The sequence below is a fragment of the Neovison vison genome, chromosome 5, assembly GCF_020171115.1.
Source record: "Neovison vison isolate M4711 chromosome 5, ASM_NN_V1, whole genome shotgun sequence".
Taxonomy (NCBI): Eukaryota; Metazoa; Chordata; class Mammalia; order Carnivora; family Mustelidae; genus Neogale; species Neogale vison.
This window is the reverse complement of record NC_058095.1, coordinates 6,705,474-6,769,978: the sequence shown is the minus strand read 5'-3', so window position 1 is coordinate 6,769,978 and position 64,505 is coordinate 6,705,474. Positions and strand designations below refer to the sequence as shown.

The following is a 64,505-nucleotide window of genomic DNA, read 5'->3' as shown; positions in this document are numbered from 1 at the left end:
TTGGCTCAGGTCATGGTCCCAGAGTCCTGGGATTGGGTCCCACGTCATGCTCCCAGCTCCATGGGGAGTCTGCTTCTCCCTCTGACCTTCTCCCCTCTCATGCTCTCTCTTACTCTTTCTCTCAAGTAAATAAAGAAAAACTTAAACAAAAAAAAAGATTATTTATTTTAGAGGGGAGAAGTGGCAGAGGGGAAAAGGAGAGAGAGAGAATCTTAGGCAGACTCCCTGCTGAGCAGAGAGCCTGACGAACTTGATCTTATGACCCCAACCAAAATCAACAGCCAGGTAGATGGACACCTGAGCCACCCAGGTGCCTCCCCTACCCCCGCCCAATCTTATTTGTTCAAAGGTAACTGCAGTTCAGTACTCAACTTTGGGGGCCTTCACCGTCTCTGGGGTCCACAGGAAGACCTGAGTGGAAGGCGGCCCTGCAGGAAGCAAGAAACAGGAAGCAGGCCATGTGAGAGCACGCACCAGCTCAAGGGCAGTTTGGCTCCCCATGTATGTCATTCCACGACCTGCATTTCTGTCCTGGGAGCCACAACCTCTCACCCAAGGAAAGAAGTGGGGGGAATAGGCCTGTCTGCCAAGCAGGCAGACATCCACCTGTTGGCTTTACCATTTCTAAACCTCTCTGAGCAGCCCCAGCCCCAGCCCCAGGAACCTGCTCCCAGAGGGGAAGTAGTGAACTCCACCAGGCCCCCATGTGGAAGAAGCAGAGCTTCTGCCAGGAACAAGGGCCTGTGTTTGAGGCTGTCATTCGGGGCTCCCTCAGCCACGGGGGTGGGTGGGGTGGGGGCAGTAACAGAGTGATCCCTGTTCCAAAGCTGGACCATCTCCAGTCTTCCTAAACAAGGCTGTGTGGTGCATTTTTTCTCTTCCAGAGCTTCACGGTCTCGTATTTCCAAGCCACAGGGGCAATATCCCTGCCTCTTGGCTATAAACTGCTGATGCAGCAACACTTGATGCACCTTGTGTCCCCACGACAGATAATACCCAGACCCGGGGCATTTCGTTTCTTCTCCCTTTCAGATTTCTATTTTCCCCTTCAAAAGTGCATGGTTGGCTTAGCACAGGAGGCAGCAAACGACCACCACCTGTGAGCCCCATCTGACCTGCTGCCTCAATAGCCAGTGAGTATAGATTCTATTTTTAAAAATAATAATAAAATATTTGCAACAGATTTTGACAGTAGAGAATACTAACTCTGAACCTCAGTAAAACCAAGTGTTGTCCCCCCTCCAAAGAATTCCATCCCTCTCATTAATAGACCCGTATGACAGAAAAATTCAACTTGATATAATATTTTCAATTTTGTTAATCAAATGTATGGGAATAGTTTTCTCCCTTATCATGGAAGCAGCTACAACATGTCTTTGATTTTCTTCTCAACCTGCAGCCTAAAATATTTACTAATTTTTTAATGATTTTATTTATTTATTTGACAGAGAGAGAGAAAGAACAAGCAAGGGGAGCAGCAGAGGGACAGGGAGAAGCAGGCTCCCCACTGAGTGGACACCCCCCCATATGGGACTCGATCCCAGGACCCCGGGATCATGATCTGAGCTGAAGGCAGACGTTTAACCGACTGAGCCACCCAGGCACCCTACTATTTCTTATAGTAGTGTGTAGTTTGCTGGCCCCTGGCCTAGGACGTCACCATCTCTAAATTCTGGGGCTATGGGAACATCTAAGGCAGTTGTGGCCCTTGACATCATGGAGTTTACAAATAGACAAAGCTTCCCGGGTTCATAGATGGTGCCTCTTCTCTGTGTTCTCACATAGTGGAAGGGGCTAGGGAGTTCTGTGGGGTCTCTTTTGTAAGAGCACTAATCCCATTCATGACCGCTCTATCCTCATCACTAATCACCTCCCAAAGGCCCCACCTCTGCACACTATCAACATTGAGCATTAGGATATCAACATATACATTTGAGAAGGGTATAAACATTCCAGCCGCAGCAGGGGTATGAGGGAGCTCTTTGTACCATCGTTACAACTTGTCTGTAAATCAAAACTAACAGTGAACAGTCTGAAAAGGAAATTTTAAAAATAATTATATTTATAATCAAATCTAAAAAAAACCTCCTTAGGAGTTAATCAAAGAAATGAAAGTCTTGTACAATGAAATCTACAGAACACTACTGAAAGAATGGAGAGAAATAGATACATGGAAAGATATCCATGTTCATGGATTGGAAGACTTAATATCATTAAGGTGTCAGTACTGCCCAACGTGATCTACAGATTCAACACAACCCCTATTGAAAAATAACATTTTTTGCAGTATAAACAGAAAAACCAATCCTAAAATCTGTATGGAATCTCCTCGAGCCCAAAATAGGCAAAAGAATCTTGAAAAAGAAAAACACACCTGGCAGACTCACACTTCCAGTTTTAAAACTTACTACAAAGCCACAATAATTAAAAGAGTAATGTTGGCATGATGTCAAGACACGAGTCCGATGGAGTAAAACAGAGTCCCGAAATAAACCCTCACATGCATGGTCAAATGATTTTCAACAATGGGGTCAGAACCATTCAATGGGGGAAAGGGCAGTCTTTTCCTTTTTCTTTTTTTTTTTAAGATTTTATTTATTTATTTGGCAGACAGAAATCACAAGTAGGCAGAGAGAGAGGTAGGGAAGCAGGCTCCCACTGAGCGGAGAACCCCATGCAGGGCTTGATTCCAGGACCCCAGGATCATGACCTGAGACGAAGGCAGAGGCTTTAACCCACTGAGCTGCCCAGGGCCCCGAAAGGGCAGTCTTTTCAACAAATGGCACTGGAAAAACTGGACATCCACATGGAAATTATGTCGGTCCCTTACCTAACAGCAAATACAAAAATTAACTTGAAATGGACAAAGACCTTAATGTAGGACCTAAAGCTATGAAACCCTTAGAAGAAAGCATGGGGTAAAAGCTTCACAACATGGGATTTGGCTATGATTTCTGAATCATGACCCCAATGGCAGACAATGAAAGAAAAAGTAGACAAGTTGGATTCACAAAAATGTTTAAATTGGGGACACCAAAAGACACTATCGACAGAGCAAAAAGACAGCTCACAAAACTGGAGACAATATTTGCAAATCATGTCTTTGATAAGGAATTAATATCCAGAATTGATAGAGAACTCAACCACAAAATAAAACTTGATTCAAAACTGGACCAAGGCCTTGAGTAGACATGTCTCCAAAGAAGACATACAGGTGGCCAACAAGCACAAGATGTTCACCATCACTCATCGCTGGGGAAATGCAAATCAAAGCTATGGTGAATTGAAACATGGTTTCACACCCATTAAGAGAGCCACTACCCCAGGGGCACCTGGGTGGCTCAGTGGGTTAAAGCCTCTGCCTCTGGCTCAGGTCGTGATCCCAGGGTCCTGAGATCGAGCCCCACATCGGGCTCTCTGCTCGGCGGGGAGCCTGCTTCCTCCTCTCTCTTTGCCTGCCTCTCTGCCTTTGTGAGCTCTTTCTCTACCAAATAAATAAATAAAATCTTGAAAAAAAAAAAAGAGAGAGAGAGAGAGAGCCACTATCCCAAAACAGGAAAGAACAAGTGCTGGAAAGGATGTGGAGAAATCGGAACGCTTGTGCTCTGTCAGTAGGGATGTAAAATGGGGCAGCTGCTATAGAAAGCAGTACGGTGGCTCTTCAAAACATTAAAACTCAAGAAATTCTATTAAGTCAATAGAATGACCATAGAATCCAGCAATTCTACTTCCCAAAAGAATCGAAAGCCAGTCTCAAAGAGATGTTTGTACATTCACGTTCCCAGCACCATTATTCACAGTCGTAAAAAGTGGCAGCAATCCTAGTGTCCATTGGTGGATGAGTGGATAAACCAAAATGGCATCGTACGGGCAATGGAATATTATTCAGTCTTAAAAAGGAAGAAAATTCTGACACAGGCTGCCCCATGGATGAACCTGGAAGATATTCTGCTAAGTGGAATAAGCCAGGCACAAAAAGATAATGTGTGATTCTCCTTATATGAGGTGCTAAAAGTCAAAATCATAGAGGCAGAAAGTAGGATTATGGGCGCCAGGAGCTGGGGGAGGGGAAATGAGAGTTAGGGTTTAACGGGTATAGAGTTTCAGTTGTGCAAGATGGGAGAGTTCTGGAGATGGATGTTCATGATGGCACGGCAGTGTGAGTGTACCTTGGGCGTCTGACCTGCACTCTTAAATATGGTTACAACGATCCATTCTGTGTTATGTGTATTTTACCGCAATAGAGAAAAAAATTGGAAGAAGAATTGTGGGGGTTGGACAGCAGTGCGGTGGATCGTGGACTGGCCTGGGGGTGGCCAGGGCGGGGGCTGCTCTCAGCAAAGAATCTCAGTAGCCAGTTCCCCTGGGATTGGGCAGAGATCAGAGAGACACTGAAAATTGTTTTTATCCGGATGCCTGGGCATACTCCTAATTAGATGACCTCATGCTGGCTTCCCAGGGCAGCTGAGATGGGCCTGCCCAAGGGTGATGGCTGTTTTGCCAGAGAACAGAGCTTCCCAAGGCCCTTGCAAGCACACAGGTCTTCTGAGTGCAGGTGGGGTGGGGAACCTGGAGCATATCATTGCAATAAAATGAGAAAGGTAACTGGAGAATTCCTTCAGCTTTTCCCATTTCCCTGTTCTTCCCTACTCACTACCCTACTTCCCCACCCGGGGACTCATGTGTGTGTGCAGGGGCTTAGCCTTCCAGGGCTCGGGGCAGGGGAGGAGGATGTGTGTGTTTCCATTCCCAACCAGCCAGTGCTCCACTGGGGAGCCGATCTGTTTCTTCTGCATGCTTTGTTTGGGTCTAATTTGCCTCTGACTGTTCAGAGCCAGTTCAGTGGGGCTTGCAGATCTTCCTGCCCCCCGCCCCCATCACCACCCTCAGCGCCCACCCCAGAGAGCCCTTTACCTAGAGGCACTGGTGGGAGCAGGATCCAAGTGGGGGGCGGAGAGGTGTTGGTGGCTGTCACTTTGGGGCTTGTTAGTATGGTTGGGCTAAGTGCCATCTTGGGAATTTTGTTGCACCTGCCCAGTTAAAGGCAAATGGGTAGAAGAGAAGATGCATTTGTGAAGAAGTTGGGGAACCAGAGTGGGGGAACATTTGCTTTTTTCCTGTAATTCCACAGCCCCCAAAACCCATAGGAAGCACTCCAGTTGCCTTGGCCTGCCTTTTGGGACACCCCCACACACACACACCAAACTGGCCTCAGCTGACCTTTTCCAATTCCTATCTCATCTTCTCCCCCCCACAAGGACTGTCACCTCCTGCCACCATGATGCATCCACCTCCCCAAAACGTCTTTTTCCATCGCAACCACCCCTCCCTCGCACACGCAGTCTGGAGTGATCTCCCTCACTCCTTCCCCTGCAACTCATCACCATTTTTCAGGACCAGTCCCAACCCCTAGGTCCACTTTTTGGCTGACATGTCCCCTGCCTACTCCAGTCCAGATCTCCAGTGCCCATCCCTGAACTTGGTTAGCCTGCTTCCCTGTGGTGGGAAGTAGGGGGCCAGCTTGTGTCTGGGTGCAGACATAATTTCCATTGAGTGGACAAGGAACCCGAAGGACGGGGCAGTAAGACAACCTGCCAGACCACAGATAAATAATAGCAGAGCCTGGCATCACCCCTCAGGGCGCAGGATTTCGCAGCGCTGACTACAATAATGTGCATGTTCTCAGGATCTCACCCAACGCATTTTTGGAGATTTGGACAAGCACCTTGGCAGAGATCCCCCAAACGTTTACTACCATGGCTGTTTGCCTCACTTGGTTCATTTTCCTCCTGACTCTGGAGACCTCCACAAGATGCTCGGGATGGGCGGTCACGTGCTCGCCCTCCGCCCCGCCCCGCGTCCCGGCCCAGCCGGGGTTGCTAGGCAACAGGTAAACTCCGCGGGGCTGAGCCGTTAGAGAAGCGCTGGGGCCGGCGCTGTGGTTCCGGTGTTTCCCTTGTGGCCTGGAGGCGACAGGAGAGGACCTACGGTAAGGGCGCGGGGCTGGAGAGGGGAGGAGAGTGAAACGGGGAGCCCCAAGAAGCTCCTCGTGGGGGCAGCCTTTGGGGATAGCTCCTCCCGGAAGGTGGGTGCCAGGTGTCCCCACTCCATCCCTCTGGCTGCCCTCAGCACTCTCTCGAGTCACAGGACCCTGCAGGTTCTGGTCACCTAGACTCCTACACCCCGGACTACCAGTTAGTTTGCTCCTGACCCACCAGTCTCCTGGAGGGACAGGAGGTCTCTAAAGGGTTCACAGCTGGCTGGCTGGAAAGTACAATCTGGGCTGGAGCAGCGGGAGGTGGGCTTTCTGATAAAGGGGGGGGAGGGAATCCATAATTATTGATCACCGACTAGGTCGCAGTTCCCCTAAATGCATGGCTTTATTTACTCCCTAACCTGAGGGGGACATTCCTACGCCCACTGAGATACCATGTTCAAGGTCACACGTTTACTTTCACCTTCCAGCAACACGTTCAAAGTTTATCACAATCTCTGGAATCACTGAACTGTGTTCTTGGCTTTCAGACCCTGTGTGCTTCCCCCTGGCACATCTATGCATAGCTGTGCTTTGTTTTTCTGATCAGAAATAGAAGAGGGAGAGAGTTCTAGGGGAGAGCCCTGGGGGACAGGGCTAGTACTCAGCATGGGACAGAGGGAGTGCTGGGCTCCTTCCTGCACCGGGAGATGGGGACAGGGGTGAGGGGAAACTCTGTAGTCTGTCCTCAAGGAGACAGCATTGTAGTGGGGAGAGCTGGTGAACCTCAAGGCAGCACGCTTCAGTCCTAGGGACCTTCTCCCACCTCTGCCTGTCCCTATCCTCCATGTGCTTGAAGCTCAGCTCAGGTTGACCCTAGTGTGCTTCGTGTTGTCCTTGTGGGATGCCATGGTAGGGGGCGGGTTGGATTCCTAGGGAGATCTGTTTCATTTGAAGACAAGTGAGTCCCTTAGGACCCCACATTCTAGAAGGTGCACAAGGACATAAGAAAGAGAGAAGGAGGGGCACCTGGGTGGCTCTGTGGGTTAAAGCCTCTGCCTTCAGCTCAGGTCATGATCTCAGGGTCCTGGGATCGAGCCCCACGTCGGGCTCTCTGCTCAGCGGGGAGCCTGCTTCCTCCCTCTCTCTCTGCCTGCCTCTCTGTCTACTTGTGGTCTCTGTCTGTCAAATAAATAAATAAATATCTTAAAAAAAGAAAAAAAAAAGAAGGAAAGAAAGAGGGAAGGAAGTGCCCCACCTGCATTCCTCTGGCCAGGCCAGGTGCCATACAGAGGCCGTCAGTCCCTGGCACAAAAACTGGGGGCTGCCCTAGGGACCATGAGGAAGAGGAAAATGCTTTCGTGTTTTAGGTGGGGTCCAGCACGGAGGGAAAGCAGCCCCCTTCCTCTCACCTCCCTACTAAGCTTGCAAACTGCCACCCTCTCTCAGCCCCACCCCAAGCTTGGAAAACCCACTTTATTTTATTTTATTTTTTTTAAGATTTTATTTATTTGACAGAGAGCAAGAGAGGGAACATAAGCAGAGGGTGTGGGAGAGGGAGACACAGGCTTCCCACCAAGCAGGAAGCCTGATGCGGGGCTCCATCCCAGGATCCTGGGGTCACGACCTGAGCCAAAGGCAGAAACTTAACAACTGAGCCACCCAGGCGCCCAAAGCCCACTTTCTATTAAGTCAGGGAGGTTCTTTCCAGGAATCACTTTGCTCATTATCATCGCACAAGAGGAGTTTTTATCATTGGTGAAGGTTCCAATCAGACAGCCCTGGGACGTGGGAGACAGTTGTCGTTTTGATGTTCGCCAGCCGTGTGTGTTCTTGTGTTTGAGACTCCCCGCCAGGTCCTGCCTATCCCTGGGTCTCTAGGTTCCCACGGGTGGGGGCCCCCTCCCCCAACGGCCCCAAACTGGCAGCAGGGCTGTCCCCACCCCCCTCGGAAGCCCGCTTTGCAGACAGACAGCACCGCCTGGGGACGCCCAGCCACAGGCCCTTGTCCCACCAAGCGGGAGAGACCTCCTGAGACCCCCGTGCTGACCCTGCTATTCATCTTCAGGCCCCGCCAGCTTGTGAGAAAGAGCCCGCTCTGGATCCCTGAATGAGCTGTCTTCCCGACACCGGGCCAGGCTTTAAATGTCCCTTCTGTCTGCCTCCAGATAGAAAACAATGCCTCTGTTCTCGCTCCTGGCTTGGCCTTGGGAGGCACCAAGAAGGAAAGGCAAAGCTGTTTAAAATATGATCTGGGCAAAAGAGGTTATTTTTGTGCCTCTGGAGTTTCCTCCCGCTCTTAAGCCTCCTTGTGTCTCCAAAGAGCTGGCTTTTTCAGCAACCGTCTTTTCGCAGAGGGAGCACCAGGCAGCCCGTGACTCTGGGGACCCCGAAGCAGCCCCGCGGCCCCTCAATGCTCGCCCATGTAGAACGAACCCGTTAGGGCCACCTCCTGCAAGTCGGGCTTCTGCTCCTACACTCTGCTGTCCAAGCCGTCGCTTCTACCTCTCTTGGTACAGGAGAGTTCCCAAACCGCGAGAAAGAGCGACACATTCTGTTCTCCGCCAGTCTGTCTCAGGTCCCGCTGTTCCTGGGCTGGGAGTGGGTTGGGGGGCGCGGTCTTCAAGGAACAATAAATGTGGATGCCAAGGGACCTGGAAGTTAACCCCCCCACCCTCAACCCTCGCCCCTGCCTCAGCTTCTCCAAGGCCAAGGCCACCCCAGGCATGTGCTTCTGGGCTGTCCCACAGTTCTTGGCCCTGTATCCCAGGGGCCAGCAGCCAGGACCCAGTGGTCTGGTTCCCTGCTGACTGGGAGGGGAGGGGAGGCAGATGAGACATGTGTCTGATCGTAATATTCAATCGGGGGGGATTGTGAAAAAGGCAAATTGCCAGGTCCCGTCCCAGACACAGGGTCAGTATTTGCAAGAGGGGGCCTGGGTGTCTCCATTTTGCAAAGGAACATCCCAGGTTTGAGACAGACCAGCTGAGAGATTAAGAACCATCACTGTAAATCCGTGGTTCTCACTTTGGGCTGCGCACCGGGATTACCTGGGGAGTTTGGAAAATCCTGTGGAGAGACCCCGATTTCATTCATCCGCAGTTTAACCTAGGCCTTGTGATTTTATAAAGCCTTCCAGGAGTTTCTAAACCTAGAGCCAAGGTTAAGAATCACCGCTTTAGAGCCAGATGGCCCTGGGCACTGGCTCTGCCTCAGCTTAAGAACTGTGACCTTGAACAAGGTGTTTGAGGTCTCTGGGCATTGGTTTCTTCATACGCAGAATGAGAACTGTGGGGTGGGGCTGTGGGGGGCATGCAGTGAGGGAACCTGCAAACTGCTCTTCACAGCACCGGGCACCCGCAGGTGTCTGTATATTCTGGTTGCAAGTTCTTTATCAGACACAATTTGCAGATATTTTCTCCAAGTCTGTGGCTTGTCTTTTCATTTTCTTAATGTTATGAGTTTTTTTTTTGTTGTTCATTTGTTTTCTTGGTTTGTTTTTTTTTGTTTGTTTGTTTGTTTTCTTTTTTTCTAAGATAGTTAACTTTTTTCTTTTAAGATTTTATTTATTTATTTGACAGAGAGACAGCAAGAGAGGGAACACAAGCAGGGGGAACGGGAGAGGGAGAGGCAGGCTTCCCACTGAGCAGGGAGCCGGGTATGGGCCTTGCTAAACGCTAAAGGCAGTTGCTAAACGCTAAACGACTGAGCGACCCAGGCACCCTTTTGTTTTGTTTTGTTTTGTTTGGGTTTTGTTTTGTTTTTAAGAGAAAGATTGCCCATAAGTGTTTGTGAGCTGGGGGTGGGAGGGGCAGAGACAGAATTTTACGGGGTCTCCACACCCAGTGTGCAGCCCAACACAGGACTTAATCTCCTCACCCAGATACATGATCTGGGCCAAAACAAGAGTCAGACGCTTAACCAACAGAGCCACCCAGGTGCTCTAATGTTATCTTTTGAGGTGCAGAGTGTTTAATTCGAATGAAGTCCAACTTACAATTGTTTTTGCTCTTATGGGCCATGCTTCTGGTGCCGTATCTAAGGAATCTGCCCTATCAGGGTCACGAAGATTTCCTTCTGTATTCATCCCCCTTAGTTTTATAGTCTTAGTTCTTACATTAACATCCGTGATCCATTTTGCGTTAATTTGTGTGTATGGTGTGAGGTAGGGGGCCATGGTCATTCTGACCCACATGAACGCCCAGCAGGCCCAGCACCCTTTGTTGAAGAGACCATCATTTCTCCATTGATCTGCCTTAGTACCTCTTCCAAAAATCAGTTGGTCATAAATATAAAGGTTTATTTCTGAACTCTCAATGCCATTCCATTGATGGAGTATCCATGGATGTCCAAGGATGTTGTGTCCATCCTCATACCAGTACCATGCCTTCTTGATTTTTCAGTTTTAAGTAAATGTTTGCTGAATGAGTTAGTGAGAGAATGGAAACTATAAGAACAAATACAAGGCATTAAGTCTGGCATTCACAAAACCTATGAATTCCTAGAAAAGTCTATGTCATTAGATTTCCTTTTTTTTTTAAGATTTTTTTGGAGATTATTTATTTATTTATTTGACAGAGAGAGAAACAGCAGAAGCAGGGGGAGGAGGAGAGGGAGAAGCAGGCTCTCCGCTGAACAGGGAGCCCGATGCTCGATCCCAGGACCCTGAGATCTTGACCTGAGCCAAAGGCAGATGCCCAAATGACTGAGCCACCCAGGCACCCCTAGATTTCTTTTTTTTTTTTTTTAATAAACTCAAGTTGGGTACCCCAGAGGGCATTCTTGGGCAAAAACTCCAGCACAACGTTGCTTGGTAAAATGAGGGACTCCATCATCCCTATTACATTTTTCATCTGTTTCCTAAGTTTGGACATTTGTCTGTGGGTTTTACTTAAAGCAGGACACATGTCCTCCAAGTATGTTCCCACCAGGTCCCCTTCCGGTTCAAAGGTAGCAACATCTGTTCACAGGCAAGAACCTAAACTCTGGGTGACCAAAGACCTTTAGTTGTAAATCCAAGCACAGCAAGGCTCCTGTCCAGACGTCCTCCCCACGGATCCCACACCCACTCATCCAAGGGCTCTGGGCAGGCCCATGAGCCTCACGGACCCACAGTCTGAGTCCTGGGGAATTTGCCACAAAGACCCACTTTCTGAGAGTTGCAGTGTCCAGCAAAGGGCGACTCTGCTCACCTCTATAGTACAGTCTTGTAGACAGACCTCATCAGCTGGCCAGCCATGGAAGTCACCAAGCTCTCAGACCCCACAGAGTGTCCTGGTATAACAGGGGTCAGTGAAGAGAAGAGCCATCTGTGGGAACTGCTCACTGCATTTCTACAACTCCCAGTTAGCCTTTGTGAGGAAACTTTTCTGTGTGTCTGATCCTTGCGTTGCCGTGGCTGAGCAGCCTGAGAGCCGTCAGGTGTGGGAGTGACTGAGTGGCCCAGCCACGGTCAAGCAGCTGGGAAGAGTAGCAGGACCAGAACTTAAAGTCAGCGTCCAGCCCAACTTAGAACTCTAGGAAGGCAGTTGTAGACAATCAGGTGGTGGGTGGGCATTTCCAGAGAGGCCTGGGGCTCTCAGATCCGTGGGCTGTATAGACATGTCCAGCATGTGGCAAGGAATTTAGTCCAACATGATCGCCTTAATATTTCTTCCTGCCTCCCAGTAACCATATTAGCTCAGTAAACAGTACTGTTGGGTAAGTAAGGGCTGTGGAGTCAGGCAGAGCGGCTGGACCCCTTATGAGCCATATGGTCTCAGGCAGGACACTCAGTGTCTCTAAGTATGAGATTCCGCCAAGTCAAATGGGGATGCTATTGTCCACCTCAGGGCAAATGCAAGAACAGAACCAGATATAAAGTACGTAGTCATTACTCGATAGATGGGTTTTTTTTTAAATGCAGATGTGGCTTCTCAACAAATACCCTAGGACCCCTCCTCTCAATCAGACTGGGAATCTGGAACCACCCCTGGTGAGGGGAAGCAGCCAGGTGGGGCCCCTTACCGCACACCGTCCTCTGCCCCCCACCCCCACCCCACAGCCGCCGGGACCATGGAGATCGTGTACGTGTATGTCAAGAAGCGAAGCGAGTTCGGGAAGCAATGCAACTTCTCCGACCGCCAGGCCGAGCTGAACATCGACATTCCACCCAACCCTGAACTGGCCGAACAGTTTGTGGAGCGGAACCCGGTGGACGTGGGCGTCCAGTGCTCCACCAGCATGTCAGAGCACGAGGTGGGACCCAGCCCCAGGGCCTGGGCCGGTGGAAGTGTGGCCGGCCAGGGTGGGACGGCGTGGCTCCATCCCAGTGACTAGGAGCCAGTGAGAGTGGCCCAGGGTGGGTGCTGGAGGGTGAGGACAGAAGGACCCCATGACCCACCACGGTGTCCGGTGCAGGAAAAGACCCCGCACCAGCCTTTCCCCAGGCCAGGCGAATGTGACTCAGGATGCTGTCTCTCCTGTGGGCTCTGGCCTCACGCCTGGGACCCTTGCTAGAGTCGTCTGGGGCATGTGGCACACCTGGGAGAGGTCAACTGAGGGAGTGGGGAATCGGATCTCCAGGCACCTGCTCCTCTTGTGAATAGGAAAGGGTGCTATGGAAAGTTCTAGTCAGAAGGGCCCCCATGATAGGAGAGTGGAGGGCCATGGTGCAGTTCGAGCTCCCTGCCTGTCTAAAGGGGAGGGTGAGACACCTCGATTGTGTCAGGCGCTGCTGAGAGAAAACGAGTTTGAAGGAGAGAAGCCACTTGGTCATGTCCCAGATCAACCCAGGGAATATCACACTTGATTTGGCCAGACATAATTCATGGGAAGCTCCAGTTCCTCCCAGCCCAAACGCACTGAGTTCCTTGTTCTCCTGGGGTTCACTGCTATCATGGGGACAGGGGGCATTGTCCTCGGAGTAGCCAAATAGACAGGATGGCCTTAGGGTCTCCACCCCCATGAAGACTAGTTGCTTTTATGAGCCCTGGCATAGAAAAGAAAGAAGGAGAGTGGCTGCTTCCTGGGTTTGGGGTCTCCATTTGGGTTGATGAGAAAGTTCTGGAACTAGATGCCAGTGATGGTGGCACAACATCGGGAAGTTCCTTAATGCCACAGAACTGTACATTTTTAAACGGCTAAAGTGATAAATTTTATATGTTTTTAACCACAATTTTAAATGGGGGTGGGGACAGAAAGGAGACAAAGTAGCAAGTTTAAGGGGTAAACCATGACTGTCCCTACTGTCCTCCCCACCACAGAGAACATGCAGAGCAATCCCTCCCTCTCCATCATTTCCATCTTTTGGTGCCCGTGACATAGTACAAGGTAAGGCACAGCAGGCTCACTCACTTCTTTTCCTCTGGGGTCTCACAGAACAAATGGTGGGCCCCTCTGGTCCGTTAGGGTTTAGATCAAGTCAGAACTGGATTACCCACGGCCAGCGGCGTCGCAAAGCTGCTAGCTCTGTAGGGCAGTGCTTCTGTCGCCACCTGTGACCATCTGAGGACCAGAAGTTCCTTGCTGGAACAAGACCATATTGCGGCTTTGGCCAGGGGATCGTCTCCAGGGCACGGGGGGCCTGGGATGCTGGTTGGAGGTCATGGCCTCGTGTTAACACCTGGAGCAAGCACGTTCTCACCCGCGCTTCTCTGTTCAGGCCAACACGGAGCGGTTTGAGATGGAGACCCGGGGGATTAACCATGTTGAGGGAGGCTGGCCCAAGGATGTGAACCCCCTGGAGCTGGAGCAGACGATCCGGTTCCGGAAGAAGGTGGAGAAGGATGAGAACTACATCAACGCCATCATGCAGCTGGGTTCGGTGAGGCTTCCTGCAGCTCCAGCCACCACCCCGGCTGGGCGTGCCCGGCGCTGTGCTCAGCTCCTGTGGTTACTCAGGGCAAGAGCACTGACTACCTTCAAGAACCTTCTATCTGGGATCAGGCAGACCCATCCACAACAGCAAACCAAAGGGGAAGGCAAGAGGGTGTGAGGGCTGGACAGACTGTAGGAGGAGTGTGACAAGAGCTCCCCTTGAGCAAAGAGGACCCCAAAGAACCCCACCCAGCAGCCACCTGCCAATAGGGATCATTCATTCATACAGCACATGTGGATTGAGCTTCCAGCCTCTGCCAGGCCAGCAGAGATTGCAAGAATGAACTGAAAAAAAAAAAAAATCGCAAAAATTTCCATACATCCTGCCCCAAAGAGTTTATAATCCCCTAGAGGTCAATGACAAATACAGAGATAGCACCCTATAAGGTAGAGGACATTCTGTAAGATGAGGGATGACTTGCTATTTTGCTCCGTAAGGCAGGAGATTCGACTTCCTGCTGAACGGTTCATGGAAGACTTCCTGAAAGAGGAAGCCCTTGAGCTAGGCTTTTCCTTGCTGGGCATCTAGGAAAATGGTGAGGGCCTTCTGGGTTGCAGAACCAGAACATGGGTGTTGTCTATGAAGCGATTACCAATTGTTTGCCTGGAGCAGTGTTTCTTCACTTTTTTTTTTTTCATTGTTGTCCCCAATGAGCCTTTTTAGACATTTTTTTCCTAATTGCCTCCCCCTGAAGTTTTAATACCATACATGTATGTATGTATATCTATGTATGTATATCTATATGTATGTATATCTATGCGTTCAACATAGAAAGTAATATTATTTTACCCCCCAAAACCAATTTTCACCCCCTTGGAGGTGATGGTGGCCCCATGGAGAAGGTATGGATGGGCAGGAAGAATAGGAAAAACCACTGGGTATGTCTTGTCCCTCCCAGACTCCATCCCAGTCCTTGTTAGGCTGCAGGGACCTCCCTTCTCTGCTAAGAACTCCCGACATGTCCTCCTCAGATCATGGAGCACTGCATCAAGCAGAATAACGCCATTGACATCTACCAGGAGTATTTTGATGACGAGGACGAAATGGAGGTGACAGAGGAGGCCCCTTCAGCTAAAACCATCAATGTTTTCAGGTACCTCTCCAGCTAGGCAGATGTCTGGCTGATCTCTGTCACCCCTACCTACGGGTGGGTGTTTCCAAAGGTCACTCCTTGCCAATCACTCCATGCTGTGGGTACAGTGCCGTCTGTGCTCCGATCTTGGTAAGAAGCAGAGCCATAGAACACGCAGCAGCCGACGGGTCCTTACCTTGGGGGTAAGGTCTGGTTGATGGAAAAGGAAGACAGACTCAAGGGAAAGACTAAGGGAATTTGCAAAGCTGAGTGCAAGTCTAGTTGACTCAGGCAGGGCCGAATGAGCTCAAAGTACAGGACATTCGTGACACAGCAGCACTGTGAGCAAACAGGACCCTCATCCCACACTCAAGGGAGTGCACCTGGTAATAACCCCCAAGGATAGCAGTTTGACAACAGGACTTTGTCCTATAGATACGTGTGTGTGGAATCACTGTGTGTGGACATTCACTGAAGCGGGGCATGGGCTATAGCCAAAGACCAGAACCAAGCTAAATCCATCGGTAGCGGACTGCTTCTAGCAATTCTGGTAGACCTACACAGTGGAATACCATACAGCCATCAGAATGAAGGAGGCAGACCCTTCCATGACAAGATTTACTTTGTGAAGCCAAACCAGAGAAAACAAGGTACAGAACAATATGTAGGGTAGCACTATTTTTTGTTAAAAAAAAACAAAAAACAAAACACACACACACACACACACACACACACACACACACCTGCAATTTTGGAAGTGGCCAGCCTCAAATGCCAATTCTGGGGGATTCATTGTGCTACCGTGACCCTCTGAAGGTCCTGGGAATTACTTGACCCAGTCCCAGCTCAACTAGGAAGGACACTTTTGTGATCCAGATCTGGTCGTGATGTGCGAAGCACGACCAAGGGCTGCGAGGAGAGGGTCCAGGGCGGGGTGGGGGCTGTCCCAGCTTCCTGGGGTCTGACCTTCCATAGGGACACCTTAGCAGGATGATGGGTTAAACATCATCCCATCCCAACCTCTATGTTTGACAGATGAGGGTACTAACCCCAGGGAGGGAATGGTGCTCAGGACGCACCGTAGGTGGGCGACCCAACCAAGGATGGGGCTCTGGTCTTCTGGATCCCAGCCTGCACTCCTCTCACTCTAACAGTGCTCCTAGGGAGGAGGGAAGTGGAGGAATCAGGGAGTGAGAAGGTCACTTGGCTTTACACGTTCCTTTGTTCCTTCTGATTTCTTCAAGGACAAAGTCTTGGGACCTTTTCTACTTCTTACTCATTCTGCTTCCTGCCCCCCCCCTTTTTTTTTAATTAAGATTTTATTTTTCAGAGTAGTTTCAGGTCCACAGCAAAACTGATTAGAAAGCACAGAGAGTTCCCACATGCCTCCTCCACCCTGCACCCCCACAGCCTCCCTGCTATCAACACCCCGGCCCAGAGTGGGACCTTTGTCACCATCAAGAACCACTGTTCTGATACAGCACCATAACCTGGGAGGCTTACAAACAACAGAAGCTACTTTCTCACAGTTCTGACGCCGGAAATCCCAGATCAGGGTGGACAGGCTCTGCGCCAGGCGAAGACCCACTTCCTGGTTCACAGGCGGCCATGTTCTCACTGAGAACTCACATGGCAGAAGGGGTGAGGGAGCTCTCTGGACTCCCTTTATCAGGGGCTAATCCCATTCTGAATGGCTCAGGACTGAATTACCTCCCACAGCCACCCCCCAATACCATCACACTGGAGAGGTTTCAACCTATGAATCTGGGGGGCACAACAGTCAGCCTGTAGCACCCCCAAATCCACCGTTTGCCTTAGGGTCCACTCCTTGTGCTGTACCCTCCATAAGCCTTGACAAATGTATCATACAGAATGGTTTTATTGCCCTCAAAGCCCTGTGTTCCACCTATCCAAGCCTCCCTACCCCCAAAACTTTGGCCAACGCTTGACCTCTTTACTGTCTCTGTGTGTTCCAGAATGTCACATAGCTGGAATCATAGTTTTGTGGCCTTTCACAGACTGGCTTCCTTCGCTTAGTGATGTGCATTGCATTTCCACCCTGTCTTTCCATGGCTCAATAGCTCATTTCTTTTTCAGGCTGATTAATATTCCCTTGTCTGGATAGACCCCAGCTTATTTATCCATTCACCTGCTGAAGGACGTCTTGGTTGGACATCCTTCAAGCTTCACCTTGGTTGGTTCCAAGTCAGGGCGATTATGAGCAAAGCTGCTGAAAACATTCATGTGCAATGTTTTGTGTGGACGAAACTTTGCAACTCTTTTGGGCAAATACCAAGGATTGCTGGATTCTGCTTCCCTTTTTATTTCAATAGTGATGGGAAACCAGAGCCATATCAGAAGCAGGAAACTCCCTTCACTTCAGGATCCTTGATCAGGCTCAAAACTTCCAGCAAATGAAAATATCAGACTAGAATTTAGTATTTTTTATTTCCATGGGTTTAGTATTTATAACTGCCTTCTGTTTATGGCTGGTAAGGGTGGATTTTTGATTAAGAGAATCCTCTAAACTTTGTTCTTAAAATAAATTTCTCTGTGGAGCGTCTGGGTGGCTCAGTTGGTTGAGCATCTGACTCTTGTTTTGGCTCAGGTCATGATCTTGGGGTTGTGAGATCAAGCCCTGTCTTGGGCTTGGCACTGGGCATGGACCCTGCTTGGGATTCTCTCTCTCCCTCTCTCCTGTCCCCTGCTCTCATGCTCTTTCTTTCCAAAAAAAAAATTTTTTTTTCATAAAGAAGTAATTGAGTAAGTAAGAGGTAAAGAGCTATGGGAAGGCTTCAACCTCCATTCTTCCTCTTCCTCTCCTATAAAGGGACCCCCAAGAGATCAAGCGGTCAGCCACACACCTCTCCTGGCACCCTGATGGCAACAAGAAGTTGGCAGTGGCATATTCTTGCTTGAATTTTCAGCGGGCGCCTGAGGGCATGAGCCACGAATCATACATCTGGGACCTGGGTGAGAAGCGGAGGAGTCCAGGTGGCCAGGAAAGCTGGTGGGGGTAGGGGCAAGGAAGAGGTCAGAAAAGCACAGGAGTGAAAGATAGAAACTGCAGACCAGGGACTCTCACAGGGCTGGTCCCTCATAGGAAGGGAACAAGGACCCCAGGAAGCCACCTATCCCTTCCCTGTCTGGGTTCAGACACAGCCAAACCAGAGCCATAGCAGAAACAGGAAACTCCCTTCACTTCTAGATCCTTGATCAGGGCATTCAAGACCAGACCCCACCAAAGCCCAATGCAGACAGACTCCCCTCTGTGCCACCTTTCCTGGCATCTGTCCTTCACCTATGGCCAGGAGGAGCAGTGTGTCCACTTGGAAGCACAGACCCGTTGTCTCTCTCTAAGAGTGTGAGCTTGGCTGGGAGCCGGTGTTGGGGGGCTATGCATGGTCAGACGTCCTTTCACTGTCACCAGTGTGAAAATAAACGTTAGTCACTATGAGTACGTGTAGGCATCAAGCTCAGAAACAAGCACACAACGCTCTTGGAACAACCCAACAAATGCTTACAGTCACCCTGGGGGCTGGACTCCACCATTAATCCCCTTATACAGACAAAGAAACTGGTTTGGAGAAGTCAGGGAGAACTGGTTTTATGCAAAAACCTTGTGGTCAAACCTGGTTTCCTACCAAACCCACAAAATGGACACACACACACACACACACCCCACACACACTACTGATTACCAAAGAGAAAACCACCAGAAGAGCCCTTAGGGTCAAGAGTTCCAAATTCTGGTCACCAGGGCCTAGAGGTTGCAACCTGGAGGAAGACGGGGGCAGGGGGCAGGGTTTCCAGGCTGTCCCTTGCCACCTCTCACTTCTAGAAGGGTTAAACTCTTTGACCCTGTCCTTCGTTTTCTAGACCGTGGTCCCCGAATGGGACCATTTCTTGTGTGTTTGTTTTATAGAAAACCCCAACAGGCCTGAAATTGTCCTAAAGCCATCTTCTCCTCTTGTCACCTTGGAGTACAACCCCAAAGATTCCCACGTGCTTCTGGGAGGCTGCTACAACGGGCAGCTTGGTAAGGAGGGGCTCAGCCCCTGCCGCTGTCCACCAGGGCCCACACGCCTGCTGGACCTCCCTCGGGGCACAAAGGGAGGTGGGGACTTTTCACAGTGGATGGGCTCCAGACATCCGGGCGAGTTGGGGTTTGCTGATAGCTCAGCTGGGTCTCCAGTCGTAATAGTTTTACGACTATTAAAACTCCGATTTTAATTACGATTATTCAAAACTCCAAAAGGAGGTTTGAAACCAATTCAGAATAAAAAGTTTTAAGAAAATTATAGGTCAAGTATAAAGACAAGGAGCATTCACCACCCACCTCCCTCAGCTGGGATAGAGTAGCTAGGGGGCAGAGGGATAATGAGACCTTGAGGAGCTCCATCTCAGGAAAGGCAGGCAGAGACACCTGTATGGGATTGGGTGTGAGTGATTCCCGCCATGCACAATGAGTGGTGACACGTTCCCTCCTCCTTTGATGATCAGGAACATTTGGTACGAATTCTTTAAATGTTTAGTAGAATTCACCAATGAGGGCATCTGGTCCTTCCTTACGGGAAGTTAAAAATTGCTAACGAAGAGGGGCACCTGGGTGGCTCAGTGGGTTAAGCCGCTGCCTTCGGCTCAGGTCATGATCCCAGGGTCCTGGGATCGAGCCCCACATCGGGCTCTCTGCTCAGCTGGGAGCCTGCTTCCTCCTCTCTCTCTCTCTCTGCCTGCCTCTCCGCCTACTTGTGATCTCTGTCAAATAAATAAATAAAATTTAAAAAAATTTTTAAATTGCTAATGCAATCTCTTTCTTAATTAATGAATTCATTGATGGTTAGATTAGAGAGTACAAGCTGGGGTAGGGGCAGAGCGAGAGGGAGAGAGAATCCCAAGCAGACTCTGCACTGAGCGTGGAACCTGATACGGGGCCTCATCTCACATCCCTGAGATCATGATCTGAGGCGAAATCAAGAGTCAGAGGCTCAGCTAACTGAGCCACCCACGCGCCCCTCGGATGCATCCTCTTCATTTGTTCTGGATTGCTCCACACTTTCTAGGTCCTCTCGAATCAGTTTTGGTAGATCCGTTCCCCTTTCTTTCCGTTTCTCAGATGGGTCATCGCAAATGACCTCCCTCCAGCTCAGGGGGGCGGGTTTCTGCCAGCTCACGTATGTTGCTGAGCCCCTCCACTGAATTGTCATTTCAGTGAACATATTTTTCAACTCCAGAATTTCTATTCTGTTCTCCCTTTTAAAAAGAATTCCTATCTGTTGGCATGCCTGGGTGGCTCAGTCAGTTAAGCGTCTGGCTCTTGATTTCAATTCAGGTCATGATCTCAGGGTCATGGGATTGGGCCCCACATCAGGCTCCTGCTGAGTGTGAATTATGCTTGAGATTCTCTCTCTCCCTGTCCCCCTACCCCTCTCCTGCTCATGCTCTTTCCCTATCACCACCACCATCATCATCATCTCTATCTCCTTATTGATATTTTTTCTTGAGCGAGATATCATTCCCATACTTTAATTCTTTAGATACAGTTTCCTGTAGTTCTTTGAACATCCTTAAAATCAATGATGTAAAGTCTTTGTCCAGTAAGTCCAACAGTGGTCTTCCTTGGGCTCAGTCTCTATTTATTGCCTTTTTCCCTGTGTATAGGCCATATTTTCTCATTTCTTCATATATCTTGTAATTTTTTTTTGCTGGAAATTACTCTCTTTACAGGATATAAAGTGACAACTTTGGAAATCAGACCCTCTACCTGCCCAGGGGTTTGTTTTCCTTGCTGTTTGTTGTAGCGGTTCATTGCTTCAGTGAATTTTCTGGACCAATTTTGTGAAGTCTGTACTCTATCCTCAAGCACCTGCAGTCAGCCCCCGTGTGCCTGTTTGAGCATGCCTGCGACACTCATCCCAGCAGCTGCCAGCCCTGCCTGAGCCTCTGCGCAGAACCTCGGGGTCAGCCAGAGGCAGAGACTGAGGGCCTCTCTTGTTCTTCCCTGAGCATGTGCTCAGCTCTGGGCATGCATGTAGCCCTGCCCAGGCAGGTGGCCTTCCAGATCTCCAGGAATACGCTGGAGCTTTTCAAAGCCCCTTTGGACGTCTTGTTCTCCATGCTTACCTTTTAAGCTTTGTGATTAGTTTCCTGTTGGCCCACCTTCAGGAAGCTGCAAAGTTACTCAGTTGCCTGTAATTATCACCGTTTTCAATAGCTGCCTCCATAATAAGACATTTTTTTCACTCATCAAGCTCCAAGTCAAGCCGAATACAGACAACTTGCAGGAGAATCACCAGGCAGGTCAGGCAGTCGCGGTTCTTCGGACGGGACTCTGAATGAGCTCTGGCTGCATTACCCCTCTTGTGGCTGCCCAGGTGCAGATTTTTACCAGGAAGGTGGAATGTTCTTTTTATTTTTTTGAGGCTTCCCCGTGGGACTTGGAGAGTGTGGGTTCTTAACTTGGGCAAGTTAAATTGCCCCAAAACTCACTGTCCTTACTAACATTCAGCTTTCTCCTGAACACTCTCTGGATGGCTGCAAACTTTCGGCTAATTTGTTCTGAAAAAGTTGACCTATAATTTTGGCCAGTTTTCTCATTGCTTTTATGGAGGAAGAGATTTTCAGAGGTCCTTAGGCTGCTGATTTTGCTGATGGAACACCCAGAAAACTGGTTTTTGGCTCCCTGGGGAGCTTGAAAGGATGCTGCCCACATGGGTCCCGCCTGCCTGCCTGCCCTCCACCTCTGGCCCCCAGACAGCAGCCTCTGGCCCTCTTCCTCTGTGGCTGCATCCCAGGCCTGACTTGACCTTGGCCCTAAAAAGTGTTCCCTATCCTCCTACCTTCTTCCTTCCTTCCCCTTCTTCCTTCCCCTTCTTCCTCCCAGAGTAGGAGCTGGATGGCAGGGAAAGTTCTTAGACACTCTTCTGAGGCCTCTGACTACTGCCCCTCAGGCCTGCTGCTTCCTCCCCAGGATCAGTCATGGGATCACACAGGTCTCCTGCCAAATTACCTGATGCCAGGGCTCTAGAAAACAAACGGAGCCACTGTGCATGATTTATTCAGGAGCCTTGCCTCGCTCATTATTCATAACCCCTTTCAGAGCTCATCCCACCAGCTCAGAACAGCCTGGGGTTTGGGGGCTCTGCTGCCTGGGGGAGGTGCTGCAGGGAGACCTACCCTTGAGCACTGCTCTGCCCAGACCAAGCAAGCTTATCTAAAAAAGCCCATATCTGGGCCAGGCCGCTCCAGGGGCAAATGCCTTGGAGTTCAATTCCATAAATCAAAACATGGATCGTGTTTTTGTTGATTTCCTAGAAATAGCTCTGGGTAATAGAGTGGGTCCTTGCTGCACACTCATGGTAAAATGAGAACACAATCTGTCAAGACAGAAACTAGATAAGTTTCAAAAGTAAAGCAGCAGAGGTGAAGCCCCAATAATGGGTGTGAGTAAAGGTTCTGTGAGTTGCATTCCCATCTCCCAGCAGGGGCAGCCAAGGTGTGGAAGATAAAAGGGAAGGAGTGTATGCAGCAGGAGAGATTTACCTCAATGTTCTTACTTTCAGGAGCCTTTCTCTGGGGGTGGAGACACTCTTCTCTCTGGATGTATATATTGTCTCATCCTAGGCTCATCCTCTGTCCGTACTCCTTCTCACTCTTTCCAGGAAGTTTGCCCTGACCACCCCCATGTGTCCCTCACCAGACTGATCCCGGCATGAGCTGTGCTTACACCATCCCCCTTCCTGCCTCTCAGGAACGGGAACCATCTTATCCCAGAGGCTTCCCGAGGGTCTAGTGTGGTGCTCAACACAGTAGGGGCTCAACAGAAATGAGTGAAGCTTGCACTCTGGGAGTCTTCCCATAGAGATTGTGTGTGAACTTCAAGGGTTGGTAAGAAACTCAGGCAGGTTGGGACCAAGCCCTGATTCTGAAAAACCACATTCCTGCCAAACCAAGAGAAGCAGCATTCCTCCATCACCTCTCCCTGTAGCCGGAAAGGGAGTTTGGGCTTCTGTTCTTCCCCTCATTCTGAACCTCCCTCCAGCCTGTTGGGACACCCGTAAGGGCAGCTTGGTGGCAGAGCTGTCCACCATTGAGTTCAGCCATCGAGATCCTGTGTATGGCTCCATCTGGCTGCAATCAAAGACAGGAACTGAGTTCTTCTCGGCATCCACAGATGGGCAGGTACTGGCCGGCCACTGTGGGGGGCAGGGTTGTGGGGAGCAATGACACTTCCCTGGTTCCCCTTCAAAATCCCAGGGGGAATGTTTCCTTTTGCATTTTATTTTAAAATTAAAGAGTAAGTAATGCATGCGCATGGGACAAAATCCAAAAAGTACAAAAGGGCAGAGAGGGAAACACCTTCCTCCCACATCTTCCCACAAGCCTCCCAGCCCCCCTTCCTATAGGCACCCACCTGCCTCAGCTTCTTATGGCTGCCTTCAGGGATAGTCTCTGTATACAGGAGCAAATACATCCGTCTTCTTCACTTTCTTCCTGCACACCTTACACGTAGGTAAATATCTGCACTTGATATTTTTCATTTAGTCTATCTTGAAGATGGTTTTATACTTCATAAAACACTGCCCTGTGCCCATTAAGTACTCCATTAGGGGGATGACTGGGTGGCTCAGTCGGTTAAGTGTCTGACTCTTGATCTCAGCTCAGGTCTTGATCTCAGGGTCATGAGTTTGAGCCCTGTGTGGAGCTCCACACTGGGCATGGAGCCAACCTAAAAAAAAAAGAAAAATAGAACTGCATGGCTATGCCATAATTTATTTAAATGGATTTCAATATGTTGTCATTCTAAGAATAATGTAGCAAAGAGTGTACTTGTATATAGGTCTTTGCACACGTGTGGAGGCACACCTATAGCATATAGTGGGATTTCTAGATCAAAACATGTGGGCATTTACAACACTGCTATGTATTGCCATATTGTGGGGAGGCTTTAAGAGTTCAGATCCCAGAACCCACATTTGGTGATTTTGATGCAGTAAGGTCTGGAGTGAGGCCCCAGTTTCTAGATTTTACGAAGCTTGCCTGTGACCCTGATCGTGAGCCAAGCTTAAGACTGTGGGCCGGAGTGGTGGTTCTCCAAAGCATGTTTGTCCTGCAGGTTGCTGGGCACCTCTTAACACTCACCCCTTTGGTCCCAGGGATGGACCCTGGAAAAGTGGCAGGGGGTAGGGGGGTAGGGAAGGCAAAAGCCAGGAGAATCGAGGCGCCTCTGGTCTCACAGTTGCCCTGTCCTCCCATCAGGTCATGTGGTGGGATATCCGAAAGATGAGCGAACCTACCGAGGTGGTAATCCTGGACATTACCAGAAAGGAGAGGTTGGAGAACGCCTTGGGGGCCATCTCCCTGGAGTTCGAGTCCACTTTGGTGAGTGTCCCAGCTCTTCCTTCCCCGGCTTTCCATCGCTGGGGCAGCCAGAGCCGAGGGCGGGGCAGGACAGGACACCTACTCTGCGCTCTTTGCCGCTCCATGGAGGGCCGTCCCTCCCTCCGTGGTCATCCTGGACCGACGTGGTCTTTCCAAGGACTCTCCAGCAGGGGGCAGCAGAGCTTCTTGCGGAAAGAAGTCAAGCCCTCTCATTCACACAAAAAGTCACTGGCTGGTGGACCTCGCTGAGCAGAAGGCAAGCTTTTGCAGAGGACAGGATTCCAGAAAGGCCTCACTCTGTGGGAAGAGCCCTGCCCAGGACCAACAAGGAGAGGCCACGCTCTGGCCCTGCCTCGTGTGGTTCGCTTCACTTTCTGAAGGGAAGGAAGAGTTATTGGGGAAGCAAATGAGGTCAGAGAAGGCTCCTCGGAAAACGAGAGCACAGGCGTGATTCCAGTACTAGCGACGGGAAGGGATGGTAAAGAAATACCGAAACTGAGCAGTAATGTGAATGTGTCAGAGGACAGAAGCAGCAAACGAAGACACCCCCCTCCCCCCACCACCGCCGCCAAAGCAAGAAAACAACTTTCCCAGATGACTCTCTGCCTTGGGCTGGTTCCTAGTTTATGTCTTGCTGAAGCCCAGGCCTGGCTTCCGCTGGGGATTATCCCTTGTTTGCTCTCAGGTCATGTGACATCATTCCCAGGCCCTTGGGGCGTGGAGGTGCTGTGGCCTCACCCCTGCCCTGGGAGTGCTCACCCAAGGCTGGGGAACCAGCTGGTGAGATGAGGTGGAAGACAAGTTAACAGACCCCCACCGCTGGGCGTGGCAGTCACAGCAGAGAGGACGCCGAAAAGCCTTCTGTCCTGAAATCAGGGGTGTCTAGAGTAAGTGCTGGGTGTGGTGACCGTGCCACCACTAGTCTCCAGGCTTGCAGCTGAGCACAGGCGGGTGCCGGACGTTAGTAACTGTCTTGCGTGATGAGCTTGCGTCCTCACACACGACGGTTTTGTGAGGTAACGTTATTATCCCTGCTTTCCAGATAAACAGATGAGTCTTAGTGGGGAAGTCACACGCTCTAGAACATGGAGCCACCCGGGATCAAACCCAGGGCTCTGACTCCAGGCCCAGGCTTGCCAGGCCAACCCCACCAAGAAGTCTGAGGCTGGTGGCATGGCGGCCCATCAGATCCGGGCACTTCTCCCCGTGACTCCCCAGCGGTTTCCAGATCCGGGCACTTCTCCCCGTGACTGGCTTGTAGGAGTCTTGAGGTTTCCTTCATTACTCATGCTTCCGGGCCTTTCAAGCTGTGTCTCTTCACTTTCCTTTGACCCCCAACCTGGAGTCCAGTTGTTTCTTTTCTTTTTTATTTTAAGATATTTTTTATTGTATTTTTTATTAACATATAATGTATTATTAAGATATTTATTTACTTATTCATCTGAGAGGAGAGAGAAAGTGCACTTGCACACGAGTGGAGGAAGGAGCTAAGGGAGAGGGAGAGAGAGAATCTCAAGCAGATTTCCCACTGAGCATGGAGGCCCATGCAGAAATCGATCAACCTCATGACCCTGAGATCATGACCTGAGCCAAAATCAAGAGTTGGACACTTAACCTACTGAGCCACCCAGGCGCCCCCTGTTTTTCCTGTGTAAAGCCATGAACTTCCTTCCTTTTTAAAGCCAAACAATCTTCCACTGTGTACAGAGCACACCCCGTGCGTCCATCCAGGGTCACTGGTGTTGGGACACTTGAGTTGCTTTGACCTCTTCGCCTCTGTGAATAAAGGTGCCAGAAACAGTTCTGCCCAGTTCTGCAGGGAGCAGCTGGAGCCTGGGTGAGGGGGCTTTCTAGACTCTGTATAGCAAAATGCCTCGTGGACACAATGGTGCTCCGTGAAGAGGTGCTCATCACGTGACTGCTGATGAATCTCCCTGGGACCAGAGGAGTTGAGAGGACTTCATTAAGATGGGGCACCCTGAGGCAAGTTCTCGCGGTGGTGGGGGCCTGATGAAGCTGGGAAGTGGGGGGACAGCTCCTTAGCAGGGGCTTCAACCAAAGGCCCTCCCAGCACCTTCAGCCCCCTCCGCCCAGATCCCAGGAGGCTGCTCGCCATGACAACGAAGCCCCGAGCTGACGTTTCATGGCGCTTTCTGCTCCTGTGTCTCCCCCACCCCCCCCCACAGCCAACCAAGTTCATGGTGGGCACCGAGCAGGGCATTGTCATCTCCTGCAACCGCAAGGCCAAGACGTCAGCCGAGAAGATTGTGTGCACCTTCTCAGGCCACCACGGCCCCATCTATGCCCTCCAGAGAAACCCATTCTACCCGAAGAACTTCCTGACCGTCGGTGACTGGACCGCCCGCATCTGGTCAGAGGACAGCCGGGAGTCATCCATCATGTGGACCAAGTAAGAGGGAGGGTGGGAGGGGACAGAGGGGGCCAGCCCAGGAGTGCCCCAAGCCTCTGTATGCCCACCCATAACATGGAAAGACCGCCCCTCCACACACACCAGAGCTTTTGTTGGGAGCGGCCTAATCCGGCCACTTTATGGAGGAATGGGGTTTCAGCAGCCTGGGCTGGTAAGAATAACAGCCTTGGGTTCATTTTCAGGACCTCAAGACAATCCCACAAGTAGGTAGCACAGCTCCTCTTATCCCTCGTGGTCTGTGTCAGGGGACAAAGGCATGAGGAAGTAGAGCCACTTGTTCCTGATCCTTCAGCTGGTGAGGAGCAGAGGTGGGATTTGAATCCAGGAAGCTTGGATTAAGAATCCGGACCCCTCAACAGGACAGCTTTGTGGGTTTCCTCTCCTGGGAGGGTGGGCACTTAGGAGCAGAGAGGGACAGAGCTGTGAGCTCTGGCGTTGGATCAGAGACGCTTGTGGAGTCGCCCAGTTTGCCCAGAGGAGAGGCCAAGGGGATGCTGGAGACTCAGCCCCCCAGCATGGTCCCACTGGCCCTGGGGGAACCAGGGAGAGCCACATCCATGGGGATGTTACAATGCAGGCAGAGCCAAGAGACCGGAGCAGAGGCCTGAGGTGGGGGAACAAGTGCTTTCTCAACCTTCACGTGTGTGGATCTGGGGTTCCCTTCCAGCTCATGTGGTCACAGGTCCTGCAGTGTTGGTGCCACTGTGGACCTGGATGGGCATCTTCTTTTCCAGGGATTCCCAAATCTGGGGGCATCAGGATCTCCTGGGAGGAGTTGTTATTATTATTATTATTATTATTAACTCTGGACTCCAAGGCTGTTTTATGGGATCTTGCATTTGACCAAGGAATGGGCATGATAAGGATTTCCTCAGGGGCTTTATGATTCTGGCTACCTCTGCTTTTGGAGCAGAAGTCTGGGCCAATCTCTCTATTCTCCAGAGGGTGCAGAGGGTAACACTTTGCTCCAGTTCCCATGGGGAGTTAGAGCTCAACACCACCTACCCAGGTTCTGACTTTTTCATCATATATATATATATATATGTATATATATATATATATGATGATATATATATATATATATAAAATACATATAATAAATAAATATATATATAATACATATAATAAATATGTATATAAAACATATATAATTGTTGAATATATATATACATATATATATGTATATATATATAAAATACATATAATAAATAAATATATAAAATACATATAATAAATATGTATATAAAACATATATAATTGTTGAATATATATATACATATATATTCAACCATTTTATGGAGGTGTCATCGACATGGAAAAGGTTGTGCTGAATGCACATAGGCTCCATGAATCAGGATAAGTTACACAAGTGCAACCATGACCACCATCAGAGTCATAACCATACTCATCACCTCTCTCCTGCCCCCTTTATTATAATTATTCTTATGGGGGGGGATGGTAAGAACAGTTAACATGGGTTCTACCCTCTTAGCAAACGTTACTAGTTGCTACAGTGTGGTTAGCTAGAGGCACTACTGGATCACACTAGATCTCCAGGATTTATGTATCCCACATAAATGAAAGTTTGTACCCTTTGACCATCACCTTCCTGTTTTCCTCCTCCCCCCACACCCCCAGCCCCTGGCAACCAGAGCTCTACTCTCTTGCTGCTGTGAGTTTGACTTTCATGATTCCACATAGAAGTGAGATCATAAAGTATTTGTCTTTCTGATCTGGCTCATCTCTCTTAGGATAACGTTCTCTGGGTCCTTCCACGTTGCTGCAAATGGCAGGATCTCCTTTTTTAGGGCTGAATAACATCCCATTGAATCTATAGACCACATTTCCTTTATCCATCCACCATCTGATGGACACTTAGGTTGTTTCCATCTCTTGGCTGTTGTGAATAATGGTGCAATGAACATGAGGGTGTGGGTATCTCTTTGAGATTCTGATTTTAATTTCTTTGGATAAATACCCAGAAGTGGGGGTGCTGGATTGTTGGCTAGTGCTATTTTTAATTTTTTGAGGCCCCTCTGTGCTGTTTCCACAGTGGTTGCATCAGTTTGCATTCCCACCAACCGTGCACTCTGCGTCCTCGCCAACACTCTTTCTTGTCTTTTTAATGACGGCCATTCAAACAGGCATGGGGAGCTATCTCCTCGTGTGTGTGGTTTGGTTTTTCTTTTTTTTAATCTCTTTGTGCTTTTGATTTCTGCTTCCCTGATGATGAGTGATTGTGAGCACCTTTTCATGAACCTATTGGTCATCTCGATGTCTTCTTTGGAGAAGTGCCTGTTCAAGCCCATTGCCCATTTTTTAATCGAGTTACTCCCTATGAAATTTTTTGGTATGAGTTCCTTATATATTTTGGATATTAACCCTTTATCACATATGTGATTTGCAAATGTTTTCTCCCATTCCTAAGTTATTTTTTCATTTTTCAACTTTGTTGTATAGAAGCTTTTTACATCGATATTCCCCACTTGTCTATTTTTGCTCTTGTTGCTTGTGCTTCTGGATTTATTTCCAAGAAATGGCTGCCAAAGCCAATATCAAGGAGATTTTCCCATGTTTCCTTGCAGGAATTTTATGGATTCGGGTCTTGTGTTTAAGTCTTTAACTCATTTTGAGTTGACATTTTGTATTTCTTCCTCATAGCAGAAATCTTCAAAAGTCTAAATCCCACCAAGTAGAAAGTATAGCACTCTTCCTATGTCAATATTAGGAACTTCTCTGCGCACACTCTTCCTCTGACTCCTTTCTGTGAGTCCCATGGCTGGAAGACTGGGCCTAGATCCAGCGGCATGCACCTGTTCCAGTGGGGAAATACCAGTGGCCAGCCCCTTGGCAGGACTGGAGCCTTTTTTTCAAGATTGATTGATTAATTGATTGATTGGAAAGAGATAGAACATGCAAGCATGGGAGGGGCGAAGGGAGAGGAGACAAGCAGACTCCCCACTAAACACAGAGTCCAACGTGGGGTTTGACCCCAGGACCCTGAGATCATGACCTGAGCTGAATCAAGAGTCAGATGCTTAACCAGCTGAGCGCCCCAGGCCCCCCAGGACCATAACCTTTAAAATGCAGACTGTGAACTGCTGGTGAGCAGGTTGGCATGGCTAGACGTCAGACAAGAAAGAACTTCCTGCCCAGCAATGAGTCCCTGGAGTCCAGGGAGCCTGGATGAGCAGAGCCATTGCTCAGCAGCCTCTCTGTGCCCCCAACCACAGTAGTCCTTGACCAGTGACACCCCCGGGTCCCCCCCAGGTACCACATGTCTTACCTCACCGACGGTGCCTGGAGCCCAGTGAGGCCGGCGGTCTTCTTCACCACCAAAATGGATGGGACCCTGGACATCTGGGACTTTGTGTTCAAGCATTGTGACCCTGCCCTCAGCCTGAAGGTCATGTATATCCCACTCCCCATGCATGGAGGCCTTTGGGGTCTGGTGGCTCAGCAGAATCACCTGGGGGAAATTTAGAAAGAAGAGAGAAGTAGAAGGCCTGGTCTCCCATCAGACGTACGCCTCAGGCAGCCCGGGCATGGGCTCCTGGCAGCAGACTCTTCCAACCTAAGCTGATGTTATATTTGCATAGCTGGAGCCGAGCTCTGCTGGCTTAGACCATGGAAGGGCATGGGGTTTGGGACACGGCAGGATGGCCGTGGGGCTGGACGGAAGGGGTGGAGGGTGGGGTTGGGGTGGACAGTGAGCGAAGGGGGCAAAGGGTTCTGACAACCCATCTCAGAGCGTGACCTTCATTTTGTGAGTCAGGGGAGTCACCAAAGTTGTTTGAACACAGAGCTTGGCGAAGCACCCCCATCCCTGGGGGCCAGACCGTCACTGAATCTCTCCTCCCCAACCGGGTCTGCTGGGACCTTCCAACAGGTGTGTGACGAGGCCCTATTCTGCCTCCGGGTGCAGGACAACGGGTGTTTCATCGCCTGCGGTTCTCAGCTAGGGACCACCACGCTGCTGGAGGTCTCCAGTGGGCTGTGCACACTGCAGAGGAATGAGAAGAACATAGCTTCTTCCGTAAGTGTCTTGCACAGACCCAGCCCGCGGCAGAGCAGGCTAGCTAGAGTAAAACGTCAGCCCCCCCCCACCTCCCGGGAAATGCATGGACCTTTGGGGAGGCGGCGTAGTGTCCCCCACATGAGCAGGTAAGTGGGGTCAGGATGTCTGAACTCACCGTGACCTGCCCACACATCAGCCCGGGGTGAGTGACCTCACCCCTCCGGGCTTGTTGCTGTCAAAGTGGTTTGATAGGTCAGTTTGTCTGGCTTCACAGATGACATCTCTTTGCAACAGACCCTGTCAAAGGGTCAGAGATACCCTTAGAGAAGACACAGGGAAGGTGGGGATCCTGGGGAAAGGGGTTGGGAGGCTGAGATCTGTCACTACAACCCCCGCGCCCCCTGAGGGACCCCGGCAGCATCTCCCCAGCACCATGGGCACACGGGGGAACTGGAGGCTTGGTGCTCAGGCTTGGGGCCAGCCCCCAGGCTCTGATGGAACCGTGGGCCCGCCCCTGAGCAGGTGCTTCCTTGGGCCCAGGGCCCCACAGTGCACAGCTGTGAGGGCGTTCTTCACGCTGCCATCTCTGTTCTGGAAACCCCTTGGAACTGGGCGACTTGGCAGCTCTGCTCCTGCCTCCCGACCTCAATGTCCAGACCTCCTCTCTTGCCCTTAGTGCTGAGAACAGACCCCTTTGGGGCTGCACTGAGCAAAGAGAACTCAGCTTGACCCCATGCTGAGAGCTGGCTGCTGGCTGCTGCCCTCCTCCCACGGGCCTCCCTGCCCCTATGTGCCCCAGATATTTGAACGGGAGACCCGGCGGGAGAAGATTCTGGAGGCCAGGCACCGGGAGATGCGGCTGAAGGAGAAGGGCAAGGTGGAGGGCAAGGACGATGACCAGAGAGAGGAGGAGACCACCCTCAACCTGGAGGAACTGGTCACCAAGGCCGAGGAGGAGTTCTTCGACATCATCTTCACGGAACTGAAGAAGAAGGAGGTGGAAGCCATCAAGAAGAAGCCAAAGCCTGTAGGGCCCCAAGCAGGGGCTCTGGGTGGGAGGGGTTTGGGGGGGAGCCCCAGGCCTGGGTTCCTCCTACTGGCTGACCTCTTGGGTGACCTCAGGCAAGTGGCCTCAGCAAGTGGACCTTAACTTGTCCATCTGGGAAATGGGGGGAATGACTCTCTTCCTCCTGGGAAGTCTTAAGTCTCCAGGTGGACTGCCCCACTTTCGAGAGATGGGCGGTGGGCTCCTGGGTGTTGACGGAGCGGGCAGGTGGCGGAAGACAGGTAAATGCTTGGAGAGGACAAACCGGTCCCATGTCACGAGCCCTTCCCGCTCTGTCTCCCTGCGCTGGGGCTGGGCCCGGCTCTGATGTCTGCCGCTCCTTTTGCGTCTGGAAGCATTTGGCTACGAGAGGCCTTATCCTCACACTGTCTGCGTGGCAAGGCGGGGCACAGCCCTCCCGCCGCTTACTGCAGAGGTGGGACGACTGGAGTCCCAGATTCCGGCCCATCCCGCCCTCCAGCAGGCAGCGCTGACGGCGGCCACCCTCCACGGAGCAATGTACCCGGCAGACCGCGGGCTTGGTGCTGGGGGTCCTGAATGGGGCTTATCCCGCTGCTCGAACACCCCCTCTTGGAGAAGCTGGGCCTCCGCAGGGAGTGCGGGGCGCAGAACAACCCCACGTCGGCCTGCCTTTCTCTTAAGTTTTCTGAGGTTGGCCAGAAATGCTGGGGTCAGGGCTGAGAAAGAGGTGCGGGGTCCTTACCCCTGTTGTTTCTATTCCGGGTCACAGCCCTGCGAGGAATCATGTCCATTTTACAGGTGAGGGGACCAAAGAGACTCCCCGAGGTCACCCAGGAAGCACAGCAACAGACGTAGGACTTGTACCCGGGTCTGTCAGGTGCCCTAGACCTTGCCCGCCCTCTGCACCCACCAGCTTGGAGCACCCAGTAGGCCCTCGAGGCCACGGAGCTGGTAGCAGTCTCCTGAGCACCCAGCAGCCCAGGCCTCCACCCACAGGCTGTTTTGGCCTCAGGGGATTAACTTCCCAGGGTGCAGGGGAGGCCTGCCCCCCCCCACAGTGATTCTGCACCGTTTCTGCAGACACATCGGGATCTGGAGGCGGATGAAGAGGTGGAAGGAGAGGACCAAGGGGAGGAAGAAGACAACCGTGCCAAGACTCCGGCCTAGAAGTGTCGAGCCAGCCTTGCCCGCAGCCCGACTCGCTCTGCACCTTTGTTTCCCTCCGTTTCCTGGCACAGCGCTGGCTTCACAAGTGGGCCCTGAGCGCCTCCCTTAAAGCATCAACAGAGGGAGGGCTGGGGGAGCAGGGGGCCCTGACACAACCCAAAGTCCCACAAAGGATGGGACCCCATTGACGCAGAGTCCAGTCCCACGGGACCTGTTGGAGGGAGGGAAAGGGCAGGGCTCATGACGGAGCTGGGGACCCCTCCTCTCAGCCAGTGGAGCACACCCTGCCTTTCAGCCAGGCCCTGCCTGTTCCCTCCTGTTCAGCTCCCTGCCGACCTTTTCCAAGCAGGCTTGCCTCAGCCATGGCGAAGCCTCAGAAAGACCTGTGAGCGGGGAGAGGGGCTTCTCCTTCTCCCTTTCTGAACCTCCCCTCTCCTACAACTCAGAAACATGGTCCGTCCGCTTCTAAAATGTTTCTGGGAAACCCCCCCCACCCCCCTGCCCTGGCATGTTTACCTCGGGGAGGAGATGCACGAACGAGTTCGATTATAGCTGTTTGCCTGCAAGCTTTCCACTCTCTTAATTCTTACAAAATTAAATTAATAACAGTGCTACCAGCGAGTGCTCATTGTACGTCCTGTGCCGAGAGCTTTCCGCGTTCTCTCATCTAATTCTTTGTGCAGAATCCCTGGAAGGCTTGTTCTTTGATTGCCCCTACTCTCCAGAGGAACAATCAGATTCCAGGAGAAGTGGGGAGACTGGTCTGGGTCACAGAGCTAGCGCAGGGCAGAGTAGGGACAGGAGCTCAGCCTCGCAGTCTCCACCCTGCCTGGCAGGCACATGCAGGGCCCGTAGCGACAGCAGGGACCGTGGTACAGCAGAGCACTCAGTGACCATTATCAGAAACGTCCAAAGCCAAGAGATCTCCTCAGAGCCAGCTGTGCACCCAAAGTCCCCCAACCACCATCCATTCTGTGGGTGTCGAATAGTCCTAACGGGGACCCAAAGTACCCTTTAAAAACTTGCCTGAGTTTAGAATCTTACTGGAGAGGGACCCAGGGTCAGCCACCCTTTGTGACCAAACGAAAAACAATATGAAGTTGCCACTGTGGCCAGACTTTAATACGTGGGGGGCGCCTTGGTGGCTCAGTGGGTTAAGCATCTGCCTCCTGTTCAGGTCATGGTCCCAGCATTCTGGGATCGAGCCGCACATTGGCTCCCTGTTCAGCAAGCCTGTTTCTTTCTCCTTCTCCCACTGCCCCTGCTTGTGTTCTCTCTCACTTGCTCTCTCTGTGTCAAATAAATAAAGTCTCTATTTAAAAAAAAATACTCATCGTGGGACCTATTTATCCAGTGCCTGACCTTCTCAACAGCCCTATCTTCAGTCCCCAAGTCACCGATGCGCCACGTGAGGCACAGAGAGAGGGGGCAATGCCTGAGTCCCAGGAAGAGGAGTGGGCCGGTTGGGTTTCTGCCCCCTGCCTGGCCTTGCCATCTGAGCAGAGGGCGCCGACATCCCAGGTGTCTTGCTCTGTATTGTCTCCAGTGACAGGCACCTCACTGTGTGAGGACACGGGCCCCAGAGATGCCAGGAGAGCTGTGGTTTCAACTGGGGGCGATTTTGCCCCCGACAGGACGTTTGGCAATGTCTGGGCACAATTTGGACTGACCTAAGTGGTAGGGGGTGCTCTCAGCAGGACCATCGGGCAAGGCAAAGTTGACTACCGGTCACCCCCCAGGGTCAGACCAGCACCCCCCATGGCTCTTCCCTGACTTCCAGAACCAGAGACCCAGGAGCCGGCACCTCCACGTGCTAAGGGCCTACGGGATGGAAACGTCATGGTGGGCAGGGACAAGTCTCTAGGGAGCTCACTGGCAGGCAGAAAGGGCTGAGCTCTGAGGTCTGCACCCAGCCCTGAGCCGGGTACCGACCCCGGAGTGACGAGCAAGCAGACGCCGACTCTGCTCTCCGGGAGCCTGGACGTCCACGGGAGAGACAAGAGCGGACAAATCCACAGGGAAATAGAGAAACACGGTTGCACAGAGGGACATCTTCTGGGAAGTCCAGGGTGCTTAGAGGGATGACAGCAGGAAGGGAAAGTCCTCGGTGGATGTCTTGTGTCCCAGGGACCCTTTCATATCCCCTCCTGAGCTAGAAATAGCCACAGCCCCTCTAAAGCAGGGGCAGACTTAGGTCCCTGAGGCCCCAGAGGGTCACAGGGCTTGAAAAGCACTCAGGGCTCATCGAAAGCATTGGTTCTAGCTGCAGGCGAGTATGGAGGGAGGAGGAGGAGGAAGAGGAGAACGTCACAGATCCCTGATTGAAAATACCATTGCTTTGTGCAAATAGTGGTCATGGATGACAACATTTGAGAGAGGAGCCGTGGCCTCCTCAGAGGGGAGCTTTTGCCCACTAGAAGCTTCAGGTATGTGACTGAAGATCTCAAGAACTCAGAAAACCAGAAAAGGGGAAAGGACATGTCAGAGGAGGCTTTGAAGAAGCCATTTGTCTGTGCTGCCCGCCAGACGAGTAAGTGAAGGACAGACCTCCAGGACAGACAGACAAGAACAAAGCCAAAAGCCAGGCGTGATGGAAGGGAGCAGCCCATCCAGAAGGCTGCCCATGATAGAGCGCGGCCAGAACAGGGGTAGGATGAGGGCACGGGCCAAAGATGAGCCGGAGAAGGTCAGGTCTTCAGGCTAAGGGGCACGGTCTGAGTGAAAGGCCTCGGGGAGCCACGGTGGGATGTCAAGGGAGGTAATGATGCCAAACTGTCTTTTAGAACAATGATGGTGGGAGCCTGCGTGTGTGGAGCAGATCAGGGAGATGAGACCGGGAGGAGGCGTGGAGAGCGAGGTAGTTGGGTTTGCTTATCCGTTAGGGTGGGGAAGACAGCGGGCAGGGGCAGAGCAAGCGGCCACGTGCTGCTCAGGGGAGAAGAGGTAGAAGCAGGTGCCGGGCATGTGGATGGAGAAGAGAAACACCTGCTGAGGCAGAGCCCCAGGATCTGGGTAGAGGGGATGAGGGGAGAGGGGTCGCGAATTGTGGCTCAGCAGAGTCGTCGACAGAAACACAGAAGGCAAGCGGAGGACTCAGTTTGAGAACCGAGACAACGTTGTGACAAGTCTCTTAAGTAAAGATGGGCTGTGGCCAGAAGCTCAGAATCTTCTCTGGTGGTCACCTCCGTGAGCCATCCTGGGTGGGATTCATGCACGTGGGGGAACAGAAAAGAAAGAAAAAAGAACGAAAGGCCGAATGACCAGGGGTCTCCTGTGGCTGATCCACACAGATGCGATTCAGGGTCTGGTACGCAAGCCTGGAGGGTGGTTTCCAGCCACATCACGCTTCTTCAGACTTGACCTGATTCTCCCAGCAACATCCCCATTTGCAAACCAGGCAGCCTGGGTGTGCAGCCTGGGGGGCAACCTGGGCCAGAGAATAGGACAAAACTTTAAGGGAACCCCCCACCCACCAGCCCAACACAGGAGTATCTGGTTTCCACCAAGCCTCCCTTGGTTTATCTATGTATCCAATTGAAGGTCACGGGTAGCTTCCTGCCACTGTTTATTAGTAAGTACACCTAACACTAGCTCCTCAGGGGCCGCCGGGGAAGCCAGTCCCAGGGAGCCGCCTGGCACCGTGCTCTGCCCCTGGATGTGCGCCAGGCTGTCTGAGACAGCCCTGGGGGAATGAACGAACGGCTCTTCCTTACCCAGCTCCTTCCACGGGAAGATCCCCCGTGTGCTTCCCTCACACAGTCTTTGCAGGGGGGCTGCCTCGCTCAGTTTCCCTGGTGTGGGGGGGTGTGTTCAGGAGAAGATGAAGAGGACTGGCCATCAGGACCAGGAGGAGCTCCTCCACCACCACGGGGAAACCAAGCCCCGGAGCAGGGACCGGAAACACCGGCTCTCCGTGGTTCATCAAGTTGGATGTAAATTCGAGCTAGTGGTGTCCACTGAGGCGGGCTCTTTGTGAAACACCCCGTGCCATACGCAGGTGCTCCCCTGCAACTCTCCAGTGGGCAGACTGGGCAGAGACAGCTCAATACCCCTCTGCCCTTGGACAGTGGCTGAAGACACGGCGCCAGACACCCCGGCCACAGCCACGATGCACGTTGTGCCCTAGGAAACACCGGGCAGCCAGTCGCCGCCCGGAGACGCCCAGACAGACGGGCAGGCGGGCAGGCGAGCAGCAGGTGCAAGCGGCCAGGACCCGGAGCACGGCCCGCGCAGCCGGCCGGGCGCCCCCTGGAGGTCAATGGGAGAGGGGCGCTGGGCGCGAGCCGCAGGGGTGGTGGGGGGCGCGGGGAGGCGCCCAGAAGCTCCCAAACGGACGCGGCGGCGCCGGGCGGACACAGGGTCGCGCCAAGGGCCGAAGGGTCGCACAGGCGGGCAGCCGCCCCGGAAAGCTCGGGCGCCTCCCGGGCAGAGGCCGCCGACTCTCGCCTACAGCGCGAGAGGGGCGGGGGCGCAGAGGCGGGAGGCGCCGCCGGGGCCCTCCCCTTGCCCCGCCTCCCGGTCAGCGCCCTTGGCCGGGGCGCGTTGTTGGTTTCGGGTTGTCAGGCAGCGCGGCAGCGGCGGCGGCGCAGGAAGGCTGCGAGGGACCCCACGGCGGCCGTGGGGGTGCGGCTCGGCCATGCCCGCTGTCGCGACCTGAGCCCCTCCATCCGCCGCAAGCATGAAGGACAGCGGGGACTCCAAGGACCAGCAGCTCATGGTGAGACCCCGACAACCTCCTCCCCGCCCCCATTCATAGCAACCCCCCACCCCAGAAACCCAGCCTCTGAGTTGGCCACGGTCACAGCTGTCCTGTCCCCTCACCCCGACTAAGGTCAGGGATGGGACTGTCCAGAGCAACTTTCCCCAAGTCCTGGATGTCAAGAAGGAAGGTATCCTGGCCATCCTGCTGAGAAGTCAGCCTAGCTTCAACCTCACTCCCCCCTTAAACCTTCCCACCAAGGGACCCCCTCCCATCCCTAAAGCTTGTGTAGATGGGTCTCTGGGGTGAGACTGCTCTCTGATCTAGAAAAGCCAGCGGGGCAGGGAGAGCCAGAGCTCCCTGAGCCAGAGCTCCCCTGGCGCTGTGGGGTCGAGAGTTTAAGGGGATTGGGAATCACAGATGGGCAGACAGGAGCCCAGGGAGCCAGAGCTGCTGGCATGGGGTTGAGAACAGCTGGTTACTGGGTTTCAACACAGATGCTGCCCGTTATTCCAGAGAAGTGTTGGAAGCAACCAAGGTGCAGCCCCTCCCTGAGCTCTGGGGGCTGGGACAGATGAAGGGGTGTGAGTGGGGTTCTCTGGGGCAAGTAGAGACTGAAGACAGACCCCTGGGGACGCCTGGGTGGCTCAGTCGGTGAAGGATCTGACTCTCGATCTCAGCCCTTTGTCTTGATCTCACAGTCGTGAGTTCAAGCCCCACACTGGGCTCCACGCTTGTCCCAGCACAGGACAGGGGAGGCAGGTCCTCTCTCTCCCACCTGTGGGGTTGGGCCCAGGAGGCCAGTAAAGATGATCTGACAGTCCGCAGAGGTCCCTCAGAGAGCAATGTTCTTACCTGGTATGAGGGTCCATCAGTGATGCCCATACTTCCAGCAGGCATTTCCCCTTGGTCTGCAAAAGAAATGCACCCCCTTGTTCTTTGGGGAGACCTATGCCCAGGATGAAGACCTACCAGCTCTTACCAGCTGGAGAATGGAGAGAAGCGGGAGCACCTCTCCTCTACCTGTGCCGGGTAGGAATGCAGTCAAGGGTTGTTAGGAAGTCAAGGTGCAGCCCCGTCCTGCCTCCAGCCAGGCCTGCAGCTTCAGGAGCCGTGCATCACTCACAGATGCACACACAGGCTGTTCCAGTGCCAAGTCTCCAAGTTCAAAGCCCTGGGGAGCTGCAAGTGCTTAATTTGGGCGTGTGACTGATGCAGGCTGGAGAAGCAGACCACTCTCTCCCCTGAGACTCTCCCAGAGGCCCGGCTCCTTGGGGAAATTCATACACTCAGAGGGAGCCCGTATGGCGTGGACCTGCTCCCCCCCCACCTGGGCGGTGGCCTTGAACTGCTGAGTTTTCCTTAAGACCAAGGATGCCTGGGATGGTCACATAGGGGAGAACCCAGGAGCCTTGCCCAGAGGAAACCTGGGGTCCTCTCATGCTTCTGTCTGGCCTTCCCTTCCAGGTGGCACTCCGGGTCCGGCCCATCAGCGTGGCAGAGCTGGAGGAAGGAGCCACCCTCATAGCCCATAAAGTGGACGAGCAGGTACACAGGGCTGTGGCCGGGAGCCACAGGGGGCACAGAGCTGTGCTCACCCGTGGCAGGGTGGGCATCTGCTTACCGGGTGGGGGCAGGAAGGGTCCCCGTGGCTTGCAGCATCACCCTCCCTCCATCCACCGAGCATCTGTGTCGCTGATGACATTGTCAAGGAAGCCAGGGTTCTTCTTCCCAGAAGCCTTCCCAGATTGATCCAAGGAGAGCCGAAAGCTTCCCTTGCATGGGTGGGCCCTGAGCTCTCCAGTCCAGCCCTTAAAGTGCCACATACCTTCCATGTACCTGTGACAGGATGTGCCCCACTTAGCAGGTCAGCTACACATGGAGCATGTCTGCTGCCCCCGGGGCGCATATCTCCGAGGTCTAGAGCTACAGCCTAACTCCGGTTCAGATTTTGCAAAGACTGCTGGTGTTTTGTAAAGTCTTAGGGTGTCCGTTTGCTCTGTTGGTCCTAGAGTCACCGTGATGTGGTGGGCAGGGCGAGTCCCGCCCCCATCTGTGCAGGGGGCAAATACGTACCAAGTGTCCCCAGCACACGGGGGGCAGCGCACGGATCTGGAGGCCACAGTGAGCAGAAGAGACCCCACTCTCGCATCCGGTACCTTCCTGGCCGCACAGGAGACAAAGCACTAATCAAAGCATTAACCTCAGCAAGGGCTGCAGAGAAACGTGTGGCGCTCAGAGGGGTTGAGTCAGCACAGGTCAGGGAGGGTTCCCTTAGGAGGTGGCACTTGAGGTAAAGCAAGAGAGGAGACGGGTACTTTGGGGGCTCACGGAGGGAGACCCTTCAACCAAAGGGCCTGGCAGGTGCAGAGGCAAAGGGTGACAGAAGAGGCCCGGTGGACCCAGCAGGAGGGAGAGGGCCGAGAGGTGTGAGGTGAGGCGGGGGACGTGGCAGGGGCCAGACTGCACACGCTTGGACCATGGCCAGGATGACTGTCAGGGTCAGCAGTGAGGACGCAGGTGCTGGGGTGCGGGTGGGCACAGTGGCGGGGACAGCTCGGTGGCTGCTGCTGTTGGCTTCTCCTGAGTGTCGGGGCTCATCAAGATGGCAAGGTATGCTGGTGAGTCCGAGAAGTCCAGGGGCATTGCTCCATGCAGTGAAGGGCCCGCAGGAGCACCTGCTGGGCCCAGGTCTGGGGCTGGAAGGCTGCACTCAGGAAGCCCAAGGGCAGTGAGAAGTGAGCTGGAGGCAGCCCGCCCACCTGCCCCTGGGCTCCCTGAGGGACAGGTGCCTCCTCCAGCCTCTTCCCTCAGCTCCCCTGGGCACCACAGAGCCTACTGGTGTCAGCCTCCCACTTTCTCTTTTTTTTTTTTTTAATTTTTTAAGATTCTTTTATTTGAGAAAAAGAGAGAGAGAAAGAGAGGGAGAGGGACAAGCAGACCCTGCACTGAGCAGGGAGCCCACGTGAGGCTCAATCCCAGGACCCTGAGATCATGATCTGAGCCGAACCAAGAGTCAGACTTGTAACCGACTGAGCCGTCCGGACACCCCTCCTCTATTCACTCTCAGGAAGGGGGAGCCTTCCTCAGAGACCTCGGAGAAAGCCAGGGGTGACTGCGAGGACCCCAGCTGTCCGGGTAGGCTGGGCAGGAGTAGGGGCAAACACACCTGCCATCACCCAGGGTGGGTTGTGCCGTCGCTAACTGGGTGGCCTTGGACGGGTTGTTTCTTGGAGCCTCAGCCGCCTTGCCCATAAGTGGGGATGGCAACCGTAATGCCCTCTCAAGAGCGTCTTTGCGGGCTCATGTGTGCTCAGCGCTTTCCCAGTGACCGGCACACAGTAGGAGTTTAATAGTTGTAAGTGGACATCATCAACTAGTGACTGCAAGCTCCCCAGAGCTGCTGGGTTGGCCGACAAGAGGGGCCAGCCTGATGAGCCAGAAACCTTCCAGGCAAAGACCACTCCCCATCTGTCCAGTTTGTCCCCAAGAATATCAGGTCCTCAGGGCGGGGACAATGATGGCTCTCTTCCTCTGCTGCTCCTGGCTCCCGGCCGGCGCGGGGGCTGAGAGGTATTAACTGATGTTGATAGAAACACTCTGGTCTGGGTACAGCCCACTGTGTGCCCACACATGCCGAACAGTGGCTCCTTTCTGTCCCTACAAGTGGAGAGGGAGGGTCTGGGCTGATCTGGCCCAGCTGTGTCTCTGAGAAGGTTCTGGACTGGGCAGTCCTAACAGGGCTGCTTCTTTGTCCGCTGAGAGTGGCAGGGTGGGTCGTCTGAGCGGCGTGGGCTCAGGGCTACCAGCATAGCCTGTGGGACAGTGCTGGGCTTGTGGCCTCGAGTGCCTTCTGTCCCCAGTGGGTTCAAAGATGGCTGTTCTGGCCCACATTTTTGGAGCAGCCACAGCAGTTGGCAGACTGGGAACCTCCTAACAGCCCCCATCTGTCAGCTGACAGAGAAGGCCCTCGCCAGTAGGAGGTGGGACACAGGAGCCCAAGAAGCAGAACGGACAGCCTACTTCCCTCAAATCCCATTCTGACCTGTCTGCCACCCCTAGACCTCTGTCCTTCACCAGCGACCCCCCCGCCGGTTTGTCTGCAAACCTGGCCCTCCTGGCGTGCACCCCCGGCCCTGATGGAGGTGGGGGATACAGGCTCAGTTAGCCTCGCTGACAGGCCAGCTGCTGGGTTAGCGCTGCTCCTTCCTCCTGAGGTCTGGAGCCTGGAGGGCCAGTGCAGTGACTTGGGGAGTGTCCCAGGACACCACAGCCTTGGAGTCTCTTCCTAGGACAGATGCAGGAGGGTCCAAGTGGCCTCACAGGGATCAGCATCTTCTAAAGCAGACACGGGGTTGGAACGAAGAGTTGCTCTGTCCGCACTTCTTTCCTTCGCTCCCTTCCTCGTGGCCATCGTGGCCCGGGTGGCTCAGTGTCACAGAAAGCCTCCCAACCCAGCTTCTTCTGGCCTCCAGCTCTGGGCTCTGCCTCTTGTCTCTGTTGGGTGGGTTACTTTTCCCTTGCTGGCGCCGTCGCAGGCCTGGGAGTGAGAAAGGCAAAGTGTCCCCCAGGAACAGAGGCCAATGTGCCTGGATTGTGGGGAAGTTGGAAGGCACACGTTTGTAAAGGGGGTGGTCTGGGTGCCTTGGCGGACTTGTGGTCTGAAGCCCCCGTCTCAATCCAGGACCAAAATCAGAAGACCTTTTTTGGGCAGTTTTTGGAGGCTAATGTAGGCCCAGTGCTTCCAAGTGCCTGGCATATAATAGGGGCTTAATAGATGTTAGTTTATTTAAGGACTGAGGTACAGGATGGCTTCGAGCCTAGAGGTGAGTGACACTTGGCCCACCTCCTGCTTCCTGTCTCCTGAGTCAGGGGGTGAAATGGTCACCTCCCCACCCGTGTGTTCTGGGAAGCCTGTGACCAGCACCTGAGGTTGGACTGCACCTGATGTCAGGCCCCTCGGGGACGCCATCCATGACCACAAAGGGAGGGCAGGTGCAGGCCGAGAGGCTGCGGGGGGGGGGTGTCTAGAAGTTCCCGGGTAGAAGCAGCTCCATTCCTTCCTCCCGCTCCCCGCCCCCAACCCGGCCCACTGCCTGCTGACCCTCCTCCCAGCTTTCCAGGCTATTTACCTACAGGATTTAAGTCACCTGACAACATGCATAATCCCATAGTTAGCCATCGTCTGCTCCGAGTCCCACTGTCGCCCCTGGGCTCCCGGGGCCCTGTCTGAGGAGCTGTGCCTGGGGTCCCCAGGCCCTGGCAGACCTCCAGCCTCTTTGTTCTCAACAGAAGACAGGGTAAGAAGAACCCTGCCCAAGGGCTGTTGGGAGGCTTTCTGGAGCTAGTGAGAGGGAGAAACCCAGCCACACATACAGCTCCCATGAAAGAAAGAAAGCATAGGGTGGGGTGACAGGTGCCAAGCGTCAGACATGAGTACCCTGGGGGGATGGTGGGGGGCAGCCACGCACCCACCCTCTGGAGGCTTCTCGGCCAGCCCATCATCCCCAAAGAGCTGAGCCTGGCAGGAAGTGACAGGGAAGGGATCCAAGGGCTCCCTACCGTGGGCCGCCCCCTGCCCAGCCCTTCCCTAGCACCCCCCCACCTCACCCCCCCCACCTCACCCCCCCCACTTTCTCCCATTCTGGATACTTACTATAAATGGAATTTTGCACTCCATGATCCTTCATGTCTGGCTTCGGTCACTGAGCAGCATGTTTTCAATGGGGTGGGGGTCCCAACTTCTTGGCTACTGTGAATATGGCTGTCAGAACATAAGGATCCCCAAACCTTGTGATTGGGTGGGTACGAGGCAGGTTCTAGTTCAAAAGGCGGATCTGTGTGGCCCCACTTCCCCCAGAGATGCTCAATTGGTGAATCTGCGTGGTACCGGGAGTCGGCCTCTCCCACACTCCTTGGGGGTCTCCGATGAAGGTGTCTGCAGAGACACAGCCCCATCTGCATCCTCGAGGCCATGCCTCCCCTCCTGCTGGGCCTCAGAGCCCTTGGAGTCCTGGAGGCCTGTGGGGGCCTGGCCAGGTACAGCTCTGTGCTAAGCAGCCTGCTGGGCCTCCGTGGCTTTATGAGCTCAGCAGGCTCCCGTCTGGTCCTTTCCAGCTAGCCTGACGGGGACACCTTTCTTGGGATCAGAGTCTCCAATTCTTGAGCACTCGTGGGTGAGCACATTTACAGTTAGAGATATGACCAGCAACAAATTCTCCTTCTTAAAAAAAAAAAGGCAAACAAAACCCCGGAAGCAGCCTCACAGGGGTGACCCCCACCTGGAGTCAGGCTTTCATCAGGCTCTGCCTCGTTTCCACCCTGAGGATAAAGGGGCTTCTGCAGGCTCCCTGGACCAGAGATGGAATTTCTGAGACCTGGGCCTTCCCAGATGCTCATTCTCCGCTGGGGCTTCCTGAGTAGGCTGCCAGGGTTGGTACAATTTCTTTTTTCAAGGCAACGGCCCTGTTGGCCCTCCCTGACTTCCAACTGGGAAGAACGTGGGACCCAGAGAGGGGATGCAGTTTCCTCAAGGTCACACAGCATTGTTGACCCTAAACCCAACTTGGGGCACCCCTTTCCTTGGAGATCTTCCCTGCCAGCCCTGGAGGCTCCAGGAGGAATGATCTGGGTCGGAGGGTGTCAACTGGGGGCGATTTTGTCCTCCAGAGGGCATCTGGCAACGCCATACCTGGGAGCGAGGCGTGTCACTGGCCTCCGATGGCCGGTGATGCTGCTAAGCTGCCTGCCGTGCACGGGACAGGTCCCCTCACAGTGATCCAGCCCAGAGTGCCAGTAGTGCCAAGACTGAACCACCCTGGCCTCAAAGGTCTCGACCTTTGCAAGCCAGGAAGAAGCCAGTGGAAAGTGCAAAGCTGATCAGAGCGCCAGCAGCTTACACGGCTGTGGCATGTAGCAGGAAGAACGGTTAGGCTTTGTTCGGGGTATTTCTCACCTAGGAGATGCTGGGGAGGAGCCCATCTGTCAGGGGCATAGAGTTTACAGATGCCCTCCCTCCCTGAGGCACCCTACTTCCCTCTGGATCTCAGATCTCAGGTTTCTGGGCTTAAAGTCTGGAACTATGGAAACGTCAAAATCTGCACTGAATGAAGAACTGGTATGAGAGGGAGGCCAGGGTAGGGGGGTGCTCTGCTGAGTCAGGAGGCCTGGCCTTTGCGGGGCAGAGCCCACCTTCCCTGGTCCTGGCCCTGCCCCCTGCCCTCCCGCCAGCCTGGGGAGGCCCCTGTGTATAGCGTGCGATCCAGTCCCCACTGGGTCCCCTCCCCCAGTCCCTGCTGAAGCCTCCCAGGGGCAGGTGGCCAGCATGCGGGGGTGTGAACATTTATGTTGCTGGGACTGTGAAAGAGAGCCCCCCCACCCCCGTGCTGAGTCCACCACCTGGGGGCTGGGGGAGTGGCCCCTCGAGGCCCCGCCCCCTCAGGTGCCGACAAGCCCCTCCCCCAGCAGGTGCTCCTGCCTTGGGTATTTTAGGGTTTGCGAGGCTGACATAACCAAATACCACAAACTTGGCGACTTTAACCACAGACATCGATTTTTCCACCATCCTGGAGGCCAGAAGTCCAGAGGGTCAGCTCCTTCCGAGGGTCCCGAGGGAAGGGTCCGTCCAGGCATCTCTCCTTGGCTTGCAGTTGGTTCTCTGGGCCCTATGGCTCTTCAGGTCCTCTTCCTTTGATGCGTGTCTGTATCCACACTTCACCTTTCCAAAAGGACACCGGGGTCATCCCAGATTTAGGGCCGACACCACTCCAGTGTGACCTCGTCTTACCTTTGGTATCTCAGCAATGACCCTGCTTCCAAATAAAGTCACGCTCTGAGGTTCTGGGGGGTTAGGACCTCAACATTTGAATTTGGGGAGGACACGGTTCACCCCATACCAGGTGCACATTGGCCCAGCCAGGCTGCTTTTGGTTCGCTCATTCGCTCAGGAGGCAGGGGTGGCCACCTGGGTGATGGGAGCCTGGGTTCTAGGAGCAGACAGCTCGCAGTCTGGCCCGCTCTCTGCTTGGCTGTGCAGTTTGGGAGCATTAATGGTGCGATTCTCATTACAGTGGAGGGATCTTGGAGTGTCTGGGGGAAATGTGTGCAAAGCACTTAGCACGGCGCCTGGTACACACAGAGCTCCCCCAAAGGCAGCTTCCTTCGGAAACATTCCCCAGGCGTACGTGGGGCACCGGCCAGGATGACATTTAGGGGGTGCGTTGGAGGCTACACAGGGGCCGGGGACAGCATGTGCTCACAGAGGGGGCCCAGACGGCTCGCCCCTATGGCCATCTTGGGCCCGTGCTCTGGAGATTGCGGGAGTGAGAACGGGAGGGAAAGTCCCTGAGCTCTCCTCCCAACGCTGCGTTTTCACAAGATCCGCCCCCTCCCCGGAGATTCTGAGCTGAGAACTGCTGCCCACCGCCTGCCTCTCACCCCCGGCCTTGCTCACACTTTTCTCTAGAATGTTCTCCTCACCTCACATCTGTTGGCCAACCCCTGCTGATCCTTTAAGACTTGGTGCTGGCACCGCCTCCTCCAGAAAACCTTCCTGTAGTGGTACCATCGCTTCTGACTGCTTCCTGCAGAGTCGGATGTGGGGAAACCTCATCTCACTTTTCCTCTCCCTGGGCCTCGCTTACTGGCTCGTACCTAGAAGCTTCCCCTGCCCTGCACGCCCTCTGCTGCTCTCTGGGGTAGCAGTCCAGAGGCCCCTCCACCCAACCCTCCCTGGCTCAGCTCCAGTTCACCTGGCCGAGGGGCACAAGGCCCTCATTGTATGGTAGGGTGGACAGGGATGGGGGTGATGCTCGGGAGGTGGGGCGTGGGCTGGGGACCCAGGCAGATGGAGACCCAGACAAAGACCTCTTTAAGAGGGGTCACGGCAGCTGTGCGGACAGTGTACTGATTCAGGAGCCCGGATATCAAAGGAGCCCAATGTCCAGGGTGCCATGAACTTGGCAGTGCGTGGAGGTTGTTTGAAGGTGATCCGGGGTGATGAGCATTGGTGTGTGCTGCTCACCCTCCCCTGCACCCAAGGTCCCCAGAGGGCCCCCCCCCAGCTGCCAGCCCTGCCCGCATCAGCAGGAGCGCTGGCGCCCGAGGGGTGAGAGCTGGATCTGCTGGTCGGGCTCCTGTTGCATCCCACCGGGACCCGTGCCAGGGGACTCGGAGGCAGCGTTATCTTCGTTGGGGTCTGAAACTTAATCAGGGCTTATGCTGCTGGCTTTAGGGCCAGAGACAGGAACTGGATCCTGGAGGAGGCTGATAGGGCGCTGGGGCTGCAGCCCTGAGGCAGTGGCGGGGACAGGTGGGCACCCCAGCTGACAGCGGCAGGCCTAGATGCCCTGCACTCAGCTCACCGAGGCCACCCAGCCTCTGGCAAGCGGTGAGGGGACCCAGTGGGTGGCCTTATTCTTTCCCTGAACGAAGCCCCTACCCAGCCGTCTGGAGCCATGCCCCCAAACCGGTTTACCTGAAATTACCAGGTTGGACGAGACTTCCAGGTGAAACTCCTGGGGCCAGGCCTCCTGGGGCGAGGCCTTACCCCTTCTCTCTTCCCTTTTCTATGAGAATCCCCGGAGTGGGCTCTGCTGGGACCCCCGAGGGTCTTAGACCCCCTCTACACGCAGCGAGCACGAGTGTGTACCTACTGCACGCATCCAAGTCATGAAGGAGGGGGCTAGACATCGGCACACACCAAGTGCCGAGAGGAGTCGGTGGGAGTCCCAAACTGGGACACTGTCCAGGGGTGTACCTCTTGCTTGAAAGGGGTGCATCCAGAGGGATCCACTGTGGATCTCCCACCCCACAGACCCGGGCTGGGCTCCAGGCCGGCCTCCTGCTGCCTCGCCGTCCGTCAGTCCCCTCTGTCCCTCAGGGTGACTGCCCCTCATGCCTTGTCTGTTCTCAAGCCCTTTACAGGGCTGTCCCTGGCCCCAGCTCCTCCGCTGGCCCAGGAAGGGAACTCAGTCGCTGTCTGTGCCACCTGGGGTGGCGTTGGGACAGCACATCCTCCTCAATGCCTGGCCCTCTTCTAGGACTCAGTTTGCCTCTTGGGTCAGCATCTCATCTCCAGAGTCAGATTAGGTAGGGACAATGCACACAGTGGGTGCTGACGCCACACCTGGGTGGGGGCACACCCTCCTACTGCCACACCCACCACGCATGGCCCCAGAGGGAGCAGAGGGAGCAGAGGGTATGCGTGACAGCAGGTTCACAGTGGTGCACAGGGAGCCCAAGACCCAGACCGCCTGGGCTCCCGGCCCCACTGTTTCTTAGCTATGTGACTTCGGGCCTCAGTGTCCCCAACTGGGGATAATGAATTCCTGTGAAAGGGCTCCATGAAGATGAGCTATCATTATCATGTATCTGGAGGAGGGTCTGGGTGTGAAGACACCCACTCCCTCTGTCCTTACCCCCTGCGCTCCCACTGGGAGTGGAAGGCACCATGAGGCCATCACGATGGCTGCAACCACCATCCGGCCCTGGAGCACAGCTGAGATTTGATGTGCCCTCGCTGTCCAGCATGAGCCCAGGTGCTCCCGAACACAGAGCTGCCTCTCGGGGGGCATCCCGATGGGATGGCTGGGGCGGAGAACAGGGACCCGACCTGGAGGCTCAGCTCCCAAGGGGACTTGGGCAGGCGCAGAGCCTGTGGCATCCTGGTGGCCCCCTCCAGGGGGTGGGGTGGCCCATCACCCGCATCCCTCCTCACTTCCCTGTGAATGAAGACCCTTGGGCATTTAATATATGCCCGGTGTTGTGCCCCCACACACCATACACGTTATCTCACGGGCTCTTCATAGCCCGCGGGCAGATAATAATTCTGTCCCATCCTGCGGAGGAGGAGACCCAGGCCCAGGCAGGTTAAAGGGGTCACACAAGGCCACTCTGCTAACAAGAGTACAATGGGTCAGGCGTACCTTGCCCTGACTTAGCTCTCCCACCTTGTCCTAAATCCTCCCGACTCCAGACCTCCCACGCATCTTTGAACACCTTCTGGCGTTTTCACCCATCTGGGCACTGTCTCTCCCCACAACTTCCCCAGGCCAAGAACCTCGGGCCAAGGCCCAGCCTCCTTCCTCTGCACCTTCCCTCCGTCCGGGACCAGGCTCAGCACACCCAGGACCCCTGAGGCCAAGGGAGGGGCAGAATGGAGCTGGACATGGAGCAGGCTTTGAGTTTGTTCTGGAAAATGGGTCCCTTGATCATCCTTGGAGCACAGGAAGAGCCTGGGGAAGTGCCGTGCGTGTCCTTCCAGCCCCACACACAAGCACATGGAGCCAGAGGCCCCCACCCCGCAGGGAGGGGAGCCCAGGATGGCCAACCTGTTCTGTCATCCTACCTTCCGACCCCTGGCCCTCCTTCCATCCACAGCTCAGGCTCAAGGCTGCAGGGGCCTTGATAAGTCGCCCCGAGCGCAGCCCACTTTCCTTGCCCCTGCCAGCTCGCAGTCAGTGGCTCTCTGCTCCACCCCTGGGTCTACCCACTGGCGGAGGCTGGGGCGTGGGGGTGAGGCAGACCAGGGGCTACAGACTTTGAACCCAGGTCCCAGGTTTTCAGTCCCAGTCCCCCTGCTTGCTGGTATGTGAGCTCGAACAAATGACTTCTTTGGGCCTCGATCTCTTCACCTATCAAATGGGAACAATTATGGGCCTTACCACCTGGCCTTGGAGTGGGGGGTTAAGTGAGTCCATGTGTCGAAAGTGCTTACAGCAGGTCCTGACACACAGTAAATGCGTCATAAATGCAAGCCATTGGTACTGTTCCTGCCCCTCTGGTAGAGGTGCACAGGGCATGGTGTTGCCCTTAGAGGGAGGGCCCCCCCAGGTCTGTGGCCTGGGGTGCCTGGCACTCTTGGCTCCTATGGCATTGTCAGTCGATAGGGAGGCTTCCCTGTGGGGTGTCCAGAGCCAAGCCCCCAGATCAGACACCCCGGCGGAGCTGACGGGGTAGGGCTGGGCCTGGGGCTCAGTGGCCTGTGGCTGCTTAGCTTGCCCCATGTCCTGGGTGAGGAGAGCTGAGGCCAGAGTTGACATCAGTGTGGGCCTCTGGCCCCGTGGTGACTGCCAGACGCCCCCCACTCGGGGACTTTTGCAGATGGTGGTTCTCATGGACCCGATGGAGGACCCCGATGACGTCCTGCGGGCACACCGTTCCCGGGAGAAGTCCTACCTCTTTGACGTGGCCTTTGACTTCACTGCCACCCAGGTGGGGGAGGGCCTGGCCCTAGGGACATGCAGGAGCCCCTCTCCAACCTTTGAACCCCACCCTGAGGAGAGAGCCCTCAGGGGACCCTGCCACTGACCCTTCAGCCCTCCCTCCACTGTTAGCTCGCTGGCTTTCCCCTCTACCACATCCTCATGCATGCAAATGTGCCTATATGGCTTACACCCAGCCTCTTGCACGGGCACACCTGAGTCAGTGGGCAGATGCTATCCGTGTGGAACACCCCCAGGCTGGCCCCCATGGGAGCTGGAGGAGGGCGCACGAAGCCCATCTGGTGTGGGGAGGAGTCTTGGGGAAGCTGACACCCTCCCAGGGACCCCTGTCTTCCCCATCTGGGGAGTGCTCCTAGGAGCAGATGTGATGCGTCCTTGGGGCGGGGGGCTGGGAGCCAGTTGTGGGGGCAGGTGTCTCAGGCGTCCTGAGCTCTTTTTAGGCTGGTGTCCCCCATGGGGCGAAAGCAGAGACCCCCCAGCCCCCATTCTTTGCCCCTACTCCTCGGTCTGAGAGTCCCAGAAACAGAAGCTGCTTATGCTGGGGGCAGGACGGCCGGTGGGTATGTGTGCTCCACCCCACGTGTACCTGAGGCCCCTGATGGGTCTACTCTTCCCGGCAGGAGACGGTCTATCAGGCTACTACCAAGAGCCTCATCGATGGTGTCATCTCTGGCTACAATGCCACTGTCTTCGCTTATGGCCCCACAGGTGACGGAGGGGCCAAGACCATGGGATGGGATGGTATGCCCCATTTGTCCCCCTGGAGCAACAGGTCCCTGACCCTCCATCAGAGAACTGCTCTAGCCCCAGCTGAGGCCAGAATCAAGCGTGTATCTGATCCCAACGCCCGCAGGGTCCTCTGGCCCCAGAGGCCCCATCACCAGCCAAGAACGCCATCCTCCCTGCCCCCTCCCTCCTTGGCCATTTGGGAGGTACCCAGCCTTGAGGCTAGACCTAGGTGTGCCAGGAGCTCCTGTCCAGCAAAGCCGCGATTCTCGCCCCCACACTGCTCACCCCCCACCGTGTTCTGCCCCAGGCTGTGGGAAAACCTACACCATGCTGGGCACAGACCATGAGCCTGGCATCTACGTTCGGACCCTCAATGACCTCTTCCGTGCCATTGAGGAGACCAGCAATGACATGGAGTATGAGGTGTCCATGTCCTACCTGGAGGTGAGCCTCCCCTGACCGCAGCGTAGGCAAAAAGCCCCTGGGACAGCCGCACACACGTTGTTGGTCCCACTCTGCAAAAATCTGAGGCTCAGAGAGGTTACACTAGGTTAACATCACACAGTAAGTGAGGGGGCAGGGATTCAAACTCAGGACCCCAGACCTTGAAAGCCAAGCCCTGCCTATTTTGCCATACCTCAAAGTACCCTTGACCCTGAGCAAAGACCTCGGCCACCCTCCCAAACAGCTCAGCGCCTAGCTATCCTCAAAGGCCCCTTCCTGAAAGCTGTGTCTGCCCTGCCCCGCCACCTCCAGGCACGCTGTGGGCATGGGTACAGGTGAGACCTGCATGCGTGCACAGGCCTGAACCTGCCAGCCTTTGATCCCCAGCCTTGGCCCCCAGCGTCCACCCCGTGGGAGCGCTCCCGCCAGGCAGCAAGGAGGCATCGGCGGTAGGAGTGTGCAGAGGCCGGAAGAGGCAGAAGAGCCAGTGGGCTCCGTGCCACCTGGCTCCTGGCTGCCCCTGCTCCCTCCGGGAGCTGATAATCTCCTGGGTGACAGCTCAGGAAGGGCAGTGAGGCGTTGCTGCTAGCCACAGTGCTGCAGCCAGCACGGCATTGACTCAGCCAGCAAGATGCCCTTGTAGGGGGCGGTGTAGCGTAAGGGTTGCCTAGCAACAAGCAGGACTGGCCATCCGTCAGGTCCCTATCTTCTGCCCAGTGCCCAGCCCTCCTGCAGAGGGATTCCACTTGGTTCTGAAGCTTTCTGTATCCCAAGTTCTGGCAGCCCAGTGTTTCCCCGTGGATGCTGAAGCCCCATTACCCCCGCCCGACAGAAAGGAGGGGGTCTTTCTCCTTAACCAGAGTTTCCCTAAGAGGAGTCTGGAGCTCCCAGGCTGGGGCTCAGGATGTGGGAGCTCCTGTCCCCGTCTTGCTTGGGAGGGATGGGGAATCTGGTCCATGTCTGGACCTCCTGCCCTTAGTCTCCCCGTCACACCTGTCCCCCGCCCCTCCCCCACTGGCACCATCAGATCTACAATGAGATGATCCGGGACCTGCTGAACCCCGCCCTGGGGTACCTAGAGCTGAGGGAGGACTCCAAAGGGGTGATCCAGGTGGCTGGAATCACCGAGGTCTCCACCATCAACGCCAAAGAGGCAAGTCTTGCACAGCCAGCGGGGCAGTGGGGAGGGCCGTTCTCTCCTATGGGGCAGGAGGGGACAGAGGACGGCAGGCAGGGAGCCGCTGCCCGCTCGGCTGGGGCTGGAGCTGGGACAGACACAGAGAGTCCCGTATCCAAGCAGGGGGCTCTCACCTGCTTCCGTGCCCCTGGCTGCGCTCACCTTGGGGGGACGAATGAGGCAACCGGCCTCCAGACTGCCCCTCACCCCACCCAGGCCCCTTCCCAACCTCCAAGATGCGGGATGTGGGGGCAACCCCACGGATCCCCAAGAGAGGCGTTCTTCCCACCCCCTCCCTCCCGCCCAGATCATGCAGCTGCTGATGAAGGGCAACCGGCAGAGGACCCAGGAGCCCACGGCTGCCAACCGGACGTCCTCCCGCTCCCACGCCGTGCTCCAGGTGGCCGTGCGCCAGCGCAGCCGGGTCAAGAACATCCTGCAGGAGGTGCGGCAGGGCCGCCTGTTCATGATCGACCTGGCTGGCTCTGAGCGCGCCTCCCAGGTGAGGTCAGCTCCCCCAGCACTGGGGAGAAGGGTTTCTGGGGGGTGGGGAGAGCGCAGGGATGCTGACCTCCCCGCGTCCGCAGGAGATCACGGGGGAGGCCATCCTCAGCAGGGTGGGGATGAGGGGGCCCCCCTGGGTCAGGGACTGAGGAGTGTCCCAGAGGAGCATGATGGGAAGAGGGGGTGGGGTGTCCCAGCTCTCTGTGGGAAAGGGCGTGGGGTGAGGAGTGTTTCTCCGGAAGGGAGACGGGCGGCCCTGGAGGAGGGCCAAGGGGGTGAGAGTGACTGGGCCCAGATGAGGAGCTGGGATGGGGGACACAGATGCCCCCTGACTCGGGGGGGGCCCTGCCTACCCCATCGAGGAGAGAGGAAGGCCCATCGCCATCTCTCAGAGCATTTGTCCCCGACACTGAGCCCTGCTCCCCTGGCTCTATGGCCTCGGCCCCAATGTGTGGGCCCAGGTCCCCCTCCAGGCAAATTGGGAGGTTTCACGGTCCCCCAAGGGATGAGGCCGGGTGATGTCACTGCTAACAAATCCAGGGGACAGGCCAGTGGCCAGAGAGAATTAACAGGGTTTCATGTTCGAGCCTGTGAGACTGGGATTCAATGGGGCGGGGGGTGTTCAAGAAGCACCCCCCTCTCCCCCGGGAGGGCCTGAGGGCTTCTTGGAGGGACACAGCGGAGCAGCCAGGGAGAGGGGTGTCCCCCGAGGCCCCAGCTTTGGAGGCCCAGGCCCAGGCAGCTCTGAGCAGAGCCTCCTCACCCTTACCAGTGTCCTTGCAGGCCCAAGGGAAGGAGAGAAGCCCAGCACACTCACAGGCGCGTGCTAGTGCGCTCTCACACCCCTCCCCCTACACACGAACACACGCGCACATTCTTTCTTCCACACACGCACCACACTCATTGCCTCACATTCTCTCTCTCTTTCTCACACACACACTTTCCTCATATTCTTTCCCTCACATTCTTTCTCTCTTCCCCCGTATCCCGAACACTTCCCACATATTCACACACACACACACACACATGCACTTCCCTCCTTCCCCTGAAGCCCAGGGCACGCTGTGGAGCCACATGCCCGTGCCCACGCCAGCTCTCAGCTGCCAGGGAGGCCTCAACCTCTTTCCACGTCATTCTGGGCGCCGTGGGGCCAGCCCCTGAGGGAGACAAGGGCCAGGCTCTCAGCCCTCCTCAGAAGCAGTCCGCCACGCTCTTCAGAGGCCTTCCGGTTCTCTCACCTTCTCGAACGCCCTGGATGACCCCAGGAGGAGGACGAGCCTCGGCCCTGGGTCACCCCCACATTTCAGAGCATGGAGGGAGGGGGAAGGGCTCGTGGCCCAGGGCGGTGGTGAAGCCTGTCCCCTGCCCCACAAGGCCGCTTCTGCCTCCGCTCCCCTCCCCAGACGCAGAACCGCGGGCAGCGCATGAAGGAGGGCGCCCACATCAACCGCTCCCTGCTGGCCCTGGGCAACTGCATCAACGCGCTGAGCGACAAGAGCAGCAACAAGTACATCAACTACCGTGACAGCAAGCTCACCCGGCTGCTGAAGGTAGCCCCACGCCGCCGGGACCCTCACCCCCAGGGGGGCTGCCAGATGGGACAGATCGAACACAGGCCACCAGAGGCACCCGGGTGGCTCAGTCGGTTCAGGCCATGACCTTGGGGTCCTGGGATCGAGCCCCACATGGGGCTCCCTGCTCCGTGGGGGGCCTGCTTCTCCGTCTCCCTCGGTCCTTCCCCCCCCAATGCTGCTCATGCTCTCTCCCTCCTTCCCTCTCTCTCAAATAAATAAATAAAATCTTTTAAAAACACGTACAGACCACCCAGCTACGTGAGAATTTCAGATAGACAACAAAATGTTTTAGTGTAAGTATGTCCCATGCAACATTTGGGACATACTTATACTAAAAAAAAAAAATCATTCATTGTTTATCTGACATTCAGATTTAACTGAGTAACCTGTATTTTGCCTCGTGAGCCCAGCCAGAGTGGGCAATAGGGAGGGAAAGGCACTGCACCTGACAACCCTCCCACCAGGGCTGCAGGGCTGAGGGAACTAGGAGCCACCTGGATTTGGGGTTCCGGTGGACATCAGCCTCAGGGCTCACAGGGTCTGCCATTTAGGGTCCACCCCTGGCTGGGCCTCAGGCAACTAGCTCCTTTCTTCCCGAAGCAACCCCAGGCATGGGGGAAATACTGTTTCCATTTATGAGCTTCCCAAGGGCCCACGGTAGTAAGTGCTGGAAGAAAGACAGTCTACGGTCCAGGATTAGTGCAATGTCACCTGAGCCCACCCTCAGCTGGCCGCCATCCGTGTGCCCATAAGCTGGGAGGGGGGGAACGGTGGCGCAAATGCTGCCATTTTTAAGAGCAAGGAATTCAAGTCACTCTGTTGCTAATCGTGGGAGCCGAGGCTTTCTCCCCACTCCCCTCTCCTGCATCCAGGGCTGTTCACATGGAACAAGGGAAGGGGCGGCCACAGGCCACATTCACCCGTCATACAGTGGTCCCTGTTCCCCCATCCCTCACTGCAGCCGTAACAGCAGTGCCATCAGCCATCAGAAATAGGGAGTCGGGGGGTTTCTTGAGATGCCAGAGGGGATAGGACAGGGGGGAGCCCATAGGGCACCTTCCCACCTGTTCCCAGCCGTCAAGGCGGCTGCCTTTCCTCGTTCTCTGGTATGAGAGGAGGGAAAGGGAAAGCCCGGAGGCCCTGACCGGGATCAGATACTTGAAATATTCAAATGGAAATTTGGAAAAGAAACCACAAGTGGGAAGAAGGAACAGAAGGAGGGGGGATATCTGGGCCCAGGGGAGTCCATGTGATGCTCGACACCAGCACCAGAGGGAATGTGTCTGTGAGGGTGCGTGTGACAGAGCGCGGGAGACCCCACAGCCTGGTAGGGGCAGCAGGGTCCCGGGGAGGTGGTCGCTGGCTGACTGCAGCCTGCCCTCCCCGCCGTCAGGACTCCCTGGGCGGGAACAGCCGCACCGTGATGATCGCCCACATCAGTCCTGCCAGCAGCGCCTTTGAGGAGTCCCGGAATACCCTGACCTATGCCGGCCGGGCCAAGAACATCAAGACCAGGGTGAGGTCCTTTCCCGGCTGAGACTGAAGTCCCTGGAGGGATCCCTGCCATCCCACACTCCGCTCTCTCTGGAGCCGGCCACTGTGGCCCTGGCCTCCATCCCCAGACCCATGTCGCCCCAGGCCCTGCCCAACTCCTTCGCTCTTCAAGCGAGGCCAGACCTCCCCACGCTCCCATCTCGTGGTTTAGGGAAGCAAGGCTGAAGGAAGTGAAGTGACTTTCCAGATGGGCACTGAGACCAGAAATGAGGCCGGCTTCCGAACCCATGTTGTCCCCTTCGGGCAAAGGCGTTAGAGTCCCCGTCACCTGATGTAGGAAGCTTCTCTTGACCCGCGTGCGTGCAAGGGGCAGATGGATGTGCGGGAACAGACACTCGCCAGATAGAACTTAGGAACCCTCCCACAACACGGCACTTTGCCAGCCACTGTCCCCGGGGCTTTGTGTGTTATTCCAGCCCTCCAAGAACTTCATGGGAGCAGGAGACATGTCCTTGAATATTGACAGTTCAGAATATTGTTAATATTCTGGCATGTGAAGCCAACAGTAGATGCTGAGGCAGCGAGGAAATGGGGCAGTGGGGGAGGGCTGGTGGGACCTGGTGGAGCTCTTTGGGGACTGTCGGTGTGACTGTGTGACAGTGGGACTCTGAAAGATGGGAAGGACACTCTAGAAGGAGGGGGTAGCAATAAGCGTAGAGGTTTCAAGAGCAGGAAGGAGATGGCATCTGATACAGCTGGAGACGACAGCACAGCTCCTCAACCAGAGCGGAATGTTCCTGGTGAAGCAGTGATGAAAGGAAAATTGAGAGGGGCATCTGGGTGGCTCAGTCAGTTAGGCATCCGACTCTTGATTTCAGCTCAGGTCCTGATCTCATGGGTTGTGGGATCGAGCCCTGCCCTGGGCTCCCCGCTCAGCGTGGAGTCTACTTGAGAGTCTCTCTCCCTCTCCCTGGGTTCCTCCCCTCGCTCATGCACTCAGCCTCTATCTCTAACATACATAAAATCTTTTTTTAAAAATGATAGTGGTGGGCCCAGGCAAAGGAATTAGAACATTTCTCCTGAGCAGTAGGGAGCCACTGAAGGTTGAAGAGCAGAAGCAGCAGCAGAAGTGTGGGTCCGGCAGAGGCATGGAGTGCGATAGGTTTAGGGGTTGGAAGCCAGGGGGACCGTAACTGTCATCTAGGAAGACGAGGGGCAGAAAGAGAAAGAAGACCCTGCAGGCTGGCCCCAGCCTCTGGGGTGACTCTCCCTGCTCTGCCCCCGCGGTGTGCTCCCCACAGGTGAAGCAGAACCTGCTCAACGTCTCCTACCACATCGCCCAGTACACCAGCATCATCGCGGACCTGCGGGGCGAGATCCAGAGGCTCAAGTGCAAGATCGATGAGCAGGGTGGGCGGGGCCAGGCCCAGGGCCGGCCGGAGCGGGGTGACATCCGCCACATCCAAGGTGTGTGTGTAGATCCGTGCTCCTGGGGGCCTATCTCAGGCAGCCCTCCCAGCCTGTCTCACATTGCTCGGGGGGTCAGGTGGTGCCGGGTTCAAATCCAGACTCGGGCTTTTTCTGGGCCGGTAGCCTTGGGCTAATCATCATTCAACCGCCCTGAACCTTCTATTTTTCAAGCGTTGTATATAACAGTGGTCTCTGGTTCAGAGACTTAACATTGACTAAGAGTCGGTGAGATCACAAGATTGAGAGACATGTGAACACTTAGCTGGGGGGGGGGGACATTCTCAAGGCCGTGAGGCTGTGCCCAGCATCACTGGAACGGGTACCATTCTCTTGTAGATTTGTGTATTTGCTATGGATGGTTTTCCCACAGAAGGCAGTAAAGTGTCTAAAGGCCACCTTTTATAGTTGGCATAAAGGTTCTGTAAGGGCTAGTGGATGCCCAGGTCATACAAGGGACCTGGGGATCACCCGTGGACCACACCCAGAAGACTCAGTGTGGAAGTAAGGTGTGGGAGGAAGTAGTAATCCAGGAGATCTTTTGGGTGGTTTAGGAAGACAGGGATGAGGGAGGGCCCCATGTAGGCCCAGATTTGCCTGGCCTGACCCTCCCTCCTCCGCTGATTGCCTCTGCCCCCATCCTCCGGGCAGCCGAGGTCCAACTGCACAGCGGGCAGAGTGAGCAGGCCGAGATGGGACAGCTGCGGGAGCAGCTTATCAGCGCTTTCCAGGAGCAGATGGATGTGCGGAGACGCCTGCTGGAGCTGGAGAACCACGCCATGGAGGTCCAGATCGACACATCCCGCCATCTGCTCACCATTGCCGGGTAAGCAGCCCCTACCCCGGGGCCGTCCAGGTCCCACCCTGGACCTGGACAGAGAGTTTGGGAGCTGCAGCCGCACACTGTGCCCCTGTGGTCTGACTCCCCTGTCTCCCTGGGGTGGGCTCACGGCAGCTGGGAGCACGAGAAGTCCCGCAGGGCGCTCAAATGGCGGGAGGAGCAGCGGAAGGAATCCTACACCAAGGACGACAGCGAGAAGGACTCCGACACGGGCGATGACCAGCCGGACACCCTGGAGCCCCCAGAGGTGGCCTCAGCCCGGGAGAGCATTGCCGCCCTGGTCGGGGAGCAGAAGAAGCTGCGGAAGCAGAAGGTGCCTGGGGCTGGGGGCAGGGGGGTGGTTTCAGAAGGGGCTGGGAGCTCAGCCCTGGGAGTTCAGGCTTCAGATCTTCTGTGACCTCGCTCAGTTCCCGCTTTGTGGTTCACTTACTCATCTCTGAAATGGGAGTAGTCGTGGTGTGGTCCTTCGTGGGGATGTTGGGGACATTAAATCAAAGCCTTTTGCATACCAAGGATTCAAATAATGGTGGTCAGTATTTTAATTAGGACTTTCCAAATCAGGGGTCTTGTTCTTCTGCTCTGGAGCGTACACCCAGACCAGGGCTTCAGTGCGTGGTGATGAGCCCTGAGGACATCAGATGGGCTGGAGTGGGGCAGATACCCACAGAGCTGATTGCAGGGGCAGGCTGTGACCAGGGTGGCAAAGAAGGTGGGCACAGAGGGGTCACTTAGGAACCCTTGGTTTCAAGGGTCACTTGGTTTCAAGGCCCAAGACACAGCTTCGAGGGTTAGCCCCAGAACGGGGCTTCAGCTCAGAGGGAGCTCGGGGGCTAGAAGGGCGCGGACGGCTAGGAAGATGGGTTTGGGGGTGCAGGACCCGCCCCTCGCCTGGTGCTGACCCCCAGCCGCCCTCAGCTGGCGCTGGAGCAGCGCTGCCGAGAGCTTCGTGCGCGCGGCCGGCGCCTGGAGGAGACGCTGCCGCGGCGCATCGGCTCGGAGGAGCAGCGCGAGGTGCTCAGCCTGCTGTGCCGCGTGCACGAGCTCGAGGTGGAGAATACAGAGATGCAGTCGCACGCGCTGCTTCGGGACGGCGCCCTCCGCCACCGCCGCGAGGCCGTGCGCCGCCTGGAGCAGCACCGCAGCCTCTGCGACGAGATCATCCAAGGCCAGCGGCAGATCATCGAGGGTAGGCCCCGTGCGTCCGAGACCCCAGGGACCCCCTCCACCCGCGGAGCCTCCCAGGGCACGCCCTGAGTCCTGCCCCTGCCCCTGCCCCGGCAGACTACAACCTGGCCGTCCCGCAGCACCTGGAGGAGCTGTACGAGGTGTACCTGCGGGAGCTGGAGGAGGGCAGCCTGGAGCGGGCCACCATCATGGACCGGGTGGCCTCCAGGGCCCTGCAGGTGGGAATGCGGGCAAGCCTGGGCCTGGGCAGGAACACCTGTACTGATGGAGGGACTGATGCCCCAGGCAAAACCTGCGGGTAGCTGGGGTGGGGATGGGACCAGGCTGGGCACCCCAAAGAGCTAGCTCCCCTTCCTTCTTATCCCACTCAAAGCTTTGCCTTGCCTGAGTAAGGTGCCCGTCCCAGGGCATTCTTCTCTGGCACTGGTCCTTACCCAGAGTCTGAAGGTCAGGATTGGCTATATGAGCTATCCTAAATGGGCTCCCAGGAGACCAGACCATCCAGCAGTGCCACTGGGGATGCCTAGCAGACCACAGGGTATCTCTTGTGAGCCGGAGCGCAAGCCCACTGCTCTCTCCAAATTCCTAAGCCCCGTTACAGCCCTGGTCACCTGGCATGCCTGTCACCCCATGCTGTGCCCTGGTCTGGTCCAGGACCAAGTCTTCTGACCGCCCTCCCCCTGCCCCCTTCCCTCCCCAGGACAGCTCCTTGCCCAAAATTACCCCAGCAGGAACCGCACTGACACCAGAGTCTGACCCAGAGAGTGTGAAGACTCTGAGTTCTGAGGTTCAGCGCCTGCAGACCGGCATCCTCCCCCCGCTCGGCATGGACAGGTGAGGCCAGAGACCACCTCCGGCCAGTCCTGCCAGCCTGAGCCGCCACCTGCTGGGCTGTATCCCAGGGATGCCAACCCAGACTCGGGTTCCCTGGGGAAGATGGGGCAGGAATGAGAAAGGGAGGTGGTGGCACAAGTCTGGAGCCAGGACGCCTGGGTTCTCCCTTCACACAAATAGCTCTCCCCTGGGGTGGAGCCGGGGCCTCAGTGGGACCAGCCAGGTCAATAGCCACCCACCCTCCTCTGCCAACCTCAGTGAAGCCAGCCGCGTGTTCAAAGCCAGTCCCCGGGCCTGGCAGGTGAAGAGCTCCTCTGTGCCCACGCCGCCCCCCATCCAGATCGGTGGTCTGGTGACCCAGGAGGTGAGTACTGAGCACCACTGACCCCCGGGTTCCACAACTTGGGGGGGGTGGCAGGGACGCAGGGTACACACCCAAGGGTTGGGATGGAGGACCTCAAAATGACTCTCACCCCTGAGGTCCTGCTGTCTCTGCTGAAGAAGACAAGGGGTCCCTGCTGGGTCTAAGGTCTTTCTCTTCTCAACCACCTCCCCCATAGGCCCCCACTCAGGACAGCCTGGTCAGCCCGAGCAGCCGGATCAACTCCTCCCCCGACAGCAGTGAGAATCTGTCAGAGATCCCCTTGTCCTGCAAAGGTGTGCCCCCTGCCAGCCCTGTCAGCATGAGCCCAGCATCATCTAAACCGTTCGGGTCACCCAGCCCTCCTGCCCTGCTGACCGCACCCACGCCTTGGGTGCCACCCAGTCTGGAAAGAGGCTCCCGTGCCCAGAGGGGATTAACCGCCTGCTCAAGGACACACGGAGCACTGAGGGCACAATCAGAAGTCAGAATGGGGCGTACGTGACAGTTAGGATCCTGCCCCCCCTCTTCCCACCAATAATTCTAAGAGCAAATACAGACAGGATTCCCTACCCCCTAAGCCCATTTTCTCAATTAATCCTCACAGCAGCCCTGTGGGGTTAGTTTCGCCAGCCCACATTCACAGATGAAAGTCAGGGTCCGAAACGTGCCCCAAGTTTCTTAAATAGCAAGCAAGTGGGAGTGCTGGAATCAGGACCCAGGCCCTCTGATCTGCCTCGGCTGGAGGAGGGGTGTGGGAGGCGGGAGATTATATGTGGTCTGGAGCTCAGGTGGGGTGCTCCTTCTGTCCCGCTCCAGAGAGGAAGGAGATCCTGACCGGTACCAAGTACATCTCCGTGAAGGCTGCTCGGCGGCGCTCTCGGGCTTTGGGCCCTGAGGGGCGCCACCTGCTGGCACCTGCCGGGGAGCGCAGGAGCCTGTCCCCACACTCGCCCAGCGAGGCTGAGGATGCGCAGCCGCCGGGCCCTCTGGCCTGCAAGAGGCCGCCCAGCCCCACGCTGCAGCACGCTGCCAGTGAGGACAACCTGTCAAGCAGCACAGGCGAGGCCCCATCCCAGGCAGTCGGGCACAGTGGCGATGGCGCCGGGCCCTGGATGCGTGGCCAGAAGAAAAGCCCGGGCAAGAAACGGGAGGAGTCACTAGAGGCCAAGAGGAGGAAGCGGCGGTCCCGGTCCTTTGAGGTCACGGGGCAAGGGGTGAGACAAAAAACAAGGGATGGGGTGTCTGCATACCTTCGTTGTGGATGGGGGCCTGGGGGCTTCTGCACCACCCTCCATGCCTCTGTCTCCCAGGCTGGCATAGGGGGTCAAGGGGGCTGGCATATAGGGCAGACCCCTGTAGCAATACCACACAGCTGACTCACCTGCCTGTTCTCCAACCAACACAGCTCTCCCGCCCCAAGACACACTTCCTGGGGCCCCGTCCCATGGAGAGCATCTCGGATCATAGGGTGCCAGTGTGCGGACACCCAGCACCTGGTATCCGGCATCTGGGGAAGGTCACGCTGCCTTTGGCCAAGGTCAAACTCCCTCCAAGCCAGAGCACAGGTCAGTACCAGCAAGGGACGGAATGGGAAAGGCGGCAGTCTTGGCCAGCCCAGGGAGAAGGCATGCTGAGCCCCCTGCACCGAGGGCCACTCATTGCTGGAAACCAGGTTCTCACAGAATATTTGTGGGACTGGCATCTTGGGGTCGTGCCCCTAGGGAGTTCAAGGCCACTGGGTGACCAGAGAGGGAATGAGGAATTTCTAAACCCCTGCCCCTGCCCTTCCCCTGTCACAGGTCCTGGGGACTCCTCACTCCTCACTGTTCCCTCCAACGCAGCTGGTATTTCCCGACGGGCTGCCCGGGGGCCCCGCCTGGCTCACGGCACAAGCACCCATGGCAAAGACGGATGCTTCCGGCATACCTGAGGGGTATGGAACAGCCCTCCTACCCCCAAGGCTGGATGGGGTAGAGCCAAAAATGGGAGATGGCGGCTGGGCAGATGGGGGTCCCCTGCGAGCAGGAGCTCAGGAACTCAGAAGGCTGGGGATCCTGAGACCCAGGAATTATGAGGGTGTCTGCCCAGCACCTCCATGCTTTCAGTGCCACTGGGGACGGGAGGCGAACTCAGGAGGCATGGCCAGAATGACGGGACTTCCTGGCCTCCCAGCTCTGGATAGAACCCTGTTGCCAAAACCCCGTAGAGACCTGTGGCCAGACTCAGCCTTGGAGATGGGGAGGGGTGAGGGAGCTGTTTGTGGGATGGGGCCCCTGGGCCCAGAGCTGGAGCAAGGAAGGCATCCTGGATGGCTGGGGAAGGAGCGGACAGTCACTTGGCGCATACTGTGGCAGAGGAGGGAATCTGGTTTTGTTACTTGGCAGTGTAACAATAAAATCCCATGTGGGTCTTGACGGTTCTGTTGGAAATGAGACCTTGTATGGAATGTGGAGCGGCCACGACTGATTAAGAGGCAACCCAACGCCATCCTCCTCACTCCCCGACACCCCATCTCCCTCTGGCTGGTTACACAGATGCCTGAACACCTGGGGGAAAGGGGCTCTTCTCTACACTGTGCCCAGGAAAGGTGGGCCCGACAAGGTCCGTTCATGCCCTTTCCCACCAGCCTTCACACCTGCCTCGGTTCCCTCTCATGAGAGCTCAGAGACCTCGGGAGGCTCAAACCATAGAAAGCCTAATTACCCGAATGGGGGTGGGACGGTGGTCCCCTCTGGAAGTCAGGGCTCAGAAATTGCCCAGCTAAGGAAGCCTCTTGGCTTCAAGGTAGGAAAACTCTGGCAAGGGGTCCTGGGGTCCTCCAGTTTTCCCAGGCTGGCCCATCAGGTTGCTCTTACCTGCCCTGTTCCATGTGGGGGTGGGGGACCCTCGGGAAAAGCTAATGAAAGATAAGGTACCCCCACACCTGTGGGACCCTCCTGGGGCTGTTTTAACCTGGGAGCTGGGTGGTTCAATCATCCCCTCCGCTCTCTGAGCATCGCTTTATTCCAAGAGCGCTGCCTTCAAGACAGCTGCGAAACCAACTTCTGAAACCAGGCACCTGCTCGACCACCCCCCCCCCTGGCCTCCACCCCAGCTCCGAGACCACCAGCATCTGGCCACCCAGGGGGGACCAGGGTCGAATGTCCATTCGTCTCACACACACACACACACACACACACACCCCAGACCCCAGGGCAGAGGCCCCAATGCCAGGTCTCTGTTTCCCACTCCGGCAGGGTCCCCGCCCCGCCCGCTTGGCTACTTGGGGGTCCGGATGAGGGTGTGGTAGACGGGCTTGACGATGAGGTGCAGGTGCAGGGCGTTCTCCACCAGGTACTCGGAGTTGCGCCGCTGCAGGTCCGCCTGCGCCAGGAAGTCGCCCGCCTCCTCGCTGCTCTGGTGGAAGCTGTAGGCGTGGCGGACCAGCAGGCGGCCGTGCTGCCGCGCCCCTACCAGCACCGTCTTTTGGAAGCTCACGCCAGCCGCGTCGCCTCCGCTGCTGGCCGGCGTGACCACCAGGCGCGGCCGTCCGTCCTCGGGGCGCGCGGCGGGCAGCGCGGTGCCTGCCGTGTCCGCGTAGACGGGCCGCAGGCTGACGGGCAGCCAGCGCGGGGAGAAGAGCACGTTCCACGTGACCCGGCGACCTGCGTCGTGGCCGCTGGGGCCCAGCTGCGTCTGGAAGCTGGTGCTGCGGTCGTCGCGGGCCGGGTTGTTGATGATCCACGGGGCGCCCCAGGCGGGCGCGAGGTAGTTGCGGGGAAGGAAGGCGCTGCCGTTGACGTCGAAGAACTTGGCGAAGTGCAGCGGCGAGGCGGCGTGGAACTGGTAGGCCTGCAGCAGCAGGTCGGCCACCGCCTCGCCGTGGCGCGCCAGGGCGGCCGAGCGCGCCTGGAGCTGGAACAGCTGCGCCGGGGGGATCATGGGGTAGCGGATGGCCCGCAGCGCGCGCTCGGCCACGGCGGAGGACGGCCGGGTGCGCCCCAGCCACGCCTCGAGCGCGTGGAACAGCTCCAGCTCGTCCTGCAGCACCAGGTCCGAGCG

General features: G+C 55.4%; 3 protein-coding genes across 3 annotated transcripts in view; 2 read left to right on the top strand and 1 right to left on the bottom strand.

The window, feature by feature from the left end:
* The first annotated feature begins 5,929 nt into the window (after positions 1 to 5,929).
* Positions 5,930 to 34,060, top strand: DNAI2 (dynein axonemal intermediate chain 2). The gene is made up of 13 exons (XM_044250358.1): positions 5,930 to 5,989; positions 12,018 to 12,211; positions 13,617 to 13,778; positions 14,804 to 14,925; positions 17,735 to 17,877; positions 18,830 to 18,943; positions 22,946 to 23,085; positions 24,163 to 24,285; positions 26,472 to 26,695; positions 29,987 to 30,122; positions 30,606 to 30,752; positions 31,534 to 31,761; positions 32,842 to 34,060. Exons 2-13 carry the CDS (start codon positions 12,029 to 12,031, stop codon positions 32,926 to 32,928), a joined length of 1,809 nt encoding a protein of 602 aa, XP_044106293.1. The 5' UTR covers positions 5,930 to 5,989; positions 12,018 to 12,028; the 3' UTR covers positions 32,929 to 34,060.
* A 3,508-nt stretch (positions 34,061 to 37,568) lies between these two features.
* KIF19 (kinesin family member 19) lies at positions 37,569 to 62,394 on the top strand. The gene is made up of 20 exons (XM_044250355.1): positions 37,569 to 37,645; positions 39,095 to 39,175; positions 49,730 to 49,840; positions 50,472 to 50,559; positions 50,888 to 51,024; positions 52,052 to 52,177; positions 52,509 to 52,703; positions 54,109 to 54,255; positions 55,673 to 55,795; positions 57,075 to 57,240; positions 57,892 to 58,066; positions 58,196 to 58,394; positions 58,997 to 59,267; positions 59,363 to 59,484; positions 59,967 to 60,100; positions 60,359 to 60,464; positions 60,661 to 60,757; positions 61,281 to 61,678; positions 61,870 to 62,029; positions 62,264 to 62,394. The coding sequence occupies exons 1-20, from the start codon at positions 37,607 to 37,609 to the stop codon at positions 62,392 to 62,394; spliced, it is 3,006 nt and encodes a 1,001-aa protein (XP_044106290.1). The 5' UTR covers positions 37,569 to 37,606.
* A 1,063-nt stretch (positions 62,395 to 63,457) lies between these two features.
* The window catches only part of BTBD17 (BTB domain containing 17), a 4,592-nt gene continuing 3,544 nt past the window's right edge, over positions 63,458 to 64,505 (bottom strand). Inside the window, exon 3 of the mRNA XM_044250356.1 lies at positions 63,458 to 64,505. This exon is cut by the window's right edge and continues 292 nt beyond it. Within this exon, the coding sequence (XP_044106291.1) occupies positions 63,723 to 64,505 (783 nt within the window). The 3' untranslated portion in view covers positions 63,458 to 63,722.

What these genes read in the sequence shown, in the direction of transcription:
- DNAI2 (XM_044250358.1), top strand. Translation starts at nt 12,029, where the DNA reads ATGGAGATCGTGTACGTGTATGTCAAGAAGCGAAGCGAGTTCGGGAAG. An exon ending in CCATCATGCAGCTGGGTTCG is followed by an intron (nt 13,779 to 14,803) that starts GTGAGGCTTCCT and finishes TGTCCTCCTCAG; the next exon opens with ATCATGGAGCACTGCATCAA. An exon ending in ACCCTGCCCTCAGCCTGAAG is followed by an intron (nt 30,123 to 30,605) that starts GTCATGTATATC and finishes ACCTTCCAACAG; the next exon opens with GTGTGTGACGAGGCCCTATT.
- KIF19 (XM_044250355.1), top strand. Translation starts at nt 37,607, where the DNA reads ATGAAGGACAGCGGGGACTCCAAGGACCAGCAGCTCATG. An exon ending in CCAAGGACCAGCAGCTCATG is followed by an intron (nt 37,646 to 39,094) that starts GTGAGACCCCGA and finishes CTTCCCTTCCAG; the next exon opens with GTGGCACTCCGGGTCCGGCC. An exon ending in TTGACTTCACTGCCACCCAG is followed by an intron (nt 49,841 to 50,471) that starts GTGGGGGAGGGC and finishes TCTTCCCGGCAG; the next exon opens with GAGACGGTCTATCAGGCTAC.